The following is a 71532-nucleotide window of genomic DNA, read 5'->3' as shown; positions in this document are numbered from 1 at the left end:
GGAAAATAATTTCTAATCTATAATGATATAGCCAGTCAAATGTCAGCCAAGAAAAGACTAGAATAAAGTCATCTTCAGACATAGTCAAGTTATTATTTATTATTATTATCCTGTGCCATTGCTAGCTTGCCAAGAGCTGCCCACTCTTCAAAGGGGCCAAATGACGCAAATGGCCTGGATGCCACCCTCATAAGCCTCTCAGCCTCACTTGTGAATCCTGAAGGGAGGTGAAAGAAAACTGAACCAAGTAGGGAAGCTCTGTGCCCGGCCCTTGAAGCATGGTTTGGTTTGAGAGGGCTGGTCTTGCTTTTTGGGTTAAGCCCTGATGGGGAAGGTGGGGCATCTTCTGGCAGTTGGCTCCAAGTTTCACCCACAATCCTTAGTTCATGACCACTGTGCTCTTTGCCAGAGATAAGTGGGAAACTGGAACCAAGATGCATTTCTGAGAAAAGTTGTGATTCCAAATACCTCACGGAGGATTCGTGCCTGTCTTCCTAAGGAACTCGGCCAGGCAGAGCTGTTTCAGTTTTTGAGCACATGACTCCCTACCTGGGATATTTAACCCCTCTTCCTACCAACATATGAGAAGCTCCAGGAAGTCCACCTTGATGGAGTTCTTCTTTTAGTGTAAGTGGAAGGTGCCAATTTGCCCCTGTGAAGCCATTTTCCTTTTTTATTTGCAATATTCCTTTAGTTCAAGACTTCAGGATTGTTGTGTGATGGGGAGGGAGTGGGGTAGATGGGAGGGGAGGTGTAAAAACAAATTGCTGTTGTGAGAAAAGGTAAAAGTGAGAAGGGCCAGCTCAGCCTATGTCAGAAATGTGTATGTGTATGTGATGTGTATATGTGTGTGTGTGAGATGTGTGTATGTGTATGTGTGTGTGTGTATGTATTTTAGAATGACAATTTATAGACACAGAAAAAGGAATTATTTATCCACTATTGGAGAAATCACTTTTCCCTTAAGCAGCGTTTGGAGCCCAATCTAACATACACATGCACAGCAAACATACATACGAGCTTCTGGCTTTATGAAGGTAGTTTCTTCTTCCTATGATCATCAGAAATGGCCTTGTTCTGAGATTTTTTTGAGAGCTACTTTATTAAAAACCTGAGTGGACCTTTCAGTAGAGCTGCCTCCTTCTTTCTTTAGACACAATATTGATGTGCTTGAACATTCCACCTCTGCTCTCTATTCAGTCCTGGCATATGAAAATTCAAGTTTGGAAAGAGAGAGAAAGAGAGAGAGGGGGGAATGAATCAGAAAAGGGGGAAAAAAGCCCAAACCTTGGGATTCCGTGAAATAGCAAATTATGTTTGTAACTCCCCCACAGTGCATTGACACTATTATTCACTGTATTTAACAACAACAAAATAATTTCAGGGACACAGCCATTGTATAAAGTAGGGAATGCCAGAATTTGATACAAACAGGAAGTGGGTGGGTCAGAGTTTAGATGACACTATGGTGGAAACAGATTCTGTGGCAAAAGCAATTTAAACTTTATTTTGGCCTGTGGATCTTGTCATGATTGGGCTGGACAATAAGTTTGATTCTGAAAATAAGCTATGCCAAGTGGATGCCCAATGTTTATCCACATTACTTCCTTTCAGAATTCTGATGCAATATTGTAAAAAATGATGAGTGTTGCTCTGGCTACACCACATTCTTGATGGCTAACGGTGGGCAAGCCGAACCTCCCAGCATCTATTTCCTCATCTCAGAAATGGTGTTAATAACCTCTAATTAAAATGGTTGTTATGAGAAGTAGAGAGAATGTATGAGAGAACCTAGGTACTCAGTAATGATGGCTAATAATAATAATAAATATTATTATGAAAAGAAGAGAAGGAGGAGGAGGAAAGCTAATTCTAATTATATAAAAAAGTCACCCCACAGAGCCATCTGGGGACATGGAGTGATTTTATAGTATGCTTTAAAGTAATCTTATTGAACATTCTCTTAAATAAGCTTGCTAATTTTCCTGATGGGATTATTTCTTTCTAAGCTTCATCATTTTATTCTGTTTTAATTATACAATATTTTAGGTCTGACATCAAAAAGTTCATCATCTGTTTTTATCTTTCTCAGCCTCATCCACATCCTTGGTTACTGTTGCCAGGTACCCTGGGGTCACCCAAAGTACTTTTGTTCTAGGGACTTTTCAAAGTAAGCCAACCCAGCAGTTTAGAAAACTTCTCTTCTTTGTAGACAAAAATACATTAAAACAACCAAGGGAAAGATTACTCTCCAGGATAATTATTTTTAATGACTTATTGGACACGTTTGAAATGCTTTTCAGGTCCTTTGGGAGTCAAAGGAGGAGAAAATCTCTTTTGTTTTATTTTATTTTACGTCTTAGAACTTGTTTGGTAAATGTCTGTGATGTTTGCACATTGTGTAACACTCACCCCACAAACACTCATACTTCACCCCCCACCCCCAAGTGATGTTAGGATTTCATCAGTAACAAAAATACAGGGTAGAGAGGATTAAAGGTTTCTTTGTGGCTTTCTCATTATCTTCCCCTGATTATGCTACTAAAAGCAGCTCTAAAGTCTTGCATTGTGGGGTTCTATCAGCCAACCTGTCACTTGAGTTCAGTTCTAAACCAGAAGAGCTCCCCCTTGGGGTTTCCTTGTTGCTAAACCTCTACTGAGGTATCATGGACTAATTTCAGCAAAAAAATGCTGTCAGCATCCTAGATATCTTTACATGTTGGTCCTCTGTAACATACAATGATGCCTTCTTAATTTTAACAATATTGTGATTAGCTAATTATTTACAGACCCACCAGAGGCCTTCTCTGTAAAACTTAATGCCTTTAGTTGGCCTGATTACCATTGAGAGGAACTGAAGAGAATTCTTGGACCTGGTGTAAGGGTTATTACAAGGATACTTTTTATAGCAGAACTTCTACATTCTGTTTTAATTGTGAACGAGTCCTACAGCATAGCCAGACTATGAGCAACTGGAAAGCAAGGATTGTGGATCTCCAGTGTGGTTATTGGGCTTGTAGTAGGTACTGGGTAAGTGCTAATGAGTGAACGCTGTTACAGAAAGATCACTCTTACCTCCCACAGGCCTGGCCTTAGGGAAAGCTCTGCCACTAACTAGCTGTGTAATCATGGGCTGCTCAGCTAATGTCTTATCTGGAAAATGAGGGGTAAGACTAGATGCTCTTTAAAGTCCCTTGCAGTTGTAACCTGCTGCAAACTGCTGATTGACCCTGGAGAGAAATTATCTTATGTATCCCAGGTGAACTGAATAATACCTGGGAAAGCACCATACTGAGTTAGGAAAAGGAGATGGTGAAAAACTTCTTTGTAAGTAATATTTAGATTCCTCTTGCCCCCAAATGATTACTTAAAGCATGTACAACATTTCTTTAAAAACGAAGATGGCCAGCTGTCCTAAATATTCTCATCTTTTGAAAATGGTTCTGTTGATGGACTTCAGAAGGGAACAGCAGTCTCTCTGAGCATGTGACACATCTGAGATGAGCAGGTGGATTTTTTTTTAAATCTGGTTTTCAAACACAGAGAGAATCAAGGAGCAGCTTTGGCATTGTCCACCCACCTTAGATCCATTTGTGATAGGGATAATTAGAACCGTGCTCAATGAATCCAGTTGCCTTAAGGAAATAGGGCAAAACTAACCTAACAGATGTTCGTGCTTATCCAATAATAATAATGATACACTGTGTTTATTTGGAACACAGCTAAATTGTTCCTGCTGACTCTGAGGTCCCAGTGCAAAATCCTGGATTCAGATCCTGTGGATTTATCACACCCACAGGAGGACATTGGCTTTCCAAACCTCTGAATGGATTATCCTCTTGCATTCAAGTGGCCTCATCCTTTTCAAAAGATAACATCTTGTTTCTCTGGCTTGAATTTCCCTCGACTTCTTTCAAAACACAATTTGTGAAAACAATGTGTGAGAACACACGACAATGGGAAGTGCTCAGCGAGAACACCGCAATAAATATGTCAGGTATATAAACTAGCTGATGCTATTTATTTGGTTCTTAAGAAGAAAGTATTGGGATATGATAAATTACAATCATTTTTCAGCATCTCAGATTTCTCCAGCAACGCATATATGTTGGCAGACCTTAGTGGATCGTGCTAATTTATTTGTGAATCATCAAAGGAAAGAATAAAATATATGTCTCCAGGCAATGGAGTGGAGTGAGAATGAACTGGGAAACCGAATTGGGCAGCAGCAATATTTTCCTACGCCAGAAGTAAACATGTCAACATGGTGAGGAGGGTTTTGTCCCACTCCTGGCTGAACTTTGAGGAGTGAGATGGCTAATGTCGAGGGACCCAGCTTTGTAGTCCTTTCTCACAGAGCATTCCATGATTCACGAAAAGGACAATCTGCAGCGTGACATGGTGAACTAGGTCAGAATAATATTTCTTAATGGTGATGCTTACAATGTCCTATTAATTATAGCAGTGGTTCAGAATTTTCTGTGCCTTGATAGGTTGTATTTTTACGTAGGCACCCATTTTTTAAATTTAATGTGATATAAAACTGTGTTCCAAGGAATCTCTACTATGTTAAGTGTTGAAAAATGATATGGGGGAGTGGAAGAAAAATATGTGCCTATCCATATATACACCACAAGCCGGTATTCAAAAGATGATCTTTGTGAACATAAAAGTTTATACTGCCTTTGATTTGTGTGATTAAAAAAAACACACAACAACTAGCAATATTTAGGAATCTTGGAGCATAACATCAGAGCAGAAACTGTTTGCCCTAAATTTGCGTGTATTCTCTGGCTTTCTCTTACTGCTCCACTTGGATTCTTCTCTTTTCTAGCTAAGTTGGTTTAGCCACAATTGTCTTTGTGGATTGCATTCCTTGCTACATGCCTTGCCTCCTTTTACCTGCCTATTTCTGTTCCCACCATGTTTTGAGCCGGAGGAGAGGCATTCTCCAGCACCACTGGGTGAGGTTGGGAAATCTAGCTAAAGGTCTCCTCCTCCATGAAGCTTTTTTCTTTTTTACCCCAGCTAGAAATGATCTTTTCTTCTACTGAGAGTACTGTGATGTGTCTGATCTTTTCTACTGGCAGGGTTTCTCAATCTCAGCACTATTGACATTTTAAGCTGGATAATTCTTTGCTGTGGGGGGACTGCCCTGTTTAGCAGCATCGTGGGCTTCTACCCACTGGATGCCAGTAGCATCTACCTTCCTATCCCCCACCAAACTGTGACGATCACCAATGTCTCTAGCCATTTCCAGATGTCCCCTGGCAGGGGGCGGGTGGGGGAGTGAATCACCTCAGTGAAGACCCACTGCTCTAGGGCTCTCACCAAATCAGATCGCAGATTCTGGAGAACAAAGGTCAGGTTCTTAGCAGTGTTTTGGTTCATGTTCAAAATTATTGGGCGATTAACGAATAAAAGATGTTCTTTTTTAAATATCAGTTGGGAGTTTTTGAAAATGAACACATTAGGTAATTTGAATCAGGCTAGACACCCAGAAAACTGCCAAAAGGGACTACATTATTGCCTCTCTTATCTTAGAAAAAGCTTTAACAGAACTATAACTTCAATACTATACCATTGGGTTCAAATGAGAAACCCCCAGTTGGAGGATGTCTCTGTATTTTTTGAAACATTATTGTTGACGTGACTAACCATCATCTGATGATCCTATTAGAAGGGCCAGTGAGGTAAGTTCCTCTTAGAGTTTAGTGCTAGAAAAGTTTGTCTCTTCTGAAAAACTGGGTTTCTTCCTTCTATTGCACAATGAGAAATACATAAATAATTTTATTCTCCCTTTTTTACTTGGCTGTAAGAAAGCTCAGAACAAAGTTTTATGCTCAGTTACATAATTACCTCATCTTTTGATTTCTAATATTAACCCAATCTCTCATTTTTTCCTTCTTCTCAATTAGCCTCAGACTCTTGTCTTTTACCTTCGCTCTAATGGCTTTCTTAAATCTCCCTTTTTTTATAAAATAAAATTTTAAGCTAGTGGAGTCCTTATCATTTACCATCAAAACCAGGACACTTTTGGGAGTAAAAGGAGAGCAATTAATAATTAAGCTGGGACAACAGCTTAAACTGAGACTGTCCTGGGCAAAATCAAAATGTAGGGTCACTATAGAAATAAATAATAAATATAACAGTTATTCCATTCCCAGGTTGGAGATAATTAAAGATAAACATGTGCCCTAAATAGAGAGTCAAAGTTATGTGCTTTTTATTCATCATGTGTCACATCTGTTGATTAGAGTTGAATATTTATTATCTCTTGGGAAATTTTGTAATTAGCCTGTTTCAGTAGAGAAAAAAAATCTTGGGCTTTCTTAAATGTATTTTATTTCTACCAAAGTGAAGGGGGGTGGGACTCCTTTAGATCTGGAACAGTGATCACAATAGAAGTTTCATTTGTTTGTGATTTATGGAGACTTGGAATAAATGCACTATTGACAAGTATCAGATTTCTAGTGACTATCTTGTTTTTCCTAAGCAACTTTTCATAAACTTTTGTAATATTTTGAGCAACTAGCTGATACTATGTTCGAGCCTGTTTACAAAGCTATTAATAAACTCTATGTGGCAACTCCAGGAAGAGAGTCAAACTGCTTTTTCTCTCCATTGGCTGGAAACAGTTTCCTGCTTATTTTGAAAAAACATGGGATTACCAAAATCCTTGATATACGCTCGATATTTTGTAAAGAAATTCAGTGAAAATAAATGGGACTCTAACTTTTAATCTAAAAGGCTCATGGTCAAAAAGAAAACTCATTGTCAATGCCTTGATTGCAAAGTCTTTCATATATGAAAGAGAGTTTACAAAAAGATGGGAATTTGTTTTTGTTCATGCTCACATTCAAGTTCTTTTTAAATTTCTTTTTTACACATTCATGTTCTTGCTGGTTGATCTGTTTTTTAAGTTGGTTCATATTCTCTGATTAGACAAATTGAAATTTAATAAATATTATTTATTGATTTCTGATTACATCCAGGTACCATGTAGGCATTTTACATGTGTCATGTTAATTTGTTCTCAAAATAACTAATTGAGGTGATGGTATCATTAGCCCCATTTTACAGTTATGAAAATTAAGGCTCTGAGAGAGTAGTCACCCAAAGTCATACATAAAATAAGTAGCAGAGGAGGACTTAATCCCCAACCTTCTGACCCCTAAGCCCTATTTTTCCTACTGTTCTGTAGTTCCGGAGTAAACAACTATCAGTGGGAAGCATAAGGCTCAGCTCTGAGCCCAGGAAGATGGCCAGAAAAGGGTAACAATAACAGTAACAGCAACACCCAGGTAGCATACATTCTATGCCAGCTATGCTCCGAAAGTTTACATGTATCTCATTCAATTCTCACAACAGCCCTATGAGAAAGGTACCATGCCCATTTTACAAATGAAGACACATGAGAGCAAGCAGTGTACCCCAGCACTCCCAGTGGTATTCCTTTCCACCGTTAGTTCCCATATTACCGATCATCCAGATGGTTCTCTGCCTTGCCCAGCCCTTCGCAATGTTTAAATCACTCTCTATGCTTTATTCCATTTTTACTATCATCTTTGTTGTATAGATAAGGGTATTGAAAATTCAAGAGCTTCAGTTATTTCCCCAAGGCCATGGTCATTGGCATAGACAAGATTTGAGCCCTGGTATTTTTAATACTTAGTTTAGGAGTCTTCATTCTGGACCAGGCTGCACACCTGAAATGCTACTGTGAGAACACTGCAATCCTAAACTTTTCAAGCTGAAGTTAACCGATAGCCTTCTGTACTAAAAGGAAAGGATCTAGGCTTGATTTTGAAGCAAAAGCCATGTGTGTCCTGTTTGAGGGCCTGGGTGTAGGACAAAATGATTTCAATCTACATCAAGGTGGCAATAAACTTGCGTAACGTCAGACTCTTTGGCAAAGGGCTTCTCTTCCTGCCCGTCTCCCTGATTCAACAAAAACAAAGATTGCTTTCTACCTTACCTCACACCAGTGTCGATACTAAGCCTAGAACTCATCAATTAAAAGCAAAGAAAAAGGGTATCTATGTCAATATAGTAGGTAACAGCTACAATTTATTGAGTGTTTCCAATGGGCTAAGTAATTTACATGCCTTGCCTCATCTAGGTCTCACAACTTGAACAGGTGCTGTTGTTATTTTCATCTTAAAGAGGAGAAAATTGAGTTTTTCAGAGGTTAAGTAACTTTCATAGTCACTCAGCTGGTAGTGGCGATTTTAACCCAGCTACATCTAAATAGCTGCCCTCCTGATTCCATAAAGTCCAGCTGCCTTGTAGGCAGAGATTTATCCAGACCAAGCATTTCAAATCCTTCAAACCCATCCTGCATCTAGACAGTAGGGTGAGATACTTACTAAACACATAAAAACATGGCAGTATGGATGGAAGATGGTAAGAAGTAAGGGCTAAGTTGCCCCCATTTTCATCTCATCTTAAGTTATTCTCTGGTCTAGCAGGTCTTTTTGTTTCTTTAGAGCAATTATCACCATCTGAAAGTATCTGACTTGTTTGCTTAGAACTTGCCATTCCTACTGAAATGTAAGCTCTGTGAGAGCAGGGCAGAACCTGTCCTGTTATTGGTGTATTCCCAGTCGCTAACACAATGCATGACACATAGGAAGTGCCCCAAAATAGTGGCTGCATGCTGAATGAATCGAGGGCACTGAAAGGATGAGGATGCCCCTGCTGAAAATAAAGGGGGGTGATTCCTCTTCTCTGGTAGACTCTTTGATTTAAAAAAAAAAAAAGCAAAAAGAAAAGCTTCAGAACTATCATTTCTAAAAGGCAAAAAATGGTCTGATTTACCAAGTATTACGGACAGCTGTGATGATCTTTGCGATCCTTTGCTCCTTAAACATTTTGTGTGATTTTTGTCTTGGTAAACCTCTGCTAGGACTCCTGGCAACTCCCCTTCCTCACTCCTCCACCCCTCTTCTCCTTGTCCATCTCTAGTGAATACACATCCTTCTCCTGCCGGCCAGCTGCGTATTTGTATCCGGGTTCACAGATGAAGGCCCAGGTGGCTCTTTACTAATGGCTCATCCGTTATCTGCACGAAGAACCAGTGCCTTTTCAGAGTAGATTTTTTTTTTTTTTTTTTTTTTTTTTTTTTTTTTTTTTTTGCAGCTAAACTGAACTTTGGATAAAAAAGAAAAAAAGAAAAGCATTCTCCAGAAAGCAATACCTTTTGCTCTCAATTCATCTATCTCTTCTTTCCTATTCCTTTGCTTCCTGTCAAATACATGCTGCATGACTTTCTTTTAAAATGTTGTCTACTGAATATTCAAAATGCAAAGGGTTGAGGTTTTTCCTGCCTGTCATATTTTTTGAGGCACCACAACGCTAAAAGGCTGCTCTAAAGAATATCTTCTTCCTGCTCTGCCTCGGCTCCCATATTCTTAACTTAACATTTGGATATTTTTACAACATATATTCAGTTTGAAAGACAATATACCTAGTTTTATATGATAAGATACCTTGTTTCATATGAACCTTTATACACCAGGACCCTGGTGAGGGATTGACTTCATTGGGATACTTTATGGCTTAATACATCTGAATGATTTATATCTCGTTTTGTCTAAGCATTTATGCTAATAAATTTAACAGATTCCCCGGTACTGTCGGGTCCTTCCTTGTCTTCAGAGGGTCAAAGTGAGAGGAAAATAAGGCAGTGTGTTACTAAAGAAAGAAGAAATTGGTTCAACCCATTTAAAACACCAAATTACAACAAATAAAATCTGATTCCAGTTAAACTGGCGCAACGGTCAAAAAAAGAAAAGTTCTTAGATCCAGATAGATTTTTGTAATTAAGCTGTTTCTCAAAGGCAGAATCACAAAAGCGACAATATCCAGCAAGCTAATTTACTGAGGAATATTTTGGTCCTATATAATTAAATCCAACACTGAGGAAAAATTGACAACTATTAAACTGAGTGCAGTAGGGAGAAGGAAAGAGACTAAGAAAAAATCCAGTCTATGAATATGATCCATTATCTTTCATAGGTTAAAAAACCCACAAGAAATACTTGGAAAGACTTTTCTAAGATGAAAAGATTTTAAGATTGTGTTGGGGGTTTTTCCTTTTACAGGTGCAGAATAAGTTGGGTGTTTTGTTTTTTTTTCCTCTTGGTTTTTTCTCTTTCCCATTTTCCCCTCGTTGTTTGCAAAGTTGAATCTGGGGTCAGGAGTTCTAATTGTAACCTCAGACTGGAATTCCAGATGGTGCGCTCAGGACTGGAAGCAACTCTCAGTTCATCAATTTCATGGGCCTATGTATCTGCTCTGGCCACGGCCAGGCCTCCATCCCCACTGTGGCATTAATGCAGAACAAATTGAGACATATCCTCTATATAATTAGTTCCAGAATTTAAAAAGATTTACGATATAATAATAGAAGCAGCGCTGCAGAATCCTTTCATTGGGGACTCTCTGGGAGCTCCGGGACCATTTCGCGGTGGCATCAGAACAGACGGGTAACCCTGGCGGTTCCAGGCACCACGAGCTGGGGGACAGGGGGAAATTTTGCACTGCGCACCTGGTAGTGCACACCCATCCTGGACCCCCAAACCCGGTCAGAGAATTAAGTTTGAAACGTCGATGGGGGATTGGTCACAAGAAAGAGTTAATTTTCTAATTAATAGAGGAAGCGGGGTGGGGAGGTGGGGTGGACTAAAACAAAAGTCCCTCCTTTATTATTAGTTATTATTATTTTTTTAATTTAAAGAAGTGTAGCTGGGATTTCTACCACTAGCACGGGGTTGGAAAGCAGCCTAAGCGCCTGACCAGCGGCCCGGGGTAGACAGATTCTTAAGAGCTGGAGTCGAAGGCGAGGAGAGGAGCAGCGGTCAGGCTATTGGAGCTGCGCGTGGAGCTCAGGGCGCTGGCCCCTGCACTAGGCACCATAAAAGTCCCTGTTCCTCCCGGCGCGGGCAGGCGACCCCAGCCTTTTACAGATCGCCTCGCGTCGGTGTGTTTACTCAGTTGTCTGCAACCGGGGGGTGACGCCCGTAGCGCAGCCGGGTAGTACTCGCTAGTCTGTAGGGCCGCGGCTGCAGGGCCCTGCTCTGGGCTTGGTGGGCTGCAGTTGACAGCGCCGGGGTCAAAGTGAAGAGTTTATAGGTCCTCACTGCCCCATCCCACTCAGTCGCGATTTTTTTGGTCTTGCAATAATTAAGCACCTTCCAGGCCAGGATGCGCTTTACCAGTGTACCAAAGCCACAGGGGTTTCCAGCCTCTCTCTCTTTCCCTTTCTCCCCCCTCCCTACCTTTCCCTCCTCTCCCCTTCCTTCCTTTCTTCTCCATTCGGTTAGCTCGAGAGAGGCAGAGGGGTGGTGGTGGTGGGTAAAGCCCTGAGCTGGACGTTAAGAGACCTGGGTTTTCAGCTTGGCTTTGCCACTAACTTGCTAGTACTCTTGAACGATAATAGCAACAAAAATTGTAACGTTTATTGTGTACATAGGCCAATACAATCGTCCTTCTAATCCTCGCGACCCCGTATGAGGTAGGCGCAAGCATCACATTATCCCGTTTGACCAATTAGGAAACTGAGGCTCAGAGAGGCTAGTTTAGGAAATCTAGGGTTACACCGCTGGTGGTTACCTGATAGAGCTGATATTACATTCATTCTCTAGCTACTAATCCCTTGCTCTTAACCACTGCACTCTACAGCTGCCTTTCCTCCCTATGTCTGGGCCTCAGTTTCCTTCTCTGTAGAGTGAGGAAATGAATTTCCATTTCTGCCAATCCGTGATGCAAACGATCCTTTGCGCCACAGGCTTTAGCGCGGATCCCATTGGGAAGGTGGGTGAGAGAAAGCAGCGGCCAGGTTTCCGCAGTCCCGGTTTCCCCGGGACCTCGGGTGGGCCTCGACCCATAGGAGGTGCAGCAGGTGAACTTTCCTCCCGGCCAGACTGTCAGCCCCTCCGACCAGCTCAGCGAGCGGACGGTAGTGCGGCGGGCGCAGCCGCCTGTGCAACCGCAGAGCTCCTGCAGAGACTGTTACCCATGAAAGGGAGCAGTGGGGGGCGTGGGGCGCCCTGCAGCCGCAGTACTTTGCGGGTTCCCCGGCATTGGCGCAGGGGCGCCCAGGGTTGGGGATGGGTAGGGGGCGTTCAGAGACTTCCTCCAGGGTGAGGTCCTCGGACCTCCGGCGGCTCTGGACGAGCAGCATTACTTCTCCGCGCCGAGGAACTCCTTGCAAGGAACCCCTCCCACCTCCTCGGACTACGAGGTCGAGGCGAGGGAGCACTCCAGGGTTGAAATGGGGATCTCTCCGGGATTTGCTCGACTCCCCTTTCCTCTCACCCCACCCCTGGACAAAACCCTTTTGCTTTTTCCAGTTATACGTAAAGGCAGAGAGTTAAGCGCCTTTGCCCTATCTATAACTCAAAAACACAAAAGCTCACATTCAAGCTATCCTCTTTCAAATACCACCCTCCCCCAAAAAAAGTTGCAAAGGAGAAATCTCGACCCTTTCGTTTGGAAACAGATCCCTGGCTTTCCATAAAGCGGCTCGCTTTCCCTCGTAGAGCTTGAGTGAACCCTAGTTAAGAAAAAACGACTTCAAAGTAGAAATAAAAGTGGGAGGTGTGAGACAGGGGTCTAAGGCGTCCTAGGGGCAACATGGCATGAGAAGTTTTGTCTCAGGGGACTTTCTCCACCAAAATGACCAAACGTGCACGTTCTCTGCCTAGCCCTGGAGCCCCGCTGCCGGCTGAAATGAGGCCTGCGGGAGAGGAGTGGGTGGCCCACAGAGGGTGTAGTAGGGAGAAGGAATTGGCCTCGAGAGCCTTTTCATTTCTTAAAAAAGCTTGAGTGGAGACGAAGCAAAGCCAGGCACTAAAGTAGCGCAGAGAGGTGTCCACGACTACGGAGGTGAATGAGGGAGCAAGAGGGCAGCGGGTGTTCCCGGCCTTTGCCCTCATGGACTCCTGAGCCCCGCGAAGGAGCGACCCCAAGAGGAGGGGATTGCGCTTAGCGTGTAGGTCCAGGGTCGGCACACGCTTTCGAGTCCGTAGCCAGAACTCGCCGCTGCTTCGTTTACTCAGGGCAAATTAACTAAAACCAAAGTGTAAGAAACCGAGAAGAAACCGTCTAGGCTTTCCAAACGCTGGCTTTTTTGTAAAACTGCAACTACCTTGATTGTTGTTTCACGTGGGCTTGGCTGGAAAGCTGCGGGCCCTATCCCCGGCCAGCCTGGTATAGGAGACCTGGCGGCAACCGGTCGCTTTTTGCTGGGAGCTACTGGTGGTCCCAGGCTGCGCCGTCGCCGCTGCCTCCCGGCTCTCTTGGGCGTTTCCACGCGCCCCTGAAACGCACTCCAATCCGGATTCCTGGCGCTTCTCCTTGCCTAGCGTCAGTTTCCCGATAGATGCTATCGGGAAGGTGAGGGACACAGAACCTCAAACACCTGCCCTGGGACTCCGGGCTCCCAAACAGTGACTAGGTGGAAGGAGGAGTCTGATTTGGCGATACCAGGCGCTTGGAGCTCCCAACCGTAAGAACACTGTCTGGGACCGTGGGCCTTTGGAGGCTCTCCTCCTCGGTCTGCCTAACCGACTTGCCTTCTGATCAGTCATTGTGAACCCAGAATAGTACTGCCAACCGTGGATGGAAGCAGAGCTCGGCAGGAGCGGCTCCAAAAGCCAACCTTCCCTGGGGGCTTTGTACCCAAACCCTGCCCACTCTCCAACCTGGGCGCCAGCATTCTCCGGCGGGAATATATGCAGGCTATAGGCGTTTCCCTGTGTTTTATTCCCTCCCAAACTAGCCGCTGTTTTCCTGGCTTCACCGTAGAAGAGTCAGATACTGTTAAGTAGAAAGGGAAGTTAAGTGCAGATGACACCGATTTTAGGTAGGCAGCAACCTCACCAAGTAATCAACTACCAGACGATCGAAATACGCCCGGTTTATCACAGTTGATGCAATCCCTTCTGGTCATCCACGTTCACCTTGAGTCTGGCCTTCGGAACCCACAAGGGGCGCGCCCCCCCCCCGTGACTCCAAGATTAAGACCACTACTCCAGCCCGATGGTTCTAGGCGCAAGAGCCGGACTCGCGCGCTCTGAGCAAGGGAATCCGCCTCTTTGGAGTCCTGGAAAGTTCTCTGCGCTTTCCTGAAGTTCCCGCCCTCGTGGAGCACCCCCTGCCCCTCCCTCCAACCCGCCCTCTCAGATTAACAACCCCATCCCTACGGCCGTCATACACGGATGCAGAGGGGGCCATTCACTGCTCACCTGAAGAAACTCGTCAGTGGCTCGAGGCGCCCACACTCGCGAAGGCCGAGAAGGGGAGGTAGGGGGAGGGTTGTGTCCCACAGGCCAGCTAAGAGCGCGTGGCGGTTGGAGAGGAGGGTGTCGGAGAGGGACGCTCCCTCAGGCCCGCCCTCCCACCCCCACTGCGAGGGCGCCCCAGAGGAGCCGCGCGCGCTGCCTGGACCCGCTTGGGCTGCGGTGTGAATGGAGCGGCGGAGACTCCTGACTCCTCCTCCTCCCACGCCGCCGGCCCCTCTTATTTGAGCTTTGAGAAGCTGGGGGCAGCCAGGCAGCTGGGGTAAGGAGTTCAAGGCAGCGCCCACACCCGGGGGTTCTCCGCAACCTGACCGCCTGTCCGCTCCCCCCTTCCCACCCGCCCTCCCACTCATTCAGCCACCCAGAACCGGGACGGCAGCCCAGGAGCTCGGGCCCCGCCGCCTCCTCGCCGCGATCCTGGACTTCCTTCTGCCGCAGGACCCGGCTTCCACGTGTGCCCCGGAGCCGGCGTGTTCGCACACGGTCCGCTCCGGGCCTGGGTGTCTTCCGCAGTCCGAGCAGCCGGGGATCCGGGGCCCAAGTAGCATCTGGGCCAAGTTAGGAGCGACCGAGTGGAGCACTGAGAGTCTGCAAGGCCGGAGGGGCCGCGGGGCGTCCGGGGCCGAGCTACAGCAAATGGGCTCCGACGTGCGGGACCTGAACGCGCTGCTGCCAGCGGTACCCTCGTTGGGTGGCGGCGGCGGCTGCGCCCTGCCTGTGAGCGGCGCCGCGCAGTGGGCACCAGTGCTGGACTTTGCGCCCCCGGGCGCCTCGGCTTACGGTTCTTTGGGCGGTCCTGCTCCGCCGCCGGCCCCGCCGCCACCCCCGCCACCGCCGCCTCACTCCTTCATCAAACAGGAGCCGAGCTGGGGCGGCGCGGAGCCGCACGAGGAGCAGTGCCTGAGCGCCTTCACTGTCCACTTCTCCGGCCAGTTCACCGGCACAGCTGGAGCCTGTCGCTACGGACCCTTCGGTCCTCCTCCTCCCAGCCAGGCGTCCTCCGGCCAGGCCAGGATGTTCCCCAACGCTCCCTACCTGCCCAGCTGCCTCGAGAGCCAGCCCGCTATTCGCAACCAGGGTAAGCAGGCCGGGGAGCGCCCCCTACACCGGGGGCGGTGGCGAAGGGGCTGTTGCCGCGCCTGGGCACTACCCTGCCCAACCTCTTTCCTGACCCCAGCTCTTAACCTGGCTGCCTCCCCAAGGACTGTGAGGGTAGCAGAAGCAGCAGCTGGGGAGAGAGGATTCCGGGGAGAGGGAGTACGCTCCAGCGTGGGATCCTGACATTCTCGGGAATCCGACTGTTCGCACCAGCCGGGAGGTCATCTGGGGCCCCTCCGACCCTTGGAGATTCCGGGACTTCAAATCCCCGTTAGAGTGGGAAGGGGGAACCTGTGCAGTGTCTAGCTTTGTCTCAGAAGGGATTTTGTCGCTTCACCAAACTGTCGCTAGGCATTGGACTTTTAAGGCGTTTAGACTCTGGATTCTGGAGTGGGACCAGCGCACGGTGAACAGCCGGTGCCGCCTCCCTCGCGCCAAAATGTACAGGAGCCGCTCTGGCTTTTAACATTAGATGCACGATAAGTATCATGGGGCACTAGAAGGAGTACATGAGCGGGCTAGCAACTCTTCAGTGGCTTTCTTGGAACCACCTCGTGTCCGAGTATGACTCCCGCGTGTGGTAGTATGGCAGCAGATCTCTTTTTGGTTCCAGCTCAGGTGGTGGCCAAGCGGGCTCCAGGGCTGGAAGAGAACCCCATTTGTCCGATTACAAGCTGTGCGGGACCAGGTCCTATTATAGGCAATGCAATGACGCTCTAGCGTCAGGCGCCTCCTCATCGTTGAATGCGGGGCTCAGCCGGGGAACGATTTTTGCAAGACTTGGGCGGTAGAACAAGGACAGGTTTATTTGTCGTTTTCAGTCTTTGTACATCGCGGGTCACAAACGTGAGTTTTCTCATCCTGCGCTGGCACCCGCACAGTTCTTTCTCAGGAACCAGCGCGGAACCAGCCAGGCCGAGCCCCTGTTGTTTGGTTTCGGAATTTATTCTAATTGGTCTTTTCCACTATTGAGAACCTAAACCAATTCGGGTTGATTCGATATTTTAGGAAATTCTTTACAGACACAATGGCAGATGCCTTTCCTGGAGCAAAATTTCGCACAGGCCTAGGGACCGGGATGTTTCTGGAATGCGTGGGATGGGAGAAGCAGAGTGCGTACTGTTTGCAATAGGTTCCGGGTCTCCCAAGGCACGGAAGAAGGTCTCTGTTCTTTACCAGGAAGCGCTCACCTTCTAAACTCGTATCTCCAGGCTGCCTGTCTGTACCTTAGGGCCAGCGAGGAGCACTGGCCCACCAGAAGTCCTGGCAAAAGCTAAACCACCCTCCTCCTCTCTTCATCCAGGGAATCTGGAATCTGTGACCCATGGAGGAATCTTAAGCAGACTCATGGGGTTCCTCCACTGTAGGTCTCTGTAAATGAAATTAGTGTTTCAGATTCAAGGGGTGTTGGAACAGCCCAGTGCCCATGGTGAGGCTTGTGTTCTCTTATCCTGCCACCTCTAATGAGCAGGCTGCTGTTACCGTTGGCAAATCTCTAGGTCTCAGTTTCTCCATTTGTAAGAGAGGCGCTGTGATGGGCAACCTGGAAACTGGGTCTGGCCTGAATTTCTGTGCCATGGATGCAGAAGTCCAACTTTCCCTGGGCTTTGCCTTCTAACTACAGAACGCAGAGCAGTCATCCTAAGCTTGACTGGCCTGCCTTCTGGCTAGGACTGGCAGGCAGATGTGTGATGTGAGTGAGTCTCTCTATGGATGTGTGCTATGTGGAGAGTCCGGAGAAGTCATTTCATGGAAGTACCCCCCTACCACAAAATACCGTGCCATTATTTGTTTGAGTCTATCTAGGTACTGTGAAGATTTTGGAACCTGTGCTCTGTCGCTTTGTTTGGGCCCCTGTATCCAGTCTTCCACAGAACAGTTCTGGTGCCCAGGATCCCATTAACCCACAGTGGGGTGGGGTAGTGGACTGGAATTTTAGCCAAAGAGCACACTACACTTAAGTGGAAAATCCAAATTCCTTTCTGGTATATAGGCCCTGCAGCAAAAAAGAAAAAGATTTGAGAACTGGGCACCAGGACTCACAGGTGAAGGAGTTCCCTCCTCTCCACCCTAAGGAAGAGCCCACTGGAGGGCTGGTCCCAGACTCAGAGCCATGGCCTGTAAACCTGGTTCTGTTTACAGGCTTAGGTTTTCTCTTGCAATGAAAACATAAATGGGTCACTGGCCCAGTCGTTGGGACTCACTCAGCAGTTGGGAGCTGGGGTGGGAAGTCAGAAGCTGCTTCAGTATCATCAGCCCTGGCAGTGGCAACCAAGGTGGGCTCTGAGACCTGGAGGTTCCAGATTTATTTTCTTGATTTCCGGGCTTTCATCATCTTTTCCTGGGGGAAGCAAGGGCATCATCAGCTCCTTCCCCAAAGTGTGAGAATGGCTATCAGCAGGCCTGAGGCCAACCTGCAGAGAGGAGTCAAGACCTGGATCCCTGTTCCCAAACAGGGCAGCCTAGCAGTGGCCCCCAGGAGACAAATGTTGGCACCCTCTCACCTCCTCTCTACCCCAGGCATCAAACCTCATTTTTCCCTATGTCTTAAATATGGGTTTCCTATTTCTTAAAAACATGGCTGATGTCTTACTCTTCTAAACATTAATTCATCAAATATTTATCAAGCACCTATTCTGTGCCAGGTACGGGGTTGAATATTGAGACAATTAATGTGCCTCAACCTTTGCAAGAAGTTCACAGCCTGATATTGGAGGAGCCCCTTATTTCTGGATAAGGAAATTTAGGTTCTAAGAGATTAGGTGTAAGAGGTCTCAGTTTGTGCCAAAGCTGGGACTCAAACCCAGACCATTCTATGTCAACGTCCTTTCCCAGGGATCTTGAGATGGGTTTCCTCTGCCCTGCTGGGATAGGTACTGAACTGACTGTAGTCTGTGTGAGGGTTGTCAGGGCAGACGTGGGGTGAGGATTTGGGTAGCCCCAGATTAAGTTCGGAGTTTAGGGAGGGGATTCCTCCAGCCCTCTTGGACGCGCAGAACCTTAGCGCAAGATGAGGCCTTGGCATCACGCGCTACCCTAGGGTCAGGTGGGGAGACCAGTTTGACCCAAAGGCCAAGGGCGCCCCCCTTGGGTCGCATTGGAGAGGGTATTGCGCTGCCGAACACATTTCCCCATATTCTGCCGCAGCTGGGGAGTCATCAGTCTCAGCCTTCTTACCCCACCACCTTCCTGACTGAGCCTGCTGTCCACCGCTCCAAGGGACCTGGTACAGCCGGGCGGTTCCCCACTCCTCCCCTGCGGTGCGCGGGGGAGGGAGGCGCAGAGCCTCCGGCTGCTCTGCACGGTCAAGGTTGCACTCCTTTCTTGGGCCGAGACTAACCGTGGGAAAGGCGCTACCTTGGACGCCGGAGCCTCTTCCTCTAAGGCCTGTACAATGAGCCTTTGAACACGCTGCCCTTTTCTGCGCGTAGCTGTCTCTCTCCCGGCAGCCCCCCCCCCCCCCCCCCCCCCCCCCCCGCCCCGCGCTCTACGCACCAGGTTCAGCGCTAAGTCCCCGGACAGTGTGCTCTAATCAGTCCCGCGTCCGATAAGCTTCTAATTAAAAGAGCCATCCCTCCTCTCTGCCCGAGCTTTCACCACTGCCCCTCCCGGGGGACCTAAAAGAGGGGGTTGGAGGCCGGCCCCCTACCCAGAGAGGTCTGCACGTCTTGTCTGGGAAGGGGTCTTGGGAGCCTCACCCGGCGTGGAGGCGACGCTGCAGCCTGCAACCAGTGGCCCTTACCGCTCACCGACCCGACAGTTGGGGAGCCCGCCTCAGAAGACAGAACAGTGCCCCGGGCCACTGCCTACTACTCCTCGGCTCAGGAATGGAGAAGGGTTCGTCTCTAGAGGCAATTTCTTTGTCGCTTCTCTTTCTCCTATTTAAAAAATGTCCTTACAAAATTCGGCCTTCCTTCTGCAAAATTGGGTGATAGGAGCCAAATTTTTTTTCAAAGCTGATCGGTAGGCCTCTAACGGGGCCTGGCCTCGGATCTTAGAAAGTGCCTGGAAACCCAAGCGCGCTCACCCACGCCTGACAGCTCACGGGGCGGGGGGTTATCTTTGCCCACTTAGTAGGCTAGAAATGGAGGCCTCTGGGGTCATGCAAATTATAAAAGCTGGCGGCTTAGGTTGTCAACCTGTGGCGCCAATTTGTGAGACTTGGCCTTCTCAGTACAATCTGATAATTAAGACCTGCCCCATCCTCCCACCCCCAGGTGTTCTCTGACACCACGTTCCCCAGAGAGGGCCATGAAACTCAATTTCTGTCTTTGGGGTTGTGTTACCAAGATGGGGGTGACAGCCTGCTTTCTCTGTACAGTCTAAGTCTTCTGGGACACTTGTTGCAGAGGGACCACGTCTAGGACAATAGTGTGGGGGGGTGAAGACTGTTTGACCCACCCCATTCCCAAGAATCGAGTAGGGTTTCGAGACCCAGCACAGTGGCTGGGTGTGTGTAGGGGGGTGGGGTACTTGGACTGGCATGGTGGTCCTGCAGGGAGCCTTGTGAATGTCTGGGCCACTCTCGTTCTCCACTTGCCTGGACCTCAGGCCAGAGACTCCCCAGATAGAAGGAGGCTGTACCATTGGGTTCAGGGCCCCAGGACTGATCCTTAGCTGGAGGATCCCTTTTTCCCTAGAGGTTGAAACTTTTCCAGAAGCTGGTGGGGTATGTGTTTAAAGCAATTTAATAACAATAATCATAGAAGGAGACCACGTTTTTTCGACTGAGACACCACTTACTTTTCCTCACCTTCGGAGAGTTGGGGAAAAACACGGGCGGTATTGCCTTCGGTTTCTTGGCAGGGAAACTGAGGCAGAAGACGCGTGCACTGCCCTGGAGGTTGAGGTACAGTGTCAGGCACACTCTAAAAGACACAGGCCTCCCGGCCTGGGCCACCAGGAAGTCGGCCCCCTGCGGTGGTGGTCCGAGTCCGACCCGCTGAGCGCTAGGGGAAGGAGGACGCCCGGTCGAGGCCTACGGGTCCAACTGGAAGGGCTCCTTTTTCCCCTCACCAGCTTTCCTGAAGGTCTTGGGTGTCGTGGTGTCGGATCGCTCAGCCTCAGACAGATAACATTACTCTGTAATTACTCTCCCCATTTAAAGCCCATGCCGTTTAACTGGCTCCGAGTAATTAATGAAAGTTGGTGCGCGGGCCCCTGATTTACGGCTCTGAGTCAGCGCGGGGTCAGCTGAGCAGATCCATTTCGCTCGCCCGCGCTGCCCCTGCGCTAGAGCTGCGGTGTTTGGTTTTGGGGGAGAACAACTTTCTCTGCTGAGCGGTTTTCATACTTCCTTGCGGAAGGTTCGGTGCAGAAGCAGCAGACTCGGTGAAAGGCAGGGGCGCACATAAATTGGGGAATGGTGGAGAGGTCAGGGTTGTACATGGGACAGGGCGGTGAGCGGGTTGCCAGGTCACACCTCGGGGCCTCGGCTCAGCTTCGCGCCGAAAGCCCTGGAGGCGTGTGGGGCAGTGTAACCCACAGCTGAGACCCGATGGGGGCGCCGAGCGCGCTTCCTCTGGGGTTCTGGTTCAGATCCACAGTCCCTGTCTCCCGCTTGACGCTGTGCTTCTCTCCGCCACGCCCACAGGATACAGCACAGTCACCTTCGACGGGACTCCTAGCTACGGTCACACGCCTTCGCACCATGCGGCGCAGTTTCCCAACCACTCCTTCAAGCATGAGGACCCCATGGGCCAACAAGGCACGCTGGGTAAGCAGGCGGGGTGATTTGGGGGTGCTTCTCCCCTTTTGTCATTCACCCCTCCCAGTTTCCAACCCAGAGCAAATTGGGGGAAGGGAGAAGAGGACATCCAAAGGTGTTTTTTTTAGTTTTTTTTAAATAAATAATTAGCCTGATCTTACTCAATTTCAAGGGTTGAGTCCCTCTCCAATCCCAATTACGTTAGGGACATCTCCAGTCAACCAAGTTTAGGAAAGTCCTGACGGTGCTTTAGGTGTGCTAGGCAGTGACTGCTAAGGGAATGTAAAGTGAGCAGCTTAGCTCTTTATGATCTGGATACCCTCTCTCTGCACGCCCGGCATCCAGGCCCCGTTGCCCCCAGCTTAGCCTTGGAGCCCAGCTTCAGAATGCTCTGATCCCCAGCCCCTGCCCCGCACCCCCCCAGAACGTTGGGGCGCGCTCACTCGGCTCTCCCCGGCTCCCCGCAGGCGAGCAGCAGTACTCCGTGCCGCCCCCAGTCTATGGCTGCCACACCCCCACCGACAGCTGCACTGGCAGCCAGGCCCTGCTGCTGAGGACGCCCTACAGCAGGTAGGAAAGCGCTCGGCGCTGGCGGGCGCGGGAACGTCCCACGCGGGGCATCCGGGACTTCGGGCGTGCAGGGTTTTGGAGGCGAAGGATGCCTTTCGCGCATTCGGCTACTTAGAGCAAATTAAACGGATCTCCTGGCTCTGATTTGAAAGTAGATTTCCTCGTCTCCGTGTTATTTTGAATAGAAACGAGCGCAATTACTGTTAGGCGCACAAGAAAAAAGAGCAGCGCTTTGAGAAGTTATGTTTTAAAGGGCTGTTTGCTGGGAGGACTTTAGCATCCTCAGGACCAACGATTAAACTCGGAGTCCACTCCCACGCTGTTCTTCTCACTCCTCAAACCCCTCCTCGCCTACTGGCCGCCCCGCCAGACTTCTACGGGACTACTTCCAGGGCTCCTTCCCTCGGGCAACAGCCTTCCCCCAATCCCTGTCCTCCAAGCCCGCCTGCGGCCACGCTTTGTGGGCGTCGCTCGCAGCACCGGGCTATGCGCTGGGGCGGGACCCCGGACTGTGCGTGGGACTGTGGTCGGGTCGCAGCAGTGTCCTGCGCCCGCCCTTCTTCCTTTTCCCAGGAGGCGGAAGACAGCTTCTTTTCCTTCGAAGCCTTTTTCCTGTCCCTTGTGCCTTCTCTCGGCTCTCGCTCCACCTTCCACCTACTCTCCCCCAAATTTATTCTTCAACTTTGGGTGAACTTGGCCGGCATCCCGCTTCTCCGATAGGGTTGCTTAGTAACTGGTGCACACACCGGCCTGCGCCGGGTGGAGAGGTGGGACGGAGGGAGGGAAGTGGTCGCTCTCGGCCTTGGAGGCCGGGGATTGGGTGCGCATTACCTCATGTTACATCCCTGCCCCCACCCCGGTGCTGTAGGGATCCTGATACCGACTGCCCCCAAACTCTTCTCCATCCTCCCTCCCCTCGGCTCCAGGAGCCGGGGCTGACGTCAAGGGAAGGAGGTAGTGAGGTAATGAAGGAAGGAAAAGCTCCTGCCCTGGGAGATTGGGTGGGGGGAATGGCCGCGCCTGGGGGACCTCCAGTCCCACAGGTGGAGGAGGGGAGGGAGTCTTCGTTCCGGAGCCCGCTGTGGGGCACCCCAAAGTCTTGGCGTGCTTATGAAGTTGAGTCTGGGACTTCTGTACGCCCGAGGCGCGAGGACTTTGGAAACCTTTCCTCTTGATTGGAAAATTGGCATATCTAATCGGATTTTGGATTCGAGATCTTTTTCTTTCTTCCTTCCTCCCTCCGTCCCTCCTTCCCTTCCTTTAGAGAGAGAGGGAGGAAACAAATGCCTGCAGGTTTCACAGACAGAGATAGAATGGTCACATCTTATTACTCTCCTTTTCTCCTTCCTTAGCTGGAGACCAGCTGTTCTTTGACACCGCAGACCTAGAGTTCTGCCCCAAGCCTGCGATCTCTGTGCCTCCTCTCGGTGGGTCAGGTCACTAGAGTGAATGCAGAATCCCCAACCATTCTCTGTTGTGACTCTCTCCCCTAGCAAAACTGGGGCAGAGGGGCCATTGACACCCTCCTTGAGGAGCTGCTCCTGCCCACTGCCAGAGTGGCATTGCTGTCACTCTGGTAGTAATTGGGGGTGCAGTTGGAATGGTTCCCCAGGGATGACCTTGGCACACTCCTCCCTTCCTTGGTCCCAGGCTGAGAGGAAGACCTTGATGCCCCAGTGGGTGCTGTTTAGATGGGCCAGGTTACCTCCTGGGAAATGGGGACTGAGAGGCCATTGGAGTCTGATTCAGTACTGACACGCAGCTACATACATTTCTTAGTCTCCTTTCCCCTAAGCATAGACCCACCTTGTGGGACAATAGGAAAGGACTGAGCTGCCTAGAAAGAATAGGGGTCAGGGATAAAGAGATCACAACCACTTTTAATAGCACGTCTCCAAACTGAGTCCCTGGGGTAGCTTTTGACTTAGGGCTGAATCTGAGTTACTATCGAAGTAGAAAAAGTTACTTTGCATTTTACACATAAAAATTTTCACATTTTCGAATTCAGCTTCTAATTGGCCACTGTATAAAGCAATTTTGTCAGGTTCATCATTTGGCAATATTTGCTTCTCTCTTTTTTCTTTCTACATAATTGGAACTTTTTTGTTCCTCATTTTTATATGAATATCATAAAAATACCATTTTCTCCTGTTACAGAAAATTTCCTAAGCGGTAACATCTCCTAAAAAAGAATTTGTGACCCCAGTAGGAAAAGAGTTTGCTCCCTGGAAGTTTGTACTGCGTCTTTGAAGCTCCATCCATCCTAAAGTCACAACATTTCTAATCACTTTTCAAAGATCAGGTACTTCCCCTGCAGTAATGATGGATGGACAGGTGTAGGGATATTTTAAAATTGAGTCTGTGTGTCCACATTACTGCAGTTATGTCATTACCTTTTTTCCTACTCCTAAAAATGTTTGAAAGGGTACTTAAATGCTTTTGGGAACACAGCATTTGGAAAAGCATAGAAAATATGACTAAGGTTTAATCGGTTAATAATTTAACTTTTGGATTTTAGATACTCAGTGGTGCTTTTGACTCTGTTCTCTATTCTGTCTAAAATTGGATACTCCTGTGAAAGGCTTCCTTGTGTTTTGTTTGCCTCATTGCATTTGACCCTTTGATACAGCCTTCCCAGCTTCTTCCCCCTGCCTTCCCAAAACTTTGTCTCCTCAGTCTTGGATTTAGTTTCCCTTCCCACCATGAAATAAAAGGTAATGATACATACACAGACATTAAATAAGCAGTGCACAATGTGAATTTGATTGGAGGAAGTTTTCAGAATTCTCTCCTTGTTAGGAGAGAACTATACAATGAGAGAATCACTGTAAGTTCTCTCCTGTCTCTCAGGTAACAGATATGAGGAGTTATAGCTGTACACCTTTGTGTGTAGGTGTAAAACAGTAGTGAGTAGAAAATGCCCCCTGGCAACTTACGGGAAGTGATAGGAGATGGTTTCCTCATCCTCCCCGCCCCTCACATGTTGAACGTGGGTAGAATTTTGTCTAAAGGTCACTAAGGTTTATGACACTAGATTTAGCCTTTATGGAACCCAGTCATTATAGCTGGGTGAAAGCATGAGTTCCTATAACATAATAACTAGGATTTATTGCATGCTGTCTATGTGCTGTTGGGCATTGTGCTAAGTGCTTCACTCAGTTCGCTCACTGAATTCTTCTGATTATTCTACGGTAGGTAGGTACTCTAATTTCTACTCTGCTGAAGAGAAAATAGGTTTAGAGAATCAAAGTTAATTTGCCCAAGGTCACACAGTGAGTGAGAATCAGAACCAGGATTTGATCTTCAGTCTCTCTGACCCTAAAGCCCACCTGTGTTCTGAATCACCCAGGGATTCCAGGCCACTCATTGTCCGCTACCTTGAATATTCCCCTTATATAGTCCATGCCAGCATTTTTGCTAATAAATGATAAGAGCAAATGCTCAAACAGACTTACTATAGCCAGGCACCATTTTAACCACTTTACAAGCATTCACTCACTTAGTCACGTAACATTCTTTGAGGATGGCAATAGATTATCACCCCTACCTGACAGAGGAGGGAACTGAGGCCCTGGGAGGAATTTGGCCAGTGTGACACTGTAAGTAATAGAATTGGTGTTCAAATTCATGTGGTGAGGCTCAGGAATCCATCCTCCTACCCACTGGACCCACCCTACTGCCTCTTCTGATGCATAAGTGCCGTTCTCTTTCCAAATGTGGTATCTGCCCTAGGTCTTGCTGGAGAAAGGTGTTTATTTCCCACAGTTGTGAAAGAAACCCATTATCCATTAGTTTTACCCATAGTTTTCCATAGTAAGTGATTAGTGGATTGGGGCCAGTGTTTTCCCTGATGAGTACTGTTGGAACCAACTTGAGCTTTCTCCTGAAGTCCTAACTCATAAAGCAGCTCTGTCTTTCAAACTGCAGACTACTCTAGCTTTTCCTTTGCCACTGTGTATGAACTAGTGGGGTAAAGCTCAGTTCAGGCACCTAAAGAAACCCAGGGCAGAGACCTTTCTCCCTATGCATCCAGACTGCTTCCAGGGCCACCATGGGTTTTGCTTGCTCGGAGGCAAAATATCCCAGGGAACATTGGACTCCATGCTCTCCTGAGGGGAGAGAGTAGTGAAGTTGACACTCACTGAGCATAATTCCCCCTGACTTCTGCCTAGATCAGGCAGCTAGCTGAGCCTTCCCTGCTCACGTCCCTTGAATCCTCCTCCACAAGCCTCCCAGCGTCCTCTGATTGCTGACTTCCTGGGAGTCCCCAATCCCTGACTGTGCCCATTGCACAGCTTGATTCTCACAGCTATTAGCACTTTGAAAAGGAGGTCTGCGCAGTATGTTTGAAAAATATTCCTGTGCACACTATTGCTTTAGACGTTCTAGTTGTTTCCCTCTCTTTTTACTCTTTTATATGGTTTGCAAGTCCTCCTTTAGCAGTGGTGCTACCTCTATATAAGTTTCCTTTTGCCCCTTAGCAGTTCGGGAAGCAGTAATTGCTGATTTGAATATTTTAATTGTATGTTAATGATTCACAAATGGTGATTTTGACGGTGGAGCCGGGTACCAGTAGATTGTCTTTCGTGTGAAAGAAACTTCCTTAGCAACCCTAGAGTTTCTGAGAAACCCATGTCAGTGGGGACGTTCACAATCCACCATTTAGGTCAGCCTTCAACACAGACATAAATCAGAGGACGGCTTGTGCCCAAGGAAGTAAAATCATAATTAATGGTGCCTCTTTTCACTTGTGTGTCTAAGTACCCTTTACACGGTGTGCAAGTTTCACTTAAAACAATCCTGGTATATGTTTCCCACATAGATAGACATGAAGGCGGAAAGTCTAGAATGGTTTCCAAGGTGGTGGGCAGTGTTATCAAAGCCAAAGGCTTGCATTAGACTTGTCTCCAGGGAGGGGGAAAAATCTACTTTCAAATATTCCTCCAACTTTTGTGCTGACCAAGTGTTTATTAATAGAAGCTGAATCCCCAGTGGGTTTTTCTTTGGTTAACTGGTGAGCTTGAGAGAGATTACAATACCAAGAGATTGACTGTAAAATAATTATTCACCATGGCCTGCTGGGCAGATATTTCTCACCAGGCAGTCTGCACGGCGCCTCAGAGGGAAGAACGCAGGAAAAGGGCTGCATGGAAGTCTGGCTTTAGCCTCTGTGCATGAGCCTTGGTTATCAGGTGTAGGTAAACCCACAGAGGCTTACCTGTGGAGCAGGGTTATTACGGCAAATGCTGGAAACATCATGAATTCTGATCACAGATGCCAGTTATATCCACCTTTTCCTTTTTTTTTTTTTTTTTTAATCATCCCATGGGGAAACTCTTTTCTTCTACCAAGATATTACTTTGCCAGCCAGCAATCATCTGGCAGCGGTAACTCCAGTCTCAGCCAGGTTCTATGGTTTCATTCCACTGGTGACATGAACTGTTCTACCTTGTTCTGCTGACTGTAGTAAACACACTTAAAGATGAAAAATACTTGAATTACACATGTATTTGAAGAGTGGAGGAGTTCTCGTCTAGATAATAGCTGAGGGCTTTCTTCTTCCTTTCTTTTTGTGCGGAGGTCAAGAACTCAGTAATATTGCAGTCCAGGCCAAAACAAACTCTATATGATCTACTACTGATTTCCTTTTAAGTTCCCCGTTTTGCTAGGACTGACTTCCTTTTATTTTACTCCAACTTGCATTAATCCAAGTTATAGAAGTTTCTTTCCTCTCTTTCTTGCTTCCAACTTCAAACATTTCTTACATAGGAAACAAGTGACTTAATTTTTTTTAAAGACCCACTTAAAAAAATATAAAGGACACCGTGACTTTCGGAATATATTTTGGCAACCTGCAATTTCAGAGTTCACTTCCGAACAGACAGTTAGACAGGGAGCTGAAATGCCTACGTGACCACTGTGGTCGCTCTGAGCCAAACCACCTGCTTATCTGAGCTCCCCTGGGAATGAGGTGGTTGACACCTACAGTGGTTATTTAATAATTAGATGCTTTATTTGTCGGAGGCCATATATTCTTTGCTTGGTGCTGGCTCTTTCCGTGGGTTTTCATGATGAGAGCTGGGTGTTGATCGATTGCCCAAAGAGATCAGAGCTTGAGCATGCTTGGGCCCAGTATTTTCGCTCTAGCTCACATTTTGTCCTCTCCCCAGCAGCAGTTATTGTCATTGCTGTTAGTGACTTCCAGTTGAAAGGGTGTGCCAGCCAAGCCCGACTCACTGAGCGGCTGAGGACACCCAGCCAAGAGAAGGCAGGATGTGGTTAAAATTGTGCTCTGATCCTATCGCTGGCCTCAGGAAACCTATTAGTAGCTTGGGGATTTTCTGAAAGTCCTTCTTCCCCATCGGCCCATCCCACCTTCTGTTCCCTTCTGAGGATTTACAAGCTGGGTTATCAGGACTACTCAAATCAAGACGTGGTGCTCTGACTGGGATCTTGGCACGTTGTCCTTCGTTAGCTGAAGAAGACGTGTCGGGCATCTTGCATTTTGTAATTTTCTGGAGACAGAGTAGGTTAGGATGCTCCCTGGAGCATGTCCTCTTTCACCTCCAGACTGTTGTCTGTAATTTATTAGGTTGGTGCAAAAGTAATGGTGGTTTTTGCCATTATTTTTAATCATTTAAAGCACACTTAGTTTTTATTAGCACCAACTTATTATTACTATTACTTAAATGGTGTGGAGAGGACAAGGCTCTGAGCTAAATGATGCCAAGGGGCAGAGCAGGGTGGGAGTGGGAACATCAGGCAGTCAGCACTAGGCATCTATGTCTCTGAGCCCAGGTCCTCCTCTGATAAATGGGGATCAGAATTATACCTGACTCACAAAGTTGTTGTGAAGAATATTGGAGAGGTGTGAAAGTACTGTGCAAAAATTTGATAGATGAGAAAAACTGAAAATATTTTATCTGTGAACTCTTCAAAGAGCCATTATTAGAGCTTTACAACATCCCTGTAAAGTTAGACTGATTGAGATCAATATTCCCATTTGACAGATGAGAAAACTGGGGTGCGGAGAACTGCAGTGATTTGCTCAAGGCCCTAAAACTTACAGAGTAACACTGTCCAATAGAAACATAGTGCAAGCCATATGTGTAATTTGAAATTTGCTAGTAGGCATGTAAAAAAAGAAACAGTAAAATTAATTTTGAAATAGTCTATTTAACCCAATATAGTCAAAATCTTATTTCAACATGTGGCACTAGCAGTATTTCAAGTGCTCAATAGCCACGTGTGATTAGTGGCTTCTATGTTGGCAGTATAGAATATTTATTAAGCACCTACTAGGAAGATACACATATATGTAAGACATAGACCTTGAATTTGAGAAAGTTTGCTTTTCAGGAGCCAGGAAAATGTCCTTAAAAATATATCCTCTTGGGGTACTTCCTTGTAGAGACCTTTAGGAAACTATTGGACTGTTTTTTAAACCTGTGAGAAAATTCCTAAATCATGAAGTTAGATATTTGGGACTCACTAACCCATATGTGTAAACTTCTGTCACTCATCTTGTCTCTCAGCACTCTTGAAAATTAGGATTTTCTTAGTCTTCAGCAAGGATGAAATAATTTCAGAAAGATTCCACATCCCAGTAAGGCCTAGGAAAATTGTCAACTGTGGCTGAGTGATTTTAGTTGGTGAACAATTTTTTAAAAAATTAGTGACAAAAATATAGAGCTGCCTGGGGAATACAATGCCTGTTGGCTGAGATTAATGGCAAGATTAATAAATGGATTGCTTGATGAAAAGGCGCAAGAGAACAAAAACCAGTAGAGATTGTGGAGGAGGCTGCTTATTAATGAACTGTCAGCCCAAAGAAAGTTCAAGCAACTCTCCTGTGTTAAATGCAGAAGGCTGGCACTTCTAATAAAAATTGGGGTCCTTCAGGAATTAATTACACTGGCCTTACAGCAAGAATTTGTGGAATTGAGAAACGTAGTGGCACAGACCAGCACGGGCTGCTGCTGCAAACGGGGAAGCTGCAGGGGAAACTCATCATTTCTTTTCCATTGATATGTAGGATATTGTAGTAGCATAATAGTCAGTCAGACGTGGGGATGAATGATGGGGTCCAGATATACACTGACTAATGAAACTGCACATACTTTCAGATTGAAGTCACTTCACATTTCATATGTAAAATTCCCTCCTGAAATCTGATTTCCTCCTTATCCTGTGTACCCGCCACTAAAGAGTTCCAAATCATTTTCAGAGTGATTATATGAGAGGTAGATGGACGCGACCATGATTTATCAGGCTTTGCCTAGAGAGAGCACAGTATTCATTTATTCCGAGTTGCTGTCGTTTCCCAGTTTGGTTAGCCTGACAAAGCTTTCTCTTAATTAAACTTTGGTGTTGCCTCTGCCCAATGGATGAAGCAACCCAAAGGAATGCCAGGACAAGATGGAGATTGTCCAGAATTTGCAATATGATATCACACATTAGATATTAAAAGCTTCTTACCTTTTTTTCACTTCTGCCATGAAGGTAGAGTGAAAATGTTCTTCTGTAATGTGTTTAGATCAAGGGTTCCCAGACAAACCATTAATCTCTTGGGTTTCAAATTTCATAATTAACCATTTCAGTTCAAGACTAAGTTTATTGCTAATAGAGCTTGGTAATTAGGAGATGCCTGGTGATTGATTTTTGTGCTAGTTTTCTAGGAATGAGATAAATATAAAACAAATAAACAAATGACAATGAAAAATGAAAATACTTAATAAATATATTTATAAGAGTTGTACATGCAAAAACACAAGGGGGCGAGAACAACTTTTGATTGGTTTACATGATCGTGTATTTCTCCTTTGGTGTCTTAATGTAAATCATCAGCCATTGTTTCCCCTTCCCTCATAGAAATGGGTTGGGGGCGGGCTTTTTTTTAAAAAAGCCCCTTTTGACTTGTAACAGGATTATCAAATTTATAAAGAATGATTCCTTCAGTTGTGCATAGAGTTTATCATCCTCTTTCTTTTGCTTGTCACATCCTTGAGTATCAGACCATCCATCACCCATCACTCTTTGACTTTTCAGACCCTCATAATCCACATGATACTTATCCTTTTGATTAAAACAACTTAATGGCCTTTTCACGAATAATTAATCTGCTGTCTTTTTACTTTCAGCCTCAGGCTTTTAACTTTAATGTTGAGTTATCCAGCCTGTGTTGCCTTTCAAAGTTTCACTCCCTTTAGCCTCTTCCCTTCAAAGGTTTAATACCTCTTTAGAAACTTCAATGTTTGCTATACTAAGGTTTTTTAAAAGGCTTCCAAATTACGCTCATATCCTTTCTGCAGTGTGTGAAGTGAATAACTGTGCAGAGATCTGTGGGATGAAATGAAGATTATTTCAAACTTGTATATTCTGTCATTCTGGATAACGTGGAGGCTTTTGCTATAAAGAAAAGTTAAAACTCCATTGCTTTTTGAAGAAACATTTATTTATTTATCTATTTATTTATTTATGTATTTATTTTGGTAGCTGTGCATTTCTAACGCTGGATGTTTTTCTAACAGTGACAATTTATACCAGATGACCTCTCAGCTTGAATGCATGACCTGGAATCAGATGAATTTAGGAGCCACATTAAAAGGGTAAGATCTTCCCTACTGCATTGCCCTTAAACAGTAACTTACACCTGTTTGAACCATTTTAAAAGTGCTTGTAACTTATGAAGAGAGTATGATTTTAGAAGAATAAGCATGGCTCTATGTAGAATCAAGATGCTTTCCTCCCACCACCAGTTGGCGGGTTTTGTTCAATATTAAATTTTCAGGAATATAAATAGGGGATGGTTTTGTCTGGAACAAGGGAGTTGAGAATATTGGGAAAACTTAATATGGCCTTTACTTACGGAATTTTCTAGAGTTCTTCAGAGCTGTGTCCATTTAACCTCAAGTAAATGTTTATGTTTTGCTAGTGATAATCACAGATGATAACCATTGTATTATCTTATGAAGAAATGCTTTGAGTTTACAAAGTCCAGGATCCAAAATCCAGTAGTTGAGAGATGATGATTTGGACAATCCAAAGTCAGATGTGCTCATACCTGGTTGCACCAACAGGTTTCCGCACCAACAGGTTTTCTTCACAATGGATATACAACAACAATAGGGAAAACACAGTTATCGAGCATAGGTAGGGACAATTCTTAGTACCTGAAAATGAAAAAAAGGAAAGCAGGTGGGACTTGCTTTCAATAGTAAAATAACTTCCTTTTAGTTTTCTAGCAAGTCTAAGTTGCTAGGCAGTTGGATATCTCACTCATGAAGCACCTGTGATGTATCAGGTGCTCTTTGAGGTCACCTCCTGTAATCTTCCTAACAACATTATAAGGCCTACGTACTGTTACCCTGTTTTCCAAAGAAGTAAAACAAGCTCAGAGAGTTAAGTAACTTCCCAAGTTCACATCGTATTAAGGGGTAGAGCTGGGACTCCAAGCCCCGATCTGATTCCAAAGCCCAGGTTCTTTCCGACCTCGCTGTGGGGTCTTTCACCCCACCATGAGCTCCAGTGGGATCGGGGACTTAGTTCAGCACTCTTTACTAGGCAGCTAGGTTCGCATCTCTGTGTATTTAGTGGCTTCTCATTGGATTCTGGGATCTGGGGGCTTGCTAGAGGCATGCATGCTGCATTCCCCATTCCCCACCTCTTCTTCTCTTCTAGAGTTGCTGCTGGGAGCTCCAGCTCAATGAAATGGACAGAAGGGCAGAGCAAGTGAGTGGACAATGCTATGATGGCAAAGCAAATGCCGTAGGCCTTGTTGGTGGCACCTGGGGGCGATGCAGGAGTTAGGACTGATGATGGGTAATCAGGGTAGCCTTTGGTGCACTGGGATGGGGAAAATCTATCCATCTCTCTCGCTCTTTTTGCCTCTTGTTATTTATCGTAGACATACTGTGGGCGAAAATGGAGGTGGTGACATTTCATATCAACATATTCCTATAGAACAATTTTTAGAGTGATGCAGTAGGAACCTTGCTCATTTCCTTGTGAATATTTCACAAAATACTAAATTTGTAGCATTACACATATTCCTGTTAGAGCAATCAAATCTTTCAGTTATACTTAACTTTCATTTTTCCCTATTTCCCTTTAAATCTCTAAGGGAGAACTTAATTTTTACCCCAAGTCTATGGCCAGACTTTCTGCAAAGATTCTTTTGTTCCCAAACATCTGTGCCTTTTCCAGCCCTGTAGCCTGCACCCTGGGACATTTCTTTAACTCTTTCTTTTGATTTCATTTTCTCTGCTTGAACACCAGAACCAACCTCCCTCTTCTCATCCTTCTTTTGAATCATTCTTCAATAGTCAGCAGTTACTTTTCGTCTTTTAAGACTTCCTGTTAGATCCTTCTCTTTATCCCTAACCCCAATTTTTCTATTTTAGCCAAATCTCCACTTTCTCTCTCCAGACATCAAAGTAAGAAGCTTTTTGTTGATTTGAATTTTTTCTCTCCCCACTTCCATCTAAGGGGCTGCTGACAGTTTCAGCATTCTATCCTCTTACCTACTCTCAACTTATACTTCTTGGTTTCTTTGTTCCACCCTTTCTTTCTGGATCTCTTCCTTTTTTTCTCTCTCTCCTCTACTGAGAATGCAGTAACTGTCCCCAAACTAAATGCCAAGAATAGACAGAACGTGACTGTGAAGTATGTGTCAGTTTTTAAAACTTCTTCATGTTGGAGCACAGGGTTTGTTTTTTGCTTAATTATAAAAATTATAGATAAGGAACCTTTGCTTGTGTTTGAATCTGAGTCTTTCCATAGTTGAGATAATTTTGATACCTTTTTAGGCCTATTAGTCACTTACTAGAGAGTCAGAGCTATATTGTAAGGATGAAGCAAAAGTGTGAATAATTTGTTTTATTTTAATACCATACCAAAAACAAAACAAAACAACAACAACAGCAAAAAAAAAAACTGGAAAAGTTTGCATTGTTCTGGTGCTTACGTTTTGGAAAAGGATTTCTGAAATCAAAATGTATTTCTTGAATACTAACTTTAGTCAAAGAGCTGTATAAAAAGGATCAAATGGCCCAATAGATAGTCCTACAGAAGAACAACTCTTTGAAGAGTAAAACAGTATGCAATTGTCTAATGTACTAACATCTTCTCTCACACTGTGGATTTGTCCCTTTAGAACATATTGTAAGTCAGCTAATGTCTGCTTCCATTTGTGAATCGAACATTTATCTAAGGATTGATGTTAACATTATTGGGCCCTGTGTGAGGGACTTTACATATGTTTTCTCTTTTGATCTCATGACAATCCTAGGATATTAGGGTCACGTCCATTTTTGAGATGAAGAGGCTGGAGAGATTAAGCCACCTAACCAAGTTCACATAACGAGTAATTGGCAGAGCCATGTTGGAATCCACTTCTGTCTGACTCCAGGATCTGAGCCCTAGATTAGAGTTTCTTAAACTTTTTAGACTGTGACCACAGTAGAAATACCTTTTACACTGAGATCCAGTGTATGTGCGCGTGCACTCACATATACTACAAATTCTCACAAAACAGTATTTACCCTTGCTCCACGCTATGCATGCCGATACTTTCTACTTTATTCCATATCATTTAAAAAATGCTGGCTGTGATGTGTAGATTGATTTTACAACCCACTGATGTGTCATGACCCACAATTTGCCTCTCTTTTAGCTCTTAGAAAGAACAACTCCTTAGCTCTTTCCTCCAAGCCCATGAACAGCCCTAGGAGCTGGATTCAGTTGAATCTGTTATTCCAGTAGAAAGTTTGGCTTTTCCCCAGTGGGACATAATCTGGGTAGATGTTCATTATTCTCTATGATACCGAATTTCCTTTTTTTTGCCTTGGTATGAAAACACTGTTAATATGGAAAATGCATTTGAGAAAAAAAATATTTCATAAAGATAAAGAGAAATAACTGTCCTTTGCTTTAATCCATAACTAGCGTCTTGACACTATTTGCAATCAGTGGTAAGAAAAATCATGGTGACGAGGTAGATATATAACAGGAAAACTGGAGGTTTGACTCATTTTTTGGAGAAGAAAGGTATAATTCCCGTATCACTTATAAAAATGAGGCATTATCAATTTTTTTTTATTGAAAGATCATGTACTTCACACTAACCCCCACTACATATTTGTTCTAACCCCCACTACATATTTGTTCATGTCTTCTTTCCTTGAAAATGTTACTTGTATAAAAAGAACAGCCTTGTTACCTCGTGCCTCAACAAGTCCACAGAGCCATCTTTCATTAGATGTCGGGGAGCAGTGGTATTCAAAGGGCAGCGATGGGATTTTAGGAAGGGCATGGGCAAGAGGAGATGAAAACAGGATGTTCTTGCCACTGACTTACTCTTGTCTGCTTCTCCCTTTACTCATTTTCAAATCTCTGTGTGCCCATTGGGATCAGAATTACTTTTATGACCTCAAACAGGAGAATATTGTATTTCAATTTAAGTCAAAGAGAAGGTACTTTATGAAACCACTCTCTTAACTCTGACCCTTTACCTCACCCACAAACAAATGAAATTAGCTTTTTAAAGTGGGTCACTGAAAGAAAAAATTACTGGGGATCCTTTCTAAGCATTAATCTACCTTTATGAATAATTCGGTTTATGGTGCCTTGTGTTGTCTGCTTTTTATTTCTCTTAAAAACATGTTCTATGTGTTCTTAATGGCTGCTGATTTTTTTAAGGCTACTCACAAGCCTTGGCTACTCTGTTAGCCTCTGTTTTGTCTCTCCTGAAGAAAATATCCTGCAAAATGGAGAGAAACACATCAACCTTGACTGTGGTCCAAGTTATTAAAACAAGGAAGAAGTCATTCTCTGGGGACGTGGGTAGGGGGAGTGGGAAATCGAACACAATAGAAATGTTAAAGGAGTGCTGAGCAAAATGAATGTCCCTTTGCTGGTCCAAGAAGTTCACAGACTGTTGGAAACACACAGTATTTGACCTGTGAATGCTTTAAAGGAAAAACGAAAGACTCGTGATGAGTGATGTATGGTGCAAACAAAGCTGCGCGTTTTGGTAAGGCCAAGGCTGTCGAATCTGGAGAAAATCCCCGCTAGACATGGTCTCATCCCTGAGAACCTGTGCCAAAAGAGATAGCTGTCTTCTCTGGCTGGGAGTTCCAATACACAGCCCAGCACCTTCTCTCTCCAGCTCATGAACATAAGGTACTCGTCCAAGAGATTTACTTCTTGAAAATACATAGCCTGCTTTTAAGTGGCTCCTGGAGCTTGAGACACAAAAGCAAAGGTGGAGAGAAGCAGTTCGGTGAACCCCAGCATTCTTGAGTGTACTCCTCCACCTCCACGCCTAGAAAAAAGTTGTTAATTTCTCCCTTTAAATGGTGCCTTGTAAGCAGTTCTTTGCCTTGCACTGGACTTAGCTAGAGTCTGTTAGCCGTACTGGGAACAGGGAGTAGGACTCCCGGGTTTGCAGGATGGAGATGGAGATTCTGACTTAAAGCTGTGTCATTCCTCTTGGATTAATTCAGTTGCTGCTTTGCCTTCACTTCTCACTTCCCTGCTGCTACTTTCTCCTCTCTAATTGTTTACCTTTCCCACCCTTTTCTCTCTGGGCATATATTCAATGAATGTATTTTATGTTTAAATTATGTATATAATGTGTATAAATTATAGAACAGTTAGAAAATACAAATATATAGGGGAGGAAATTAACACTCCCCCCAATAGCTCAGTGAAACTACTATTACTATAATGCTGCATATGCTTTTAGACTTTTTCTATGTGTACATACACATTTGTCATTTTCTTTTTTATAACAAATGATTGATTTCTGCTTAGATCTAATTCAGCAAATGCATATCTATAGGCTATTGCAATGTTCTGTGTTTCAGCTCTCATGAGAGCATTGACTTTTGAAAATATTGCCGACGTCTTAAAAAAATACTTCATTTAGAAAAAAAGATTCGGGGTTTTATCGGCTTACCGTCTCCACACTATGTTCCTAACTCTTTTATTTTAAAGCAAGGCATTATTTTCTTTTTGTAAAGATGAGGGAAAATGACAGGTTTGATCAGATCAGGAGAAGACAGGAGCTAAGCAGGGAAAATAGAAAGGGAAGATGGTGATTAAGGGGCCAAGTTGGACATGAGAAGCATGGTGGACTCAGTGCAGGGAGATGAGGTAGGGTTAATGAGGGCTCCAATCTGTTGGTAAGGGTGTGTGTGTGTGTGTGTGTGTGTGTGTGTGTGTGTGAGTGTGTGTTGGAGGGGTAGATGAGTAGAGGATTTCTTTCATGAACTAAAGGAGTATCATGTCTATGATCCCATCTTGGTCCCTTCTGAGACCCTCTACTCACCATTTATCCTTACCCTTGTCATCTACTCAAGAAAAAAACCATAACTACTAGCTATAAAAACATTGATATAGAAGCTGCACTGATAAAAAGTCACACAAATGAATGTTTCTTTGAAATGAGGGCTACTGTATATTTTAATAGTGTTTTTTCCCCCTATTAAAAGTGAACGAGTTCATTTATTCTGGCTTGATTTATAACTCTTCATTTTAAAGGCAAAGTCACGATGTAGTGTTCATAAGGCTAAGATGGTGACTTCATCGAAAATGAGAACGACTTTTTTCCCTTTGATTAACACAGGCTTGTTATAAAAAAAAGGCAATACAAAAACATAAAGAAGAAAAGAAAACTTATCTGTTATCTCACCACCCAGAGAAAACTTTTTAACACATGTTGGGGAATATTTCTATCTGCAGAGAAAAAAAATCTGGAAATGTTTACCAAACCATTAACTATAGTTGCCTCTGGAAAGATTAGAGGGAAGGCAAAAACCTGATAGAGATGGGTATAAGACATCATAGGAGGATATAAACTGCACAAAACTTTCATTGGAGTTTTGCTGCGAAGGGAGCAAAGAAATGGGGTTCTAGCTCAATGGGTGTAGAGGGTCAGGAGAAGGTGGTTTTTGTTTTGTTTTGTTTGTTTTTAGTTATTTATATGTAGATAGACATATCTACCTTTTTGTTTGCTGATGAGAATGATCGAGAAGAGGAAAAAAATGATGATGGGAGGGGATAGACTTGCTGGAACACTGTCCTTGAGAGAGAAGACACTGCATGGGCAAGTGGTTGCTGGTTAATTAGCTAGCAGCTCGGATAGTTCATCTAGTAACAATATTGATTTACAAGAGTTCTTTGTTTAAAGGGATAGTAACACTGCTTGTCATATTTACTACAAATATTTTCTCTGGTTTGTGTTTTAACTCTGTGAATGGATTTTTTTCTGTCAGAAAATTTTATATAGTAAAACTTGTCAGTTCATGTGTTTCTTGTTTTGTATTTTTTCACCTTTATTGAGATATAATTGATATATTGTATATATTTAATGTATACAATGTGATTATTTGATACACATATACATTGCAAAATGATTATCACAATAGGGTTAGTTAACATCTCTGTCACCTCATTTAACAGAGAGAATGGTGATTGTAGTTAACAATACTGTATTATATACCTGAAAGTTGCTAAGAAAGTAAATCTTATTACATGGTCTCACCACACCAAAAAACCAAAGGTAATTAATTATATTATGTATTTTTTATGGCTGCTTTTGAGCAATAATGGCTGAGTAGAGTTTATGTTCTATAGTTTCAAGTTTTTGGCTTTTATGTCGTGCCTAGAAAGAGTTTTTCTATCTCAAGATTTTTTTAAAAAATTATTTGTTTATTGGTGTATTTTGTAATTTACACTCTAGATTTAAATATTTAATTCATCCTGTGTTCATTTGGCAGTAGTATTTCACCTTGATTTGTTTCTAGGAGACTAGCCTGCATCCCCAAACTATTTTGAATAATCCATCTTCTTTCTTGTTGATTTCAAATATTACCTTTACTAATCCTTGGATCCTATCAAATTCTTTAGATCTATTTCTAGACTCTTTATTCTCCTCTTTTGATCAGTCTGGCTCTTTCTGCCAGTATCGGGGGTTTTTTCTATAATTTTATAGTCTATTTAAATATCTGATATGAAAGTTTCCTAGCATTGTACTTATTTTTCAAAATATTTTCGTCTACTATCTCTTGTTCATTCTAAGATGAATTTTAGATTCATTTTGTTAATTCCATGTTGGTTCATTAATTGTGACAAATGCACCATACTAATGTGAGATGTTAATAACAGAGGAAACCAGGTGTGAGACATATGGGAACTGTGTATAATTTTAGAAAATTTTCTGTAATTCTAAAACTATTCTAAAATAACAAGTTTATTTTTTTAAGTTTAAATTGAAATTTTGAATGGATTGCTTCAGGTTTTGAAATTAATTTTGGAGGAGATTGACTTTTGACAAAATTTTAATTCTTTCTTGAAGAACATGGTATTTCTCAACATTTTTTCAAGTTTCATTCTATGTCAGATGTCCCGATTTATAATTTCCTCCTTTTCAAGATTTTTAACAGTAGTGCCTTTAGCCTCAAAATCTCTTTGACAGTGAGTGTGATTCCTTTGGATGTATTACAGTTTTTTTCTTTGTTTCTTACCTTGAATTACTTTGTTGTATTACTGACATCCGTTTGGAAGGTGTGGCCTGCAGAAGAGATGATTATGCACACAGCCTTCATACCTACAAGCCCCCATTTCAACTGGAGAAGCAGGAGAGATCTTAGTCTTAAGAGCCCTGGGCTTGATGCTGGGGTTTTAGGGATGACCCTTTTAATGTAATTGAGCACATTTGAGCAAATTTTTCCAATTCAAGAATGTGTGAGCAAGTTGGGAAGCCAGGCTGAAAAGATCCTGCTCATTCTTGCCTGTGTGAAACATAGGGGTTCATCTATCGTGTGGATTTGGGACACCCATTCTTGGGGTGGAACTAGCAGCAGTCTCTGGCTATGGAGCAAAGCATTGAAAATACAGAACCCAGTGAGTTAGATAAAGTTGGGACTCTGATGAACTAGTTCCTCAATATCAGGCCATGTGTAAGGGGAGATCCAGATATTTCTTGTATGATCTGCTGAAGTGGCCTGTGAGAAGGTGAGTTCCTATGTCTGTATGTATTGAAGTAGGAAGGAAATTCATGCCTAAAAATACTCTTCTGAGTAATAGGGACCAGTAAACATAGTGATTTTTTTGGACTGTGTTCTCCCCAAACTGTTGTGGGAAACTGGATTTACAATATCTCTTAGCTCTGCTCTGAGTGTGAAGAGGAAATAGGTCAATCGGAGGAGCTTTGTGTGCCATTTCAAGTTGTGAGGAAAGCTTGATGGTACATAAGGGCTTTTATACAAGCATTATTATCAGGCTATTAACACTCAGCCTGTGTCCCCTATACAATAGTGGCCAATGACTAGACAGCATGGGAAGTGAAAACATATGAGCAATGATTATAAAGAAACATTCAAAAGAGAAATACAAACAAGGTTTCAGTAATAATAACATGCTTGGAACAAGTGGGCATCTTCCAAACGGTAAGACTTTAAAGGAATTCAATTACAGATATCATGTTTTGATGTATTTGCTGAACAATAAATCCAATTACCTTTAGATAACTATTAGAATATGTATTCATGAGACTTTTTCTATAGCAGGTTGCAGAGCCCCAGTTCTAATTGGCATAGGTCAAAGGGGGAATTTAACAGCTTATTGTATTGTATATATTTTAAAACCCCATGTCTGGATTCATGGGTGTTTTTTTTAACTCAATCAAATTTAAGTTGGTTGTTTTATTTTTAGATTCGACGTTCTGTGCTAGATTAGAGAAACTTCATCTTTTGTCCTTTCCCTTTGTATTCTCAGGAGCAGAATAATCTTTTAGTTTTTAATATATCATTGATTTATTATATTCCCACTATAAAACAACCACATTACACAAGGAAAAGAGAAGGACTAAATGGCATTGCTGATAATATTTGTGCAGAATTTTGAATTTTATTTGAATATTGACTTCAGCTCATCACACTCAGGCAAAGAATAAAATAACATTCATGTTGAACTAGAGGTAGCTGTGCTAGTTTGCCACCAGCTCTAAATATGTGATAATATGTGGAAAGATAATTCAATATCAATTAATTTCCCCAAGTTGGATCTTATAAATGGATATGAAAGAGTTTTGCAATCACTCTGGCTGCAGGCAAATTACATTTTCATTCAGTAATGCTTTAAACTTAAGTATTCTGGTGTGACCACTGGGTTTCCTAGAAGAACCTCCCGGTTCTTTTGGCCCTAAGAATTCTAGGGCTGATTAGTTCAAGTCCGACTATCTCTGGCTCATCCTTGTGTACACATGGTGAGCATTTGTGCAGAGGCTTATTGTTTTGTTTTTTTTGTTGGTTGGCCTCTCTTAAATCTCTTTTCCTACCCCTCACCTTTCACTCCTCTTGTTTTCTCATCTCTTGGTTTGTTGGAGATAGCAGGTCAATTGGCCAGTAGAATATCCTATAGTCTGGATTTGGCAGATTGCTTCTTCTTACCGCCTTTTAACTTTGGGCCTCCAGCTCCTGTGTTTCCTACAAACAGGTTGTTAGATCTAGCAGCATGATTGTATTTGGGGTCTTTTTTTGTGTGTGGCAAGAATAATTGAGTGGTGGTGTGTTCGGCCTCATTTCTTGTGTAAAAGAAAGCGTAATTTCTTTACATCATTTCATTGCCCATTTCCATCAAAAACAGTACACTAGACGGGGTGATAGTTCTCAAGGCTTGCAGCAAAGTGTTTTTTCAACACCAAATGGAATCAGGCACTTAAGTGTCTCATATATAAGCATAAGTATCGAGGCTAGAGAGAGAAGAGGGGTTGGTGGGTGAATTCCTTTTTTTTTTTGGATACTCAAGAGTGTGAAGTTTTCCCAGGTGCTTTCTTTCAATCTGATTAACTTTGCCAAGGTGAGAAGACAGAGGTGAAGATGGGGAGATGCCCACCTGGCCAGTGACAAGGGGTGAAGAGAGAAATCACAGGCCACGGTTTTCCCTTTTTGAATATTAACATCAAATACTAATTGCCTTCTAAAAAACGCTTTTCCCCCCTCTTCTTCTTCTTTTTTTTCTCTTCTTTCTTTTTTTTACCTCTTCTGTTGATAAGGGATTTCAGGCCAGCTCTGGTTTTCCTCATCTGTAAAACCTCAATTCCTTTTTATTAATCTCCTTGTGCCTGTGGAATATCAAAATTAATCATTTCTAAAGAAGCTACTCTTCAAATATTAAGTTTTTTCTGGGTCAAACCTCAGTGTACACGTTTTTAGCATGAAGAAGGCTCATAATTTGTATTATATGAGGGACATTTTTCTCTTTTTGCAAACTTTCTAAGGACAAGTGATTATGTATTTAAAGCTGTCTAGGAAAAGCAGACTTTCTCAGGATACACTTTTATGCATTTTAAAGCTGTTTAGGAAAATGTACAGTCCACACCCACTGCCAGAAATGAAGTCATGAGGTGTGTGCTCTGCTGATAACTGCTTCTGCTTCGTTTATTTTCCCAGCTAGGTAGAGAGAAATCTTTTTTATAAAAATTGTGCTCAGTTTCAACTGCTCTATTGTACATAAGCAGACCATTTCCATCAGTGTGCCTCATTCTTTCTTTACCCCAAAAATAAATATTGCACCTCGGAACAGAGATGAAGTGTGAAGTGTACTGAAGAGGGACGATTTTGAACTTGCTCCTCCTCATTGCTCCCCACTTATCCTACCTACTCCCACGACATTCTCTTTTTTTGGGGGGGTGGGGATGGGGGGGATATTGAGCAACAGTGTGTTTCTCCAGGGTGCATCAGCTCCAAGTCATTGTCCTTCAATCTTGTTGTGGAGGACGCAGCTCAGCTCCAAGTCCAGTCACTGTTTTTGATCTTATTTGCAGGGGACGCAGCCCACCATCCCATGTGGGAATTGAACAGGCAACCTTGTTGTTGAGAACTCCCGCTCTAACCAATTGAGCCCTCCGGCTGTACCCCCACCCCACTACATTCTTTAAACCTTCCATGGGCCCAATTTCATTCACACCCCTGGAGAAAAGAGCTGGGAATCATTTAAGTGTCGTGATGATAGACATGAACCCAGGATGGGTTACACCACCAGAATTGTCCAGCAAGTTTTGAAGGAAAAAGAGCTGAGCTGACCTGCACTCAGACCCCAATTCTGCCATTTCTGATCTGTCTAAATTTGGGCAAATAACGCAGTCCCTCCTTAAACCTCAGTAGCTTTTGCTGTAAAATGGGAGATAATACTAGTAATAGTCAACATTTATTGAGGGCATATAGTGTACAAACATCATGCTGTATTTTTACCTCGTTTTATTTGATCCTATAAGAGTTTAATGGGGCAGGGGAAGGGGCTGTTTTGCTCATTTTACATGAGGCTGAGGCCAGGGGAAGTTAAGTCATTTGCCTAAAGTGATATATTTTAAGGACTCCTGGGTTATGTGAAAGATAAAATATATAAATAGGTCTCAAATCACCAGGCTTATAAGAAACAGATGAGAAATAATTTTTGTAGTTGTTGGTTGCATATAAACACAGACCTGAACATTTTGTTGAGCTAAGGTTACTGGGTGATATTTAACTTTTACTTCCCTATATAGTTTACCTCTTTGATTTTCCAACAAATCCATGAAAATTGTTATTAGCTTCATTTTACAGATGATGAATCTCAGTCACAGGAGGTTTAGATGATTCACCCATGACCACAGAGCAAATAAATGATACAAGTGGGCCTGGAACATGGGCCTTCAGGCGAGGAACCCATGGTCTCATGGACTAGTCTTTCAGATTAATCTGGGGAGAAAGAATTCAGATTAATTTAGCTCTTTGAAATATACCTGTAAGACACTGAAGAAATCTGGTTCATTGGCATGGTGGGCTGAATAATGACCCTCAGAGATATCTAGTTCCTAATCCCTGGAACCTGTGAATCTTGCCTTATGTGGCAAAAGGGATGTTACAGGTGTGATTAAATTAAGGATCTTGAGATAGGGTGATAATCCTGGCTTAGTGGAGTGGGCCTTACACATAATGTTTTTATACCGGTTAGAGGAAGGGAGAGAGAGACTTAATTACAGAAGAGTAGTAGATGTGAGGAAAGAAGCAAGAGGTCAGAGTGAGGCAAAGAAGGGGCCAAGGAATTGAAGAAAGCAAGGAGAGGGAGTCTCCCTTCAGCCTCCAGAAGCAAATAGCCCTGCCATCACCTTGACTTTCGCATGGCAAGATCTGGTTTTAGACTTCTGATCTTCAGAACTGTAAGAGAATAAATTTGTGTTGTTTTAAGCAACCAAATTTGTGGTAATTTGTTACAGCAGCTGAAGGAAACTAAGATACTTCAATGTGTAAACCTACTTTCAAGTGGACCAGTGAAATTTAGAGGTAAACTACTGACAGCTATAGATAACTTCTGGATTTTGCTTTAACAGCACTGGCCATTCCTGCTGTACAAGTATAGCATCCTTTTAAGCTTTTAAGGGTTTGGAAGAACCTTGTAATCAGTTTTCAAAGAATCAGGCACATCCCCACTTCTTGTTTGTTGCCATGTGGGAAGAGACAACAGAATCAAAATGGAATTTTTCAGTTTGCAGCTTAAACGTCACTGCTCAACCTTGGAAGCAGAGATTGCAAACTGGTGGTCCTTAGGCCAGAGGTATGTTTTGTGTGACCTGGTAATGATTCTGTAAATTTTCAATTATTTGCCAGAATTTAAAACTCAGGTGATCTCATAAAAAAAATTAAAAATCCAGATTTCTGGCTTTTCTTGGAGAATGGAAAGATCTCACAATGCTGAGTTCATGTTATTGACAGTAGTTGGCTGGTAGAATAAAGTCCTGGCTGCCTCCTTTGGGCAGACAGTGGGGTGGCTGTCCTGGTCAGTTCAGTGCCATTTTGCTCTCTAGGGCCTTCTTCATTTATTTTTCTCACTTACTTGGCCCCTGCAGGCTTATCTGAGTTTGTGGCTCTGCTTTAAAGAATAAAGAACCAAATCTACATTCTGACCAGTTTAGCAGCAATAAAATAATCACCTGTTGGCCAATCATTTGGAAATTCATGGAGAATAAGAGAGGTGACAGAAGAGTTAAGACAAGTAAATGTCTTAGCTTTCAAATAGTTTGAAAAAACAAAAACGAAAAATCCCAAACAGTGGATTCTGGAAACCACAGAGCCATGAGGTGAGCATGAGTTCTTGGGAAAATTCTTAAGCCAGATCTTTGGGATGATGTAGGAAAGAAAATGATTGTTAGGAACTAACGTATATGAACCAGATAAAGGCAATGCTCAGGTCCATTTCTTTTTGTGGTAGAATTACTAGTCTCATAGTGGAAGGTCATTTGTATCGTGGGTCTTTATTGCAAGAAGACATTCAGTATTTATTTCTGATGTCCTTGTGGACAAGATAGGGAATTGTGGGCTAAATACTGAAATGAATGATTTGTACCTAGTTGAACAACAAAACCAAAGGAGCTGTCTTAAGTATCTTCATCAAGCGGGCACGTGGTTTCTAGTGTTGTGCTCTGTGGTGGGAAGGGAGGAGCCGTCACATTACTGTGAGTCTCCTTCCCCACATCTTTACCTGTCAGCAGCAGACCTACCGCCATCGGTGTGTCTCCCCTCCTGCTGAACCACAACTGCCCTCATTACACCTCACTGTAAATCCCGGGAATCTCCCTGATGATCTTGGCCTTGGAATCATCAAATTCCTTTTCCCTGTCATTCAGCTGCTCAGGTATCTTACCCATTGAAGAGAAGTTTACCAGGCAACAAAACAGAAAAACATGAAAACATTTTATAAAGCACCAATTTCTTATCCTAAGAAAGTCCAGCCTTTCTCAGGCTTGGATCACATGCCTTGCTGTGTGTCATGTCAGGGTTCTTTTACTTTCTTTCTCATTATCTGGTTTGGAAGGTAGATCAGTCATTGGATGCATTTCTACCCTGAGGGAGATTTGGGTCTCTCAGTTGCTTGGTTGGTGGGATTCACACTCTGCTCTGGAACCTGCTTTCTTGTTTCAGCTCCATGAATGATAAAACCCTTGTGTCTGGGTCATGATGAATTTTTATCCCACAACTGTCCAGGGCTCCATGATTCTTTTATTTGGAAGGTGCATCTTTACCCCCAGACCTTTCTTCATTAGGCTGGTAGCTCCTGGCCCTTCTTGGAAGGCCTAATGGCTCCAGACCTCCAGAAATCTTACCCTCACTCCTATTTGATGCATCCACAGCATAGTAACTAGAAGTTTTTAAGGTTTGTCTCTCTTGGGGTAAAGTTTGGCTTCACTTGACCATCTAAGCTAGCAGCTGGGTTTTAACAACAGCAAATACGCTAATGGCATCGACCATCATCTTGAGCCTTTCTGTCTCAGGTTAACTCCTACTGACTTACATTCTCTTAGACTGGACCCATCAAAACGACTGGGTTCTCTCTCAGGTTGCCCCATGGAGAGACCTTCTAGAACCCTATCACTTCCTAAATACCAGAGAACAGTTACACATATTGTAAATATAATAGTTCCCAACAACAGCAGGGAAGAACCTTTCCTCTTATGAAACAGTGAAAAGGTGCTTTTCAAATGTAGAGATAGCATGAAATGGAAGACAATGTTTTGAAAGCCAAATCAAGAGTCAAAAAGATTTCAACAGTTGGGAATGATTTGCTCAAAGAAATAGAATGGAATTTGAAGGATATATTTGGAGTCCTGAATTGCAGCTTAAAAAATCATGTCTTCAAGCTGAAGGTTGGAGATACCTGCCTTAACTGCAGTTCATACTGGGTTAGGGATGGTGGTTGGAGATTTTATTTGAATGAGGAAGACCAGTGTGACCTGAGTGCTAAGAAGTGATGTGCTCTTAGGTGTGTATATAGCAGTACTCTGTCCCAATTAAGGGGGGAAGCCCTGCCCCCTGCCTGGAGATTGAGCCCTGGCAGTGGGCCTAATGCATCATGTTGTGTTTGACTAACATATTGATTTTGAAAAATTTGGAATGGAATCCCTTTGGGTGAGGCATGTGCTCTCCAGTCTTAGGTATTAATGTCACTTCCCTGATTCTAAAGGTTTTTGTGTTTGTAGATGATCCTCCCTCCCCAATCCCTCACAGAAATACTCTTCTGGGGCATTGGGATCCATCCTAAACCCACACTTTGAGAGGCACTTAACAAAATGAAGGGGATCAAGGAGAAGAGGATCCAGGAGCATTTCAGATCTTGCTCCCTGGCATATGTTGTCAGTTTGGGCTCAAATAAACTCTTATAAAAATTCTCCACAAGTTTGGACATTTCTTATATCGACATATTGAAAGTAGACCTAATACCCCTGAAGCAAACTCATTTCCAAGGTAGAAAGGCTTTGGCTTTCTCAGAGGAAATTTTTATCAGTTAAGATTTTAAGAATAAGAATTCTTTTGTTTTTAAAGTACTTTGTTTTTTAATTGGGGAACAGTACGCTTCTTCAGGGCCCATCAGCTCCAAGTCGTCCTGCAATCTAGTTGTGGAGGGCACAGCTCAGCTCCAAGTCCAGTCGCGGTTTTCAGCCTTTAGTTGCAGGGGGCGCAGCCCACCATCCCATGGGGGAATTGAACTGGCAATCTTGTTGTTGAGAGCTTGCACTCTAACCAACTGAGCCATCCGGCTGCCCCTCCAGAAGCTCAGGGGCAGCTCAGCTGCAGCTCGTTGTCTTCAATTTGGTTGTGAAGGGTGCAGCTCACTGGCCCATGTGGGAATTGAACTGCAACCCTGTTGTTCAGAACTCGCACTCTAACCAACTGAGCCATCCAACCGCCCCAGAATAAGAATTCTTAAGACACATGCACGTGCCATCTAACAACCTTGATTGGGTCTTTTGCATGATACCATTCTCCAAATTTCCCACTGGCGTGTTTTTAATTTTAAGCAAGCCTCTGTCACAAACTCCTAATTACATTAAAAAAATGAAGAAGATCACACAATGTGAGGGATATAAAAGATAAATGTCTAAGTATTACTTTGTCGTGTGCACCTGAAACAAACAAACAAACAAACAAATAAATAAAATGAAGAAGAAGAAGAGGATCCAGATAACAAAGGACTTAGACACCAGTTCATGTTGTAACAGTTCAGAAAACCACAGCTCTGTAGTCTGGAGAGCTCTCTTCAAGTACCTTATGTGTATATTGTCACATGGAAGAGGAGTTAGATTCAGTCCATCTCATGAACGTTTATGGACTCTATGTCCTATTTCAGTCACTAAGTTGAGAGGGTACAGAGAGGAGCAAGGTGGTCTCTATCCTCAAGGCTAAGTTTTCCATAGAGCAGAGGAGATACACAGAGATGGCTGTAAAATAATAATGCTCACTCTGTGGTTCTCCAGATGACAGAAATGAGGAGGCATATTTCAGCTTGGTTTAGAAAGGCCTTTCCTAACAATGAAAGTTCTTCCCAAATGGAATGGGCTGCGTTGAAAACTTGTCACTAGTCATATTGTTCAACTGTTGAAGATGAGCTGGAGGAGCTTTGAATGGGGGGTGGTGGTGTCAGAGTGGATGACCTTTCTACCTGTGATAGTGTATAGTTCCAAGACCACCGCTTGCTTTGCTTTATTTATCTAGAGAGAGTTGTCACCATATTAAATGCCCACGGGTTGTACTTGGTGTTCGGGGCAGGCCACAGTGGGGAGAGTGTTGGGTTGCAGGGTTTCCACAGTGTGGAATTGCATTGGTGTGTTTGTCTTCTGGGGACACAAGAGCCAGTAGGCAGGGGCCCAGCTGTCTTTGTTATTCGTGGACCTGGTAGAAGAATCTAGTGGCATATTTGGCAGGTACAGTCTGGTTGCTGGTTGCTTCTTTTGTTTGTTGGCTTGTATCTGGCAGTAAGCACATGTCATTCCCTTTGAGTGGTGCAACACTTCATTTTCTGGGACAAGTATTCTGAGGAAAGTCCATTGCCTGTGCCCGCTACCCTCCAGGAACCCAGAAACACCCAGACAGAGATTAGCTGCCAAGACAGGAGATTCCTAATTCTTCCCTTTTGATGGCAGAACTTTAAAATAACTCAGATTTCTATTGTTGTGTCCCGAGAGATCTCTCAGCCCTAGAAAATGTGTAAATCACATTTTGGCTGCACGCAGAAGGTTGAACCAAACAAAGACAGCATCTCTTCACAGCCTTTGAGGCAGAATGTTCTGGCAGCAGCATTCTTGTCCTGTCCTCTTTCTGCTACCCCATCACCATTGTCATCAACTCTCACTTCCCCACTGTCTATATAATTGTAAGGAACGCAGACACGGCCTCTTTTTCTTGGCAAGCACATTCTAAGGTTCAGAAAGGCAGATACTATCTGGATTTGGCATGCCTTTCCAATTTTTGTGCATTTGACCCTGGGTTAGCTCTTTGGGACATTTTCCTCCAGAGACGTCAGAAATCACCTGAAAGATGTGAAGACAAGGTGTCGTATGTTAGGGAAAGCAAACTGCCACCCGCCTTCCCAGACTGCCATCGTTGCTCCATGCAAAGCAGACATACGGTTCTTGCTAAAAAGCTCGGAGCCAGAACTAAATGTGAAACCCCACAGCTGCTGTGGCCGCAGGGTGTGTGGACATGTCAGTCATCCTGGCAGACACTCTTCCCTCCTAGGAATTCTCTCCTCTGGGTGAGTGAGAGTGGAGCCAACCCCGGGCTTTCCCTACACCTTCAGATGGAGTGGGCCAAACTACCTACCTCTGGCAACCCGACCCCTGGAATCTCTAGAGTAACAGGCAGAGTGGAGGTTCTCAGCCCTGCCAGCCAGTTAATTGTACCTGGAGGCTTAAAAATATACTGGACCATGGACCCCTTGCCCCAGTGGTAATTTTTTAAAGCAGCCTTCCATGTTTTGTATACCGTATAGTTCACCCATTTTGAGGATACAATTCAGTGGTTTTAGTATATTCACAGAGTCGTACGACTATGACCCGATTTTAGGACATTTTCAGTAATCACTCTCTATTTCTCTCTAACTTTCCCAGCCTTAGGCAACCAAGCACCAATCTACCTTCAGTCTCTATAAATTTGTCTATTCTTGATATTTTATATAAACGTAATCGCACAGCAGGTGGTCCTTTGTGACTGACTTCTTTCACTTAGCATGCTTTCCAGGTTTGTCCACATTATTGTGTATCAGTATTTCATTCTTCTTTATCGCAAAATAATATTCCATTTTATGAACATATTATATTTTGTTTATCTACCCATCAACTGGTGGCCCTTTGGGTTAATTCCACCTTTTGGCTAGTATGAATAAATGCTGCTCATGAATAGTGTGTACAAGATTTTGTGTAACCATATGTTTCATTTCTCCTGGGAATATACCTAGGAGTGGAATTTCTGGGGCATATGGGAACTTTATGTCTAACCTTTTGAGGAGCTGCCAGACATTTTCCAAAGCAGCTGTACCATTTCACAGAGATATTTCATAAAAGCTCTCCATGGTGATGCTAGATGTGAGATGTGATTGTAATGTGCTGCCCATGTGGATAAGAATCCGTACTCTCCCTCCTTTGGAAGTAAAGTAACCACGGAACAGATAGCAGCTTTTTCCTGAAGGAGAGAATACTTTGAGAGAAGAACATCCACCCCTTCCAAGTGGTTCTTTTCAACATTCCACATCCCTCAGCTCTCACTTGTAGTCCAAGGTTAACCTGAGCGTCGACTAGGGGGCTAGTCCATCTAATGCTGGAGGATTACCCAGTGTCCACCTATGGCATGGGTTGGCTGCAAAGAGTTAAGTTGATCTGGAAAACTGATGTGTAGGTTAAGTGGAGCAGGGCCACAGATGTGTAACCCCCACGTCTGAGGATGTGACATCTCTTCTTGTAAGTGTCATCACTTTCTTGGTGTTATCTGGTCAAAACTGAGTCATGAGGTGCCGACAAAAAACCACTGTAGTTGATGTGAATTTGCGGCATCTGCTCATTTCTGAGATATTCACAGCTGTCAGCCCTGCCATCTAAATGGTGAACAACTTGCTGTGGATGAAACCCTGCCACTGTGACTTTTCCTGGCTTGTCTGAGAGAGGCATAGACCCAGACGGTGCGGTGTGTGTGAGAATCTGAGCTTGAGGGAGGGCTGCGTGGTGGTGACATGAGGATTGAGCAGCCCCGCCCATCACAAAGCCCTGCTTCCAAAATAGCCCCAGTGGAGTGAGGCAAAAACCAACTCTTACCCTGTGAGCTTTTAAAAACCATTCCTTCTGCTGCAGACGCACATTTCCAAATGGCGCCTGTGGACCAACCTGAGCCTTGTTCTCCCTTCTTTGTGTTTGTAGCCACAGCGCGGGGTATGAGAGCGATAACCACACCACACCCATCCTCTGTGGCGCCCAGTACAGAATACACACCCACGGCGTCTTCAGGGGCATCCAGGTGAGTACTCGGGCCCTGGCCGGAAGTAGACGTCACTGCCTCTTCCCCTACTCAATACCCTTTCACTTCCTTGCTGATGGCCATTTGGCCCTGGCAAGTCTGTTCCCAGTTGTAGGCTCCTGTGACATCAGGGACTCCTCCTCTTCCACTGGGGCAGACAGGCCAGCTGCCACCTCTCCATAGGGCCCGTGTGAAGGGGGCTGCCTCCCTGACTCATATCGAGATGCTTCCTGCAGAATCCCATCCTTTCTTCCTTTGTTGCTTAATTTGCTCTCTATGGTGGGCTGAGCAGCTCTTATATTAGGGCTAAGTGGGCTTGAAGTAATGACCTGGACCGTTGGCTTCTAAGACTTGCTTGGTCTGCATTGTGAAGCACCCAGAGTTAGACTCTTGTCTAACTTGTCAAGTGTTGCTAATCATAGCAGTAACAATAATAACAGCACCCCCTAAGGCTGGACACTTTTCTATTATATATGCCAGGCATTGTGCTAAGTTTTATACATGGACTTTAATAGACTTAATTTTTTAAGAGCAATTTTAGGGTTAAGGAAAAATGATGGGGAAAGTACAGAGAGTTCCCGTATCTCTCCTCTTCCTTCCCCATCTCCCCACATTCTCTCCCCTGTGGCTAACATCTTGCACTGTTGTGGTACGTTTGTTACAATGGATGACCTAATATTGTCACATTATTGTAAACTAAAGTCTATAGTTTACATTAGGGTTTTTTTTGTGTGTCGTGTCGTTCTGTGGGTTTTGTTAAATGCATAATGCCATGTATCTATCATTATAATATCATACAGAATAATTTCACTGCCTGAAAATGCCTGATGCTCCACCTACTCGTCCCTCCCCCTCTCTCCCCTTGCCCCATCCCCACAACCATTGCTCTTTTTACTGTCTCTATAGTTTTGCCTTTTTCCAGAATGTCGTATAGTTGTAGCCACAGTATGGAGCCTTTTCAGACTGACTTTTTCTCTTAGTAATATGCAGCTAAGCTTCTTCCGTGTCTATACATGGACTCCCTCCCCCGATGTCTACACGTGGACCTCCCCCCATTTAATCCTCAGTACACCTTTATGAGGTCGGTACTATTATTACCTCCATTTTATGGGTGAGGAAACTGAAGTCCAGAGAAGATGGGTGACTTGTCCAAAATTACATAGCTAGTAAGAGGTGGCACAGAGATTTATAACACAAGTCTTGCCTGACTCCAGAACCCCTGTTTTTAACCCCTATGTTATACTACGTCTTAGGGAGATAGAGGGCTGTGAACAATTTCGGGGAGGAGGGTGTCTCCAAGGAGAGCAAAGAAAGTAAAGTAGCAAGGTATACATTTTGGAGAATTTGGGAAACTCAGTGGAAGGCCACTTCCGGAGAGCCTCTTTTGGGAAGTCAGAACCACACGCAGTTACCAAAGGTTTGCATTTGTGACTTGTGCATGTGACTTAGTAGCTGCAACATGAGTAACAGCTGTGATACTTACACCAGAATAGTCAGTACCCTAGACATATGTTGTGTATGGGCCAGGTCCCCATGTGATGTGTGGGGCAAGGAGCTCTGAGATGTTCTGATTAATGTTTCCAGAAGCATCATGGTGATAGAACAGAGTGCTCCCTCATCCCAGGCCTTCCAATGGTGGGGATGAAATCAAGGGTTTTGGAAATACGGAAATCTGATGAAAGTACAGAAAGAGTCATCCAGTCTCTCCTCCAACAAATACCATTAGAATCCTCCACCAGGATCCTGACTGACACCGACAACTCGAAGTTACATCCTATTGCCCTGTGTGCTGCATCTAGGGTGAATTAAAGGAAATGAAAGAAGCTCCTTGCCTTCCTTTCCACCAAGCGCAGTTTGTCATACTCACTGCCAGGGCCTCTGATAGACTCCAGACCAGTTTCACTACCCACTCATTTTCTCCTGCTGGAGTATGCCAGTCAAACATAGCTGGCTCACCATTTTAATTTATGCCACCATTTGCCTTGGGCACTATGGCCTATCACCAGCAAAGTTGCATGTCACTGCAGTACTTTTTCTTCAAAATAGAAGATCTCACAATGCAAGGCAGTGTGAAATAAAAGCCAGGACATAAACCTGGGGGTGGTGTAGAAAACGCACAGAACAGAGAGTGGGTTCAGCTCAGAAGTGGTTCCAGGTATTAACATAAACATGGATGTGTCCTTTGGCCTCGACTTGGACATCGGTAAGAAAATGAGGATTCAGACACCCCTCGGGCACTTCTGCTGCTCCCGTCTATGACTCATTGATCCTGAGGGCAGAAAGGGGAGTTTGCCTCACTGTTTTCCTCTAGCTCCTTCTCATGGAGGACTGACTGTACACAAACTCACTCTTACTAAGTAAAGGAGATCAACAAAATGCCCCGTGAAGGACATGTAAAGTGCAAGGAAGGCAGATACAGTGTTTTCTGGTTCACTGTTAAAGGATTGCACTGGCCCCATGGGACCTTTGGTAGTTTCAATTCCCTTTCACAGACAGAACCCCCAAATCTCAGAGGCTCCTTCTTCCTGTCATTTACTCACAAGGGAAGGTCTGGTCAATTTGGGGCTCATCTAGTATCTCGCATTTCTCTTGAATAAGAACTTCCCCATGCATTGCATGTTAGGCCCAGGTCACGTGACCATGTGTCTGAGTGGGAGGGAATGGAATAGAATCTGGCACTTTGGACGTCTAGACCTTGCTGTTTCAAGTTGAGAAGCTGAGAGACAGGATGGGGTGGGAGCTCTTCCAATCACCAGCATTTCTTTTCCAGATGTCCTGGATCAGACACCCCAAACAGATTTCAAGTCCCGGTTCTGGTTGATCATTAGTGATGACTTGAGAGCCTACATTGTAGGATGTTCTGATGTATCATCCATTAGTGATGTCTGCTGTGGGCATCTTGGGAGTGGAGGGGAATGGTTTTAGGCTTGTATCTGCCATCCCTTCCTTGGGTATATTCCAATGCGTTTTTCCCTCTGGTCTGACACGAATGTTCACAGGTGGCTTAAAGCCTCCATTTCTCTCACACTCCGCTTGCAGGATGTGCGGCGCGTGCCTGGAGTAGCTCCGACTCTCGTCCGGTCAGCATCTGAGACCAGTGAGAAACGCCCCTTCATGTGTGCTTACCCGGGCTGCAATAAGAGATATTTTAAGCTGTCCCACTTACAGATGCACAGCCGGAAGCACACTGGTAAGTGTGCCCATTGTCCGGCCTCCGTTGCAGTGGCCTTTGGGCAGGGGTGGTTCAGGAGCTCCTGCTCTCGCACCACTAAGGACACAGGTGGTTTCTCAGATGGAAAGTAGGCACTTCTTTGAAATGTCTAGTCAGGTGATAGAAAAAGGCTTCAGGGCTATTTTGCACCCTGATTGTTCATTCTTTAATAAAAAAGTCAGTAAACTGTCTTCAGGAAGGGCAGAGCCGAGCGGTGGAAAGAGAGTTGCACAGAATTAAAGAGACTTGTGTTTGAATTCTGGCTTTACCACCAAGTGGCGAGACCTTGAGAAAGTTACTTAACCTTTCTTAGAACTTCATTTGCTTCATGTGAAAAATGGAGATGGTAATGCCTACCTTATACAATTGTCAAAACCAGATTAAATTTTAAAATCAAATTGAGTTAAAGGAATTAGAGGTATGAAGCACCTAGTATAGTACCTTATGTCAATAGGTCTGGATAAATGATAGTGTTACTATTAGAATACTATTAGCATCACTATTAGAATACCATTAGCTAGCCTGGGAGTTTGGTGATCAGATGATTTTGAGAGATTGGTGGGCAAGGTTATCCTAAGATTAGGCAGAGATGGTCCAAAGAAAACTTAACTGTTTCACAACCAGATAGGAATGGGAAAATGGATTGTAGGTTTAGTTTTTGTTTTTCTATCTTTAAAATAAAGAGATGATGGTTTTTGATGATGTGTTAAAGAAAACTAGATTTTCCTGCAGGTCAAGGAGTGTGACTCTGGGAAAGAGAATTGGCCTCATCTGGTTGTTGGCCATGTTGAATGTGAAGAGCTGTTTCACAAACGTTGGCTCTTGGCATTGTGGGTACTGGATGGGAATGAGGTTGGGTCTCCCCCACAGAGAAACAGTGGACAGAGCAGGCTTTCCCACGGGGAAGCTGGTGCCATTCTTTTCACAACTGAAGAACAGCTTTGCTGTTACGGGCACCATCATTATTTTCTTGTTACTGCTGATTTAGCTTTGGGGAAGCAGGAAAAGAAAGTGAGCTGCATTGAAACCATTAGACTTTGCTAAGTCATTGCATCTGGAAGATGCCGTTTTGGCATAAACCTGAGTTTGCACTCAGTAGACCACTTGCTTTGAGGCTATAGATGAGACAACCAGTGTGGCATGTTCTATTTTTGTGTATTTCCCCAAATAGGATCACTTAAAAAGTAAATGTTAAGGTTATAAGGAAAAATGGTAAAGTAAAATTCTGCCTGGGGAAATGCGAGGGAATATATGGAAGGTAATACGGTCGTAGAAACTTTTAATGTAAAAGAGGCACTTAGAAAATAGCAGTCTGTGTAAAGGGAAGACCGTGGAGAAGGTAGTCAAGACTACTAAATCTGCTAGAGCCTTTAAGAAGCTCTTCCTGGCAGAAGACAAGGAAGGCTGGTATATAACAATTCTGTGACCCCCTTCTTGAAAGAGTGCATTTTAAAAAATTTACTTATAATAATAGTGCAGACTATTATATTAAATACTGAGTGGGAGGGAATTAAATAATAGTGTAGACTATTATAAAATACTTTCTATGTGCCAGGCTCTCTACGTGCATTATTTCACTTAATCCTCACACATAAAACAATTATCAGGTGGGTAGGATATGGTGGAAGCAGGACTCAAAGTCATGCCTTTGAGCTCCCAAGTCATAAGCCCCCTTCTCAAATATTTTATCGTTTGTTTGGGGGCCAGGAGATACACAAATGAAAAGGGACTAAGAGAATATATGAAAGTGTACAAAACTGGAGGCTGGAGGAGTTGGGAAGATTTGTTCAGAGGGTATTGATTTGAGCTAGGGTCATCCCAAGGTTTCTTGGAGGAGGAACAGCTTGAGGTAACCATAAAGGGTTGGTAAGGTCGGGCAGAGGAAGTAAAAGAGGAGCAGCAGCAGAAAGGCAGGGAAAAGAAATGAGACTGAGTAGTTGGTGTTTTCCTCTCCAGGTTGTAGAGGTGAAGCAGAAGGCACTGGGCTGGATGTAAGTAGAAAGTTAAGGAAAGGCTCCTGCCATCGGGATTTTCCAGCGCATAGAAGAAGGTAGACCGGGACATTGCCCACCATGTTAGATGTTCTGTAATACGTTCTGTAATGAGGGAAGGAAGGGCTTTCAGTCTGAACGTGAAGCTTCCAGGAAGGCATAGCGGAGGAAGCAGTATTTGTGAGGAACATGTAGCAGCAGACTTTTTGCTGGGTAGGAATGTGGAAATAGGGATGAAGGGTGTTTAGTGTGAGCCAAGTGCAAGGCAGATTTTGGGAATGGTGAGCTCTGGAATACAGATTGATTGGGTCAATAGAGGAGGTTGTGGGGCTGGAAAGGTAACTAGGGACTGCCCTGCAATGGAAAGACCCGACTGATCCCGGGATGGCTGGCTTTCCATCCCAGAAGCCGGTGACTCAGAATTCTCATAAGAAGTTGGGAAGGAGGCCTGAGGTCGCTCAGTGCACTCGTGGGGCTCAGTTCCCAGTATTTGGCTGAACTTTCTCGAGCGAGGACAGGGTGGGGCTTCTCCATTCTGAGGCAGGAGGTTGTGAAATCCCATTACTGACTTCTCTCGGATAAAGGGATAGCAAAAACTTTCTAAACGCTTTGGCTCCTGGTTTAACTTGAGCATCTCACCACCATGAAGCCATTTATGCTTGACTCAGGAATGAGAAGTCAGTAGCGGAGAACACCAAATCTTCAGGCCATAAAATATAAAACGCTTATTTCACAAGTCCAAGGCACATCCATCCCAGAATTCTGCCTCAGACTCAGTCTAGGAGTTAAAACGTCTTTGGTGTATTATTTGTCTAAATATTCTCTGCCAGTGATTTCTGAGCACTGCCTCTGTGCTAGATACTGAGCTCACTCAGCCCTTCATGTGGATGGTCTCGTTTAATTTGTTCATAAATCCTTGGACGTTGTCAGATTAAACTGCATCTCACCCAGCACTTTAAGTGGCAGACCTATATGGGATTCTAGTGTCAGACTCCAAACCTGAATTCTCGTTTACTTCTAACTGGGAAGTGAAGGACCATCGTCATTCACCTAACCACCATCCTCCCTCCACTGTCCACAAGCCTATGTACACGTGGGCCTTAAACCTCACGCGGCAGTTGGCAGCGCCACCTAATAAACTCCACCAAAGTGCCTGAAGCCTTCAGTCCCAATAGGAGAGGCTGCCTTTAATGAGATCCCCATTTCCAGTATCATTTTCAAATGGAATATGTGTCTTCCCCAAGGTGAGAAACCATACCAGTGTGACTTCAAGGACTGTGAGCGAAGGTTTTCTCGTTCAGACCAGCTCAAAAGACACCAAAGGAGACACACAGGTTTGTAGGTTCCCTTCTCATTGCTGGCAGTGTGTTCCCTTGGGTTACGGTTGATTTTGTGATTCTCTTTGTTATGAAATAGGGATGTGAGACGGTCAGCCATTTGTTTCATCTTTCTAATAAATTTTTTTTTCTTCTAATCTCCGGGGATTTTCCTTCTTTTAAAAAGAAAAAAAAAAAAAAGGAGAGAAAAAAAAAAAGAAGCATCCTACATTTCCTCTGCAAACCACAGAACAATGAGATCCCACTAGCGATTTCCTGGTGATGCCCTGAGTATCAGTAAAGAACACAGGTGGTGGAGATCAGAATCCCATTTGTAGCATGTGATTCACTTTTACAGTCTCGGACACAGCTGAGACCTTGGTGAGAAGCTGGACGTTTTTGGTTAAGGAATCATTGTTTCCAAGACAGAAGCAGGTCTTCAAGGGTTATTGTGCAGAATCAGGTGGTTCATGCTGGGTCTGGGGGAAATCTGAGGGTGAGGCAGGTGTCGCAGGCATGGCTGGAAATGCCTGGCTCCTTGGGCCGCCAGGAAGCAGGCCTCGTGGGCCTTCTTATGCCCCCACGTTGTTAGGGCTGCGGCTAGACCTTCTCTGTCCGTTTAGGTGTGAAACCATTCCAGTGTAAAACTTGTCAGCGAAAGTTCTCCCGATCCGACCACCTGAAGACCCACACCAGGACTCATACAGGTAAAACAAGTGCGTAAACTTTTCTTCACATTTATTTTTCATTATTTTTTTAAACAACTGTTGAATGAAGTGGTTTATGATGAGAGAGATTGGAAAAGACTAGTATAAAAGTTCTAAACAGGTTTAGACTCAGCTGAGAGAACAGTGTATGGCTATCTTTAAATAATAATATTGTTTAAGAAAGGATGGGGGCGGATACAGAGCAGAAGAGAGATGTGAAAATAACTCTTTTCATGAGTGTCAGCATGAAATCAAAGAGATAAGCTAGGTCCCTCTTGTTCCCAATTTGTTGCATTACGTTTTTATCACTCAGCTTGATATGATAATCAACCTCACAGAAAAACAGCAGACATTGTAGCAAGCCAAACATTTATTCTCCTGAAAGCTCAGACACTATTTTCAGAGACCTGAAATCCTCTCTGCTAAAAGTTAATGCCCCAAGAGCTGTCATGGTTTCTGCCTGACTCATATCAGCATGTGGATATTGTTTCCTTTGTACGAGTAGAGACAGGGGAATAGGGCTTTTATTCACTGGCTGCTGAAGATTTTCTCCTCTCCCTGAGGCTGGTGTGATTCATAATGAAAATAGCACCAACTTTGTTGTGCATTTTATAGTTTTGGAAGGAGGGCCAATGCCTAGGTTATTTCACTTTATCTTCACAACATCCTTGTAAGAAGAGTAGGGCAGGCATGTTTTGTCCCCATTTTATAGATGAGGGGACTGAAGCACATAGTGATTAAATGAGTTGCCTCAAGTCCCAAAGCCAGTAAGTAGCAAGTCCAGTTTTATCTGCTCCCAGCCCACCATATCCCACTGCCTTCTTTGTTGGAGAAAGAAGGTTTTGGTGTTTGGGTTCATCTTACAGCCCAGGGAGGAAAGAGAATCAAGAAGAGAGCCCAAGTCAGCCGAATGGAATACCACTGTTAGACTGAGGAGAATGAAAACCAGCAAGAGAAAGGGATGGGATTTGACCATTAGGAGACAACCTTTGACAGCATGGCTGGAGGTGGGGTTGGGGGTGGGGGTGGGAAGAGGAGTCAATCAGGAAGAGCAGAGGAACAGCAAATGGGAGGTGAAGGAAGACACGAGGTCACAAGCCCCTATGCAGCTCCAGATTCTCAACCCAAACAGGCTGCACTTATAGACAGAGTCAAGGCACCTGTGCCCTGGAGTTGATGGGATGGCATCTCGTTCTCCCTACTCAGGTGTCTTTGGTTGCGCTTCTTTTCTTTATTCCCGAGCTCCTAATCTGGTGGGTAAGAGTTACCTTTCCTTGCACCCTGATCTCCTACCCTGTGTATATCTTCCTATGTACAAAGCGACCTGTGTCACCAGCAGACTGTTTAATGCTATACTTGATCGACCCCCAGTTCTGATCCTGGGACACTGCCTTTCCTAGGATATTTCTCAATGCTTGTCCTGACCAGTATGTCTCAGAGAAAGCAGCAGGGCCAGCGATATTCTAAGAAGATCCCCTAGGCTGTACAGGGGATGGCTTCTGTGGCACTTATCATAAAGCCACAGCTATATTTCCATTATGGGTAGGCGGGAAGGGGGATACAGCAAAATGCATGGGCTTTGAAATTCGACAGACCTGGATTTGAGTCTTGCCTGGGTCTGCCCTCTCAGATGTCCAACTTCATCTACAAAGTGGACATAACAGTGCTTCCCTTACAGGGCTGTTGTAAGGAGTAGATGAGGCAAGGTATATATATATATATATATTTATATAATGCCCAGCACAAGGCTTGGCATATATTAGGCACTTAACAAATGCTAATTCTCTTCTCTAGACAGAATGAGGCTTGGAAGGAACTTCTGAATGTGCCTTAGATGGAGAAACCTCCATCTTTTGGCAAGCTTGTTAAAAAATCTCAAAACTGCCTCAACTAGAATTTTCTATGCAACAGGGATTATGCTCTGAGTAACACTCAAAGGAAAAAGAAGCAAATACCATGTACTCTGGTACCAGTGGTTTATTTAAAAATACCCAGTACCTCCAGATTATCTATATAGACAGAGATAGTAAAGCTACAGTCACACTCTGCTCCTGGATGCCTATCGGTCAGTAATACCCAGGGTGATGCACCTGTGGCCCTTGCAGCCCAGTGATGCTCAGTTCCCTTAGACAGCAAAGGGGGAAAATTTACACAGCTCACAAAACAGTGTAACAGGAGAGGTTGAAACAAATACCTGTTCCCCTTACATCTGAATTGCCCAGCCATTTCCATTAACTAGACTCATTCCTTCTCTCCCATTTCCTGCCTTCTGACTAAATAATATTTTACAATTTTTACAATATTTTAATCCTTAAGGCCTTCGAGGTGCTGCCATTTCAGAGCTGCTTATGAAATTAGCCTGATTCGTTAGCTAGGGACAGAACGAGAGGGATCTGGAGTGGGTGCCTTACGATGATTTAACTCAGGGCTTTGATAGTTGAACTTGCACCCAGTTTTTCCACTACAAGTGTCTGACTGGCAATTGTGTCAACAGGTGAAAAGCCCTTCAGCTGTCGGTGGCCCAGTTGTCAGAAAAAGTTTGCCCGGTCAGACGAATTAGTCCGTCATCACAACATGCACCAGAGAAACATGACCAAACTCCAGCTCGCACTTTGAGGGGTCCAACCCGAGGACAGTTCTGTGTCCCAGGCAGGACAGTGTGTGAACTACTTTTCAAAGCTGACTTTAAAATTCCTCCTCACTCACGTCTCTAAGAAGGAAATGGCAGTTGATCTTCTTCGTCCAGCTTCCAAGACAAGATGCCTATACTACTGGATCCTACCAGGTTTGCCCGGAGGACTTGGGCTCTGCTTTGCCAACTTGTAGTTGACTCACAAGGCCCTGGAGAAGTGGCTCACAATGTCCGGTTAGTTAAAAGCCCATCACCATTTGGTCTGGATTTGCCTGTGTAAGAAGAGCCATTGTTGATAATGTTCCCCCACCCTCTGTTTCTCCTTTTATGCTCATTTTCACTGGGAATGGAGTCATTGTACCATTTTCTATCATAGAATATTTATAGGCCAGGGCATGTGTATGTGTCTGCTAATGTAAACTTTGTCATGGTTTCCATTTACTAACAGCAACAGCAAGAAATAAATCAGAGAGCAAGGCACTAGGGGTGAGTCCCGTCCGACATTCCGGGGGTCAGGCAGGCGGCTAACCCGAAAGACAGGATGGAGCGCACCACCAGGCATCTTTTAAAACGCATGCGTTTCAAGCAGCTGAGAAAAGAAGCAAAACTAATCAGTACCTCTGTAGAGAAAGCTCAAAGAATCTTCCCATTCAGTTAATTCAATGTTAACATTAGCACAATGCTCTTAAGAAACCGTGCTCATTGAAGAGCTGAGATTTTGGTTTTGTGTTTATTTTTGACTTCTTTGAGTTGTCGTCATATGCATCTTCAGAGATGTACATATCTCCTCACACAAAGGAAGTGGAATTCATTTTTATCATGTGGGGTATCCTTCGAGTGTACTGACCACGCTGGTTATGTGGCTTCAAGTTGTAAAAATTAAAGTGACCCTAAAAGAAATCGGGGCTGGTCCAGGATCTCCACTGATAAGATTGTTCTTAAGTAACTTAAGTAACTTCGGGTCTACAAGTACATGTGGAAAAAAAAAAAAAGAAACTTACTAGTGTGAGGAAATCGTTGTTTAAAGGTAATTGGGTGTGTGTGGTTTTTCTTTTTTTTTCTTAAGGGAGGGACTTTATTATTTACTGTTGCTTGAAATTATTGTGTAAATATATATATGATAATGATTTGTTCTTTGATAACTAAAGTTAGGAAATGTATAAATATTAGATACATCACTCTCTTGGTGTTGATCTTACAACGTATTGATGATAACACTAAAAATGTAACCTGCATTTTTCACTTTGCTCTCAATTAAAGTCTATTCAAAACGAAAGTGACAAGATTCTGTCAGCTGTATTGTGTTCAAATCTTGAGGCCAGTTGAGCCTCTTTTAAATAGGTAAGAAGATGCTGCTGACATCGATGACCACTAGTTGAGTCTCTCCAGGTCCTGACCACTATTTATTTCTCTCTGTCGAACCTCAGGAAGCAATTAACCACCAGGGAAGCAGTCAGAGAACTCCGCCTTCTCCTTGCATGGTCTGATGGGCTTATGGATGGCATGGTGGGAATTGTGTTTTATGCGATCATTGCATCACTTCTATTTGCAGAAAAAGAGAATAGAGAGATGCTAATCTTAACTTTTTTTTTTTTTAAGTTCACAGCTACACACTACAATCAGGAAGGTATAAGCTGAACACCTTTTACAACTGAATTTATAGCTCCACTTGCTATAAATCAGCTCAGAAGGTTGAAAACTGCTTCGACTTCCCAGGGCAGCCAAGTGTAAAAGCAAAGATCTACATTATCTATAAACTGTAAACTGTCTTTCTGGTTCTGGGTGTATGGTTTTTCAGTTGCAAATGAGATTAATTTGGTGCCTGCCGCCTCAGCTCCATTACCTTGGAGCTGGCGTGCATTTCAGGTTTCATTTTTTCACTTCAAATGTATCCTGAGCAGATGGCAACTCAGCCAGCCACTGAGACTCTTTTCTGCATTGCAATGCAGCTCCAAGTTCGGGCTGCCTAAAAGTCAGGTCCTGAGGCCCCTCTTAGTTTGCATCTGGCTCTTGCATCACTGTTAATTATAGCGAGTGTGGTGACTCATTTGTATCAGCCGTTTTTATCTTTTCCTGCCAGGAGACAGCATTTCTCTGGAGAAGCTCAGGACAAGCAAGGCAAACGTCAGCGAGTCCGAGCGAGCAAGCCAGGATTCGCAACAAAAGCAAAGTCACATTGTATTCAACTGAACGAGGAAGACCAGAGATTCTCACACTACCCTAGCAGTTAAGGTCATGGGCTTTGGAAAACAGACCAATCTGGGTTCTGATCCTAAACCCCCAGTTTCCTCATCTGTGAAGTGGGGACAGAAGAGTCCCCTGCCTGATAGGGTCGTAGTGAGGATTAAGTGGAGAGGAGGAAAAAAGCATGAAAATATCTAGCATACAGCAAAGGCTTAATATAAGCATCATCTAGGAAAACGATTCCCCAAAACTTACCTGCTGATTTCCTTTAGGTCCCACTTCCCCAGGATCCTTTTGCAGTGTCCAGGCGTCTTCACAGGTCACCTCTGCAGAGTGACAAATCAGCTCCCATACCCCAAACTAGACTAAAGTTTCAGACCATTGGGCTCTTGCCAGCCACTCCCCAGAGACCACATGTCTCCTTGCTCTGTGTCTTTTGTAAAGCACTCGGTGGCATTGAGTGTGTGGTTCTGAGGTCCATGGTGTTGACCATCAGCAAACTGTCGGGGTGAAAGCTGATAAAAAGTTGGTCAGTGGCAGCTCTCTATATACAGCCCAGGCTAGAGGCTATATTAGGCACAGTTGTCAAAATGTGCATTTTCCCATCTCGCTTTACCATAGTGCCTAGTTTAGTGTATGGTTCAATATCTTTAAAAGGCCACCTCCAGGCACCGCCAACCCCTACCCCCCACCCCAGCTGGATCTTCCCAGACAATTCTAGCCATCCCTAGCCCTCTCATCTCTGAACTCCTGTAGCGCTCAGAGTAACATCAAATGGTACCATGTATGGGTGTAGTGTTTGCCCATCTAGGACAATCTGTAAGCTAGAGAGGACAGGTATTCTCACTTTACAGATGCGGAAGCTGAGGTTCAGTGAAAGTAAGTGTCTGAGGCAGGACTTGGTCTTGATGTTCTGTACTCAGGTTTCCTTCCAAAATGTGCTTGATGCTGTCGACTCACACTCTGCTCCGCTGTTTGTTTTCTATGAATCAGACCTTCCCAACCAGAGCGTGAGCTTCTAGAGGGAAGAAGCACCACATCTCCCTTTCCTGTGCTGCTTGTATCAGGGCTTCTCAACCTTAATATCCATAGACGTTACCCGAGGAATTTGTTAAAGTGCAGACTCCGATTCAGAAGTTCCGGGGCAGGGCCTGAGCTTGTGCATTTCTCACAAGCTCCCAGGTGATTCACTCCCAGTTGGGTTGTGGGTGACACGTTATGTGCAAGAACCTAAAGTGGGCTCAATAAATGTTTGCTGAAAGGTAACTGATGGGACTTGCACTGGACAATCTTGGGACTGCACTGACCCTTTCTAGCCCATAGAGAGGCCAGTGAAGACAGCTGGGGCTCTGCTGTGATGGTCTGTGGGGCTGTCAGTCAGGTCATTCATGTTGAAAGCAGTCAGAAGAACTGCATGTGTTAGCCCAGGAGAATCCATCCGTGAGGAGGTTTGTTTTCAAACACAGTCTGCTCATCCTCTGTCAGTGACTTTCCATAAGCAAAGAAGACCTCCCCAGGTAAGATAAGGTGTGGTACATGGTCACAACTGCATATCCAGTCTTTGTACCACATTCAGTCCACATCTCGACAATAGGACTCGACCTCCCTGACATCCACAAATTAAAATCTTACGGCTTTGGAGAGGCTTTAGCCCCTGTGTCATCAGCTTCGTAAGCAGGCAGGAATCTCCCATGTCTTGCTCCTGCTGGGAACCACTTGCTTAGCTCTCTTGGGTACCAGAGGGCAAAGGCAGGGGCTCCTAGAGGCATGTCCTTCCTGCAGGTGTTTGCACTTCTGGTCTAGGGCCAGAAAGGTCATGATGAAGGTGACCACACCTGGTCTGATTTCTTGCACTGAGGAAAAAGTAGCTGCTTAGCGGAGGGCTCTGGGCTTTTCTCCATTTTTCAAGCAAAATCATGATTCTGTTAGTTTTCAGACTGGCCTTGAGAAGGAAAGAGAGCCAGACAGCATAGGAAAGGGTCTCCTCTGAGAGACCTGGAAAACCATCAGATCATCCAGCAGACACAACGTCCTGAATAAGGTTGGTTTTCAGGGATTAGTGAGGGGAGGAGGACATGCCCTTGAGGACCAAGACTCTGGGAAGTCAGTCCTTTAAGCACAGGTTGAAAATCAGCCAGCTATGACTAGAAGCCTCAGACAGACAGATCTCAGATGTAAGCAGCTATGGCAGACCAAATTAGCAAATATGAGTTTAAGAGATAATGAGATATTTTTATGGAGCAGGGGAGGACTGAAGGATGGTCCAGGGGGATGGGGCTGAGATAAATGTAGGGGGTGGGTTGGTTGAAACAAGCGCTTCTCCCCCTCACATCATCCCGGGAGCATTGGTGATGTTGACACTGAGCGAGAAGGATTGCCTGACATGGCAGGGATTCTGAGGGCCACTGAGGAGGCAGTTGGACTCCAGGAGAAAAAGGAAGGAGGGGTAGAAAGAGGGAGACAACTCTAGGAAGAAACATGAGACAGATGAGTAATGGAGTGCGGATGTCAGGGAGGTCTGACAGGAAGAGGGGGCTTCTGTCTGACAGGGCCTGACCCCCATGTGAACCCGTACCAGCACTATTAACACACCAGGGTTTTCCCAAATAGATGCTCAAGTGTTAACGTGCAAATACTAAAGGGTGCCATTTATTGGATGTTTATGTACAGGCCAGTGCCATTTTGCATGCATTCTTTTATTAAGAAAATTCCCATTTTACAGATGATGAAACGGAGGCTCTAGGAAATACCTCGCACAGGGTCATGCAGCTCATTTATGGCAGAGATGAGAGAATAACTCAGCTCTGACTCAAAGTCCACACTCAACCTCTGCGTTGTATGTATTTTCAGGGCATTTTGGCCCGTGAGCCAGAGGAGCAGGAATGCCGAGAGAATACAACAGCGATGCCTTCTTGCCCACTTGCTTGTTTGGATATCAGGAATGTTTGTCAAGTGCCCCGAAAAAGGATAGACATGATTGGCAAAATCTTCCCTCCTCCCATCCCCAGTTGTGGAGTCTGTTTGTAAAACATGTTTTCATTCAATATTTTATATTAAATACCGGAACTTAAGAAATGACACAGCATAATGTTAGCCGGACAGTGATAAAAGGGGAAAAATTGAGAAACACATTTAAAAGTTCAAGGTCAATGAGTACTTTTGAAAAGCAGCATCCTGCTTTCCCAAGGAGCTCTACGTCAGAGAGAGCGGGCTGAGGAGGAAGCTATGGGTTTCTAGTGATGGTGGGGGTGGGGAGAATCTGTGGATGTGTCCCATGGATAGGATTGTCCCCTCATTTCAACAGGCAGCCTCCATTATTCTAAGATGTCTCTGGGTCTTACCGTCCAAATGAAGAAGTCCAGGGAGCCTGTCACAGATGTCTCCTGTCCCAATTTTTCTGAGCTCTAAAAATACAATGATCCATGTCAGCGGCCTTTATCACTCAATGCAGGCACAGCCTTCCTTCCAGGCCTGACCCAAGCAAACCCTTCTCTACAAGGGTGGAGGAGCACAGCGCTCCCTGGTGAGGGCTTATAGCGATCTCATCAGGGGAGGAAATAAATCCAAGGGGCTGCACTGGTCAGCATCTGCCTCCGTCCAGCAACCAGGTTGGATGAGGCAGGGTTTACCTCTTCTGGTAGACTCCTGATAAAGATGCCTTTGGATTCACGGGGTGGGCAAAACAAAGCATGCTCTAAGAAGATTCCTGATGCTGCTACGTAGAGACAAGCTGCTATAGTTTTTAGACAGGGACTCCTAGGCCCTGGGAGAAGCGGCCGAGGAGAAGTGAATCTTGAAAGACGCTTTCCACCCATAAGTTCTAGTAACATCCAACCACTTGTGGAACGACACCTGGTTCTGTTTGCTGATCCAGCCCCTGGCCAGTCCCTCTATTCACCTGTGACAGGAGCAGCCAAAGACCCGGAACAGGAACGTTCAACAAGGATTTTTGAAAGAGGCCTTGGGGTAGATCTGTCTCCTGTTCCAGGAGGCAGGGACATCCCAGCCATGTGATAACAGAGGTTAAGAGAACAGGCTTTCCTAGTTATACCTGTGAGACATGAAACCCCTTCTGAACCTCGGAGCTTCTGCTCAGATAACAACCCTATTCACCTCCAGGGTTGTCCTGAAGGCAGGGGATGCCACAGGTGCTTGGCGCACATACCCTCAGTCAAAGGCAGCCAGATTTCTGGCTGTGCATCCATTAGATCAAAGACATTCAAAAACAATTTCCCCGTGCCCGGCCTATGCTGGCACTGGGCCACCCCCACCAGAAAATCCACGGTCCATCTCATTGCAGAGAGGCTCGGTGGGCTGCACTAGACAAAGCTGGCAGGAGCCAGAAGTAAGTCATGCTGCATTTCTCGTGTCACACAGTTGCTTCTCTCCTTTGAATTGCCAAGTCAGGAGGCTAAAGGACTGGGGATACAAGGTCACTTCCCCACTTCCTCAGAGAGGAGGCTGCTGTCAGGTGAGACTAGCTGGGACCCACCTGATGTCGGGACAATGCCTCAGGTGTGTGGTGGCATCCTTTCTATAAAGGTCCTTCTTGAATTCATCAAAATGCCTTGGAGACACCTTGCCTCCTATGTTGCTGGCTCCCTTTCTTGGTTAGCTATGCCAAATGAGCAGAACGGTGGCTCAAATAATCAAAAACTTCTGGTAGTGGGTTCTGAGATGAATTTGTAGCATGCGTTTTTAAAAATCCACAATGGTAGATTCACCACTCAAATTATGGTCATCTCCATGATGCTACTAAACCTTGATGACACTGGAAAGTTTTCTCATTTATCTGACCATCTACTGCCAAATCTCCAGCTATTTAATGTCATTTTGCCAATTTTCCTCCACACTTGTCCTTTTAGAATTACAGGCTCTGTGGATAGATGAGACTCCATGTCATTCCCCAGATCGGCCACTTACCAGCCCCATGACTCTGGACAGGTTGACTTAACCCTCAGTTTGCTCATCTGTAAGGTGGGAATACAATACTGGCCTCACAGGACAGTTGTATGCGTTAAATGAGGCAAAGCGCTTGGTGGGGTGCTTGGGCCATAATTGGAAGTTAATAAACAGCAGCGCTTGTTCTTGTCATTTTTTCTTTGACACTGTGGATACCCTCTGGGTGTCTGGCTTGGCATGCTCTTGGCCTTTCCTGGGCACCCACCCACCAGCTGGAAGTGAATGAAGGGAGCCCAGGGTAATGGCAGCACAGCCCAGTTTACACAGGGCGAGTCTGACAGCCTTTTCTTCCTGCAAACAAGCATTCCTTGCCGACTCTGTGAAGCGGAATGCAAACACCAGGCGAGTTCGGTACCATGCCCCAGACTGCCAGGATGCACTCTTAGAAGGAGATATGTGGAGACTCCAACCCATCAGAAGAATTCATTAGGATAGTCTGTGATATGGTGCTGAAACCGGAGGCTCGTTCAGGCGGGCAGGGGATGGGGAAGTCTCGTCCCTGCTGAACTTCTAACGCTGATAAAGTCAGCCTCTGCTGGCAGATTTCATTTTTCACTGGGCCATCTGTGTCCAGTCAAGGATAACTTGTCTTTCTGAAAAAGCTCCTCGTCAGCGTCAACCCTGCACAACCTCCCCTCCGTGAGTCAGGCACCACTCCTGGTGCCTGGGGTCATGGGGACGGTGCGGTGTCAACAAACCAGTGTCATCATAATACACACGGAAGGAAGCATTGAAGTGGCTGGGGTGTTTATATGGCTGATGCCCTGTTGCTTTTTATCAACCTGAGTTATTGCTAGTTGAGCTCTGTGTTAGCTGGCCTATAAATCTTTAGCTAGTCTTTATTTTCTTAATGTTGTCATTGCTACTATCAGCTTTTATCACCTGTTTACGTAGAGAACGTTACTCTTCTCTCCAGTAATTCTTGTTCTCCATTCTTCCTCTTTCACCCTATCTCTTTTCATTCCTTCCTTCCCCTTCCCTCCTGCAGGTTGGAAATTCCCAGTTTGGAATTCCCAGGTTGGAAAGCCTAGACCAAGGCTAGTTGGTCTAGCCTTTCCCTCTGATGATTGGGTTCTCCTGGCAGGTCCTCAGGGGACACTCTGGAGGACACTCTCATAGCCTGCAGTCCATCCCTATGAAAGGCTCATAGGTTTGGGGAACTGATGAGAAGGATCAGTTCCAGTCTTTAAAAAAGATCCCTTTTTGTGATCGCCCAAAAGTTTAAGATCAGCTGTAGCGGTCTCGGTCTGCCCAGAACATCCCTTCAGAGCTGAGACTGGCCAGAGGAGCTCTGTCCCATGAAGTGGTCAGTTCCTTCCCATAGTGGCATTAGAGACATACCCTAATAGCCACCGTTGCCCAATTACTACCATTAGAACTTCTTTTATGGACCTTCTGGAGACATGAACATTTAAACTAGGTTAAGGAGTGATGTCATTCACTGCCTAACTTGAAATCAGAGATAAGTCCATAACTTTATTCATTTAGCAAACATCTATGATGAGCCTCCTGTGTGTCTGGCCCCTAGTTCAGAGGTGAAGGAAGCATGGCCCTCTCCCAGCTTCTCAGTCTAATAGGAGAAGCAGAAACTTAAACAGATAATACAGGCATGGGCAAAGAACCAAGAGTGAGCTTAACAGCCAGAGTAGTTTTCAACCTGGTCTTAAGGATGTATAGGACTTTCTCAGAAGGAAGGAGCAGGGGAGTGGGTGGAAGAACATTCCAGGCTGAAGGAACTGCAAAAATTAAAAGGACAGGAATATCTTGGTATGCCTGGAGCCACAGTGGGGAAGGAGGACACGGGGATATCATCCGAAAAGTCTCCTGCTTTCTCATGATTGTGTACCCTCAGAGCTGGCTACCCGGTGACATGTAGAGCTGGTTTGTGAGCTATTGTTAAATATTTAGGAATTTTGCAAGCCAGTTATTAAAGCAATAGTAGCTTGAATTGGGGGTATTTATACCGTGGAAATTGGCAAGTGCTACAAAGCGGGACTGCTTTTGTTTGTTTTCCATAGATCCAGTTTATCAGGATACCCTGCAGTCTACTCTGAATGGGGGTGCATGGTTACATCCCCGAGAGAGCCTGGGCCACATGTCTCCTTGTACTCAGAAGCAACTATTCTCTTCTGCCAGGAAGGCCTGGCTGTGTGGTTCTTCTTAAGCATCTGGTCTTCAGAGGTGGGGGTCAAAAGAGAATCAAAACAAACTTTGATTCTTTCTGTTCTGAAGATGGCTTGGTTTGTGCAGGCCTTCTCCCTGCCTCACACCATATTTTTGACCTATCTCTCACGTGCCTATTCTAAAGCCTCCTTGAGGCCCATACAAGGCAGTCCTCACTGAGATCAGTCTGGTGCCCTTGAGTCCTCTTTCATGAGTGGCACGGCACTTGTCTTGGAAAAGCTCCTATGAGGCAAGGACAGGGCCTTAGACCCAGGAGCTCTCAGCCCAGTCAATGTCAAGAAATGACTGACTTTTTAATGATTTTTTTCTTCCTTCCTTTGCATTGAATTGACGAATTATTTCATTGTCAGCTAACACAGCCTTGGCTATAATTAATGTGTATACGGTTGCTCAGGCCCTGTAAGCTCAAACAATCTCAAACAATGGTCCCAATGCAGTGTGACAGAAGGAGTCAAGTGAAACATGTTCAGATTGCAGCTATGTTGCTGACCAGTTGTGATAAGTATATACAAGCAACGTAACTTCTTTGAGCCTCCTTGTCTTCATCTGTATAATAGGAATAACAAGCTCACCTCGTAGGGTTGCTGTAAGGATTAAACAAGCCCATGGGTATAAAGTGCCTGGCTTTGCTGTTTAATCTCTTTTCCCCTCCCCTTCAGCTCACCATCCGCATGACTACTCCCAGCCCCTGACTTATCCTTATGTAGTGAGTGGAGGCTGATGCTGTCTTTAAAAAGAATCATTGATGATTCCACCTACATTTCTTTGCTGGACCTCATTTGGAGCGTATTTGTCAGGTTAGGGGAACAGTCAGTGACCCATCTGGGGGAGAGGACTCATGGCTGTGGCTTTATTAGCACCATAATCTAGTTTCTCTGAACCTGTAAAAATGTGGATAATAAAAGTACTCACCTCATAGGTTTGTAGCGAGAATCACATGACATAATGCATTGAAGGTGGTTAGCAATTTGCCTGGCATATTGTGAGTATCTGATGATGGGAGCTGCTGTGATTGAACTCACTGTGACTAAATAGAGTTGAATGGATTTTGAGGGTCAAAGGGCCACAGAACTGGAAGGGTGCTTGGAATCCAATCGTCTTGTGTACAAAGAGCCAAAGGGCCCCATAACGAGTGGCAAAGCCAGGACTCAAATCCAGGTAACCTAACTCAGAGTCCAGCGTTCACCAGATCTAATCAGCAGGAAATGGTTATTCCTCGGACTGAACCTTTCTTTTTCCTACCAAAGCTGGAAGACCAGAACAACCCTCAAGGAAGATCATTAATATTGAGGTTTGTTATTTATTTTGAGGCTAATTAGGACTCTCATTGCTGTGTTCCCCAA

At 44.5% G+C, this 71532-nt stretch overlaps 1 protein-coding gene across 7 annotated transcripts; it reads left to right on the top strand.

Moving 5' to 3' along the window:
* The first annotated feature begins 14629 nt into the window (after window positions 1-14629).
* WT1 (WT1 transcription factor) lies at window positions 14630-61743 on the top strand. 7 transcript variants are annotated; one of them, XM_019738486.3, is made up of 10 exons: window positions 14630-15384; window positions 20998-21120; window positions 21579-21681; window positions 31212-31289; window positions 32362-32412; window positions 50906-51002; window positions 54042-54192; window positions 57449-57538; window positions 58144-58227; window positions 60722-61743. In XM_019738486.3, exons 1-10 carry the CDS (start codon window positions 14943-14945, stop codon window positions 60841-60843), a joined length of 1341 nt encoding a protein of 446 aa, XP_019594045.2. In that variant the 5' UTR covers window positions 14630-14942; the 3' UTR covers window positions 60844-61743. The 7 variants fall into 7 exon arrangements, with proteins under 7 accessions (XP_019594045.2, XP_019594044.2, XP_074192281.1 ...); XM_019738485.3 differs by having other exon boundaries at window positions 58144-58236; XM_019738487.3 differs by lacking the exon at window positions 14630-15384 and adding an exon at window positions 18971-19241.
* Window positions 61744-71532: the final 9789 nt, after the last annotated feature.

Source organism: Rhinolophus sinicus, chromosome 14, assembly GCF_057876585.1.
Source record: "Rhinolophus sinicus isolate RSI-liver-muscle chromosome 14, RSI-T2T, whole genome shotgun sequence".
NCBI lineage: Eukaryota > Metazoa > Chordata > Mammalia > Chiroptera > Rhinolophidae > Rhinolophus > Rhinolophus sinicus.
The sequence above is the reverse complement of the archived record's forward strand: the minus strand, read 5'-3'. Positions and strand labels throughout refer to the sequence as shown.

What these genes read in the sequence shown, in the direction of transcription:
- WT1 (XM_019738485.3), top strand. Translation starts at nt 14,943, where the DNA reads ATGGGCTCCGACGTGCGGGACCTGAACGCGCTGCTGCCAGCGGTACCC. An exon ending in GGGCCAACAAGGCACGCTGG is followed by an intron (nt 21,121 to 21,578) that starts GTAAGCAGGCGG and finishes GGCTCCCCGCAG; the next exon opens with GCGAGCAGCAGTACTCCGTG. An exon ending in ACACCAAAGGAGACACACAG is followed by an intron (nt 57,539 to 58,143) that starts GTTTGTAGGTTC and finishes CTGTCCGTTTAG; the next exon opens with GTGTGAAACCATTCCAGTGT.